Raw genomic sequence first — 72,089 nt, 5'->3', positions numbered from 1 at the left:
AAGAACACGAAGAAAATTGGAAGAAATTCCAAGATAGGGCCTAAAGGAAGGATCTCCAAGAAGGCCAAGTTTCAAGCAAGTGCTTTAACTGTAACAAGATAGCCCACAAAGTGGTGGAATGTAGATTATCGAAAAGAAAGAAGAACAAAAAGGCACAAATGATGAAGCACATCTGTAACACCCCATCCCGAAGTACGTCAGAATTTTCTCACATTGACCAAGGTTGATCGAGTTTGATCGCTATTGACCGAGAGGGGTCAAACATTGAATTTTTTATTCGGATAGAATTCTAAGTTGACCGATGCATCATTATGAAGTATGCATCAATCCGAGTCCGTAGACTAGTAGCACGTCGAAAACAAAGCTACGATTTGAAAGTTATAAGCAAAACAAGTTGAGGTTCAAACTATTTGACTCCTATATGGTTGTAAAGTACTCATCAATACAAATTCATGGATTAGTAGCACCCTTAAATCGGACCTACAATTAAAAGTTGCAAGACTATAAAGTTACACCTATTTTTCCCGAGAATATTTTTATCGGGTAGTGGAATATTCAAAGAATATTTTATTTGTGCCACATGTCACCAAATGGCTAAGTATTATATTATTTTGTCATTATTATATTATTATTTTAATATTTTATTTATTTATTTTCCTTTTCTTTTTCTTTTCTTTTTTTTTTCTTCCCCCCCCCCCCCCCAAAAAAAAAAAAAACAAAAACACCCACTTTTTGTTTTTTTCTTTTTTCTTCCCCGAGCCCAACAGAGAGAGTGATAAATAGAGACACGCAAACCTTTATCTCTCTTCTTGACTCTCTCCTCCCTCTCTCCTTTGACCGGCCATTTAGCTGTGTTTCAATGATCGGACGGTGACACACGCCAATGGACTTAAGAGCTGACGGCCAAATTTTTGGCCGTTTGGCCCGTGGACGCGTCGGGATCGGCTATCCAAAGCTGGCAACCGGTTGGCCCACTTCCCAATGGTTCTTGACAGTAAGACCAGTCCTTCCCCTTAGTTTTTGACCCCCTGATTCCAAAAATGACCTCAATTTTCCTAAATTCCAAGTCGTATGTGAGATACATGGAGGGGAGTGTTTGGCCAAAACTTTCCGTTCATTTTTCGGCTAATCCCGGTGGCTTTGAGCTCAATGGAGGTTGTAATATATTCCTTGTCTCGTTAACTTTCTATTGGTACCCCATTTACAAATTTTGATTAACGTTTGTGTTAAATCCTCTGGATAACCGTGTATAATTTATTCAATTAAAATATTAATTTAATTGGTTTGTGTATTATTGATATTTTAGGAGCACGTATGAGTTATGGAATCGATCCTATGGAGGATCTTGATTGAATTATGTGCTTAAGGTGAGTGACCCACTTTCAAATTATTTTCGGGAGTTCAATTATGAATATTTTATGTTAATTCAATATTTGAAAATGATATCTTATGTGTTGAATATTTAGTAAATTTATAATTGGAATTTTGATGCCAAAATTGAGTAAATTAAAATTACTTGTGCATTAAGAAATATTTTGATTTTAAGAATTTTATGAATTTGGAATTTAATTCAATATTTATTGAATTTTATTGTGGGAATATTGCATAATTAAATATTTGAGAAATATGTTTTATGTATTTGATATTAAGAGAATTTCTATCTAAATTTATATTGCCAATTTGTGATAATTTTTAATATATGTTTTGTGCCAAAAAATATATTTGGAAATTTAAAGGAATAAGGTGATGCATATAGAAGTATGTTTTTTGTGCAGAGAATTTTATGGTAAGTCCTACCCTTAGGGGAGCTGCTGTCAGATTTTCTATTGGAAAATTCGATGGTATTTCTCTAGAATCAGGGCTTGTCTAGGGTTCTGGTGAGGGATCTTGGTCAAATCCTGACAACATCAGCCGAAAGGTTGATGAGTTTGTCCTTAGCACTGTTGTCTCTAAGGTGAATTTGCTGGGATCAAATCCTAGAGAGTGGTGGATTGATACTGGTGCGACCCGCCACATATGTTATGACAAGAACTTATTCACTTCCTTCGAACCAACTAAAAATGGGGAGAAGTTGTTTATGGGAATTTCGCCACATTAAAGATCCAAAAGGAGGGTAAGATAGTCCCGAAGATGACCTCTGAAAAGGAACTGACTCTTAATAATATGCTGTATGTTTCAGACATTCATAAGAATCTGGTATCTAGATCGCTAATGAGCAAACATGGTTTTTGCTTAGTGTTTGAGTGAGATAAGGTTATTTTGTCCAAGTATGGAATATTCGTGGGAAAGGGCTATGTAGTCAATGGTTTATTTAAACTGAATGTAATGACTGTAAAGCCAAAAGATCTCAGTAAAGCTAGTACTTCTTCTATTTACTTGATTGAGTCTTCCATTTTGTGGCATGGTAGACTAGGTCACATTAATTTTCGTTCTCTATGGAGGTTAATTAACTTGAATCATATTCCCGTATTTGAAATTGATTCCAAACATAAGTGTAAAACTTGTATAGAGGCAAAATATATGAGGCTATCATATCAAACGATTGAAAGGAATAATGAACCCTTGGATTTAATACATAGTGATGTATGTGATTTGAAATTCACACTCACTAAAGGTGGTAATAAGTATTTTATCACCTTTATTCATGATAACACAAAATATTGCTATGTATATCTGCTTAAGAGCAATGATGAGGCAATAGAAAAGTTTATTCTCTATAAAACAGAAGTTGAGAATCAGCTCGACAGAAAAGTTAAAATAATAAGAAATGATCGTGGTAGCAAGTATATAACTTAATTTGGTAATTATTGTGCTCAAAACGGTGTTAGACATTAAATTACTCCACCATATTCACCATAGTCAAATGGTGTGGTTGAATGGAAAAATTGTACTTTGAAAAAAATGATGAATGTAATGCTTTGATAAGTTCTAGATTACCTCAGAACTTATGGGGGGAAGCCGTTCTGGCAGGAAATTACCTTTTAAATAAAGTGCCCTAGAAGGACCAATTAAAGACGCCCTACGAGCTCTAGAAAGGTAGACAATTATCCTATAAATACTTATGAGTGTGGGGATATCTGGCCAAAGTATTGATACCCACTCCAAAGAGAGTAAAGATAGGTCCTAAAACAGTTGATCGCATCTTTATAGGATATGCACAGAATGGTAGTGCATACCTATTTCTTATGTATAGCTTAGAAATTCTTGATATACATAAGAATACGATAATGGAATCGAGAAATGCATCATTTTTCAAGTATATTTTTCTATATAATGTTGAAGAAGGACCGAGTTAGTCTAAACAAACAAATGATGCTATCAATGAAGATAATCATGATAGTGGTCAAGAACAGGAGATTGAAGTTGAGATTGAGGTTGAACTAAGACGAAGCAAGAAAGTAAGAACAGAAAAATCCTTTGGTCTGGATTTTCTTACTTATATGCTAGAAAGTGAACTTCAAAGCTTCCAAGAAGCTGTAAACTCTCCTGAAGAAAATTTATGGAAAGAAGTTATAAAAAAGTGAAATTGATTCCATGTAGCAGAATCACACCTAGGAGTTAGTAGATCTTCCTCCAGGTTGTAAACCATTGGGTTATAAATGGATTTTTAAAAGGAGAATGAAAGTAGATGGAACAATAGAAAAATACAAGGCAAGGCTTGTAATTAAAGGACACAAGCAATGAGAAGGCCTTGATTATTTTGATACATATTCTCCAGTGATGAGAATAAATTCCGTAACGATTGTACTAGTAATCGCTACATTGCAGGATCTGAAGTACATCAAATGGATGTTAAAACAACATTTCTCAATGGAGATCTTGATGAAGAGATCTATACGGAGCAACTTGAAAGTTTCTCCATACCAGGACAAGAAAAGAAAGTCTGTAGATTAATGAAGTCCTTGTATGGACTAAAACAAACTCCAAAGCAGTGGCATCAAAATTTTGATAGTGCCACGGTAAGTGATGGATTTAAAATAAATAAGTGTGACAAGTGTATCTAAGTAAAAGATACAGAGAATGGATACGTCATTCTTTGTTTATATGTAGATGACATACTCATTGTAGGTAATGACAATAATATGGTCTGAATTACAAAAGCTATGTTAAAATCCAAATTTGATAAGAAAGATATGGGGCTTGCTGATGTGATTTTAGGAATGAAAATCATGAGGACTTCAAAAGGGATCATTCTTAGTCAAACACATTATGTGGATAAAATACGAGCTAAATTTAGTAATTATGATATTGGAATAGCCAGAACACCCATAAATATGAGTCTACACTTATCCAAGTATAAAGGGGAAAGTGTATCTTAAGTGGAATATGCCAGGCTGATTGGAAGTCTAATGGACTTGATGAGTTGTACAAAACCAGACTTAGCCTATGCAATAAGTAGACTTAGTAGATACATGACTAATCTAAATGAAGAATACTGGAACGGTATCGTTAGAGTACTAAGGTACTTACGATATACTCATGATTACGGATTGCACTATACAAGATATTCTGCTATATTAGAAGGATACAATTATGCAAATTGGATATCAGACATCAAAGATTCAAAGTCCACTAGTGGCTTTGTATTCACATTAGTGGGTGCAGTCGTGATATCGAAGTTCTCAAAATAAACTATGACAACTCGATCCACAATGGAATCTAAATTCATCGCATTAGATAAATTTCATGATGAGGCAGAATGGCTAGGCCAATTTTTAGAAGACATTCCGAGATGGCCTAAACCTATACCTGCAATAAGTTTCACATTGTGATAGTCAATCTGCGATTAGCAGGGAATATTATGTATAATGGAAAGTCTAGACACATATGTCAGAGACATAATTCCATTAGACAGTTAACCTCGACTAGAGTTATCTCAATAGACTATATAAGGTCTAAAGATAACATTGCGGATAGAGAACTAGTTGAGAAATCATCAAAGGGAATGGGTTTGAAGCCCATAAGTAAAGTCGATACGATAGAAACCAAATCTATTTGAGTGGAGATCCCACGATCTAGGTTCAATGGGAGAACGCAATTGTAAAGATTGGAATGGATCACTATGCCAGTTAATCCTCTGCCCATTCTTATGATGAAATATTGATAGATGAAGGTTAAGCATAAAGTATGCTTTTAATGATTCTTATATATGTGTGTTTAATAATCTATACATAGTCGAGCTGATTACAATGAAAATAGGAATCACCTATGTGAGAGAAAAGAGTGGCTACTTTAAAAGAAAATTGTTAAGGGCGCAATTTTCTAGAAACTCTCGTAGAACCAGGGAGGTGTTCAAGGCCAAAATGAACACAACAGTGAGAACTAAAATGTATCAGGAATGACAAAAATGGTTCAAAGATATCGCATCCACCATTAGTCAGTAAAGTAGATATAGTTTCATAAGAGAAGATTCAAAGAGTAACGTATACCTATCCTATGCAGGTTCTAACTGTAGAGCTTTACCACTAGAGTCTTACATAGTCCCTAGTAGTCAAATAATTCAGGTAGGGGATTGTAACAGTTTTTACTAATATATTTGAATGATTTGCCATAATTGTGTCTTAATGGGCTTTTATTTCCCCAACGTTTTGATTTTTGGAAAACAAAGGGGTTTTGATTTTATTAATATATTTGAATGATTTGCCATAATTGTTTCTTAATGGGTTTTTATTTCCCTAACGTTTTGATTTTTGGAAAACAAAAGGGTTTTGATAAAAGTTGTTTTGGCACTCATTTTGGACTCTCACGTAACACTCATTTTGATATATTAGCTCATATTTACCTATTGGTAATGCACTTTAGAAATATTTTCTTAATTTAGTGTGATTTAGATTTATTATGAGTTTTTTGCATTACTATGATTGGAATCAACTATCAGTGATTCAGTTTAAAATTGAAAACAATCAAGAAAGAAAGATGTTGTCCTGCTCAACACCTAACACTATCACGTGTCAATATAATACAATCAAAATAGAAAAGATGACCTTTTTACTTTCCAGTTAAAATTTAGTTCACTTTCATTGATAAAGAAATACATTTGATTATATTCAACAATTTTGTTATTCTATATTGGTAATATGCAAAGTACATAGATGTGTTTAATAGAATGTTCTTGAGAGAAAAAATGTCAAGACCCTTCCAAAGTTACCTACCTGAACCCTAGGATAGCCCTGATTAGAGGGAATTGTACAGAATTTCTACTAAAAATCTAATAACATCTCCCTTATAAAATTGACTCCCCCAAATTCCTGCATAGAAAACTCACCTTGAAAAATATACATCCGCAGTATTTCTCCCTACCTTACTATAAGTTTTCACAAATTTGCAAAACTTCGATAACAATGGCATAGGAATACAAATGTAAGTAATAAATGATAAATCGTAAGTGCTTTTTTATGTGCCGGGACCCTTCATAAATCTTACCGCCTGACCCCAGGATGGCCCCGACTCCCCTTAAGTTTTTACTCAGCATAGGAAATATGTACTTCTGTAAACTCATAGCAATCCACACCTTCCACATACTGCAATCTCACAATTTTACAACACTTCATGAATATATCAAACATATAAATGTAGAAGAAAGTTAATGATACTAATAATAACAAGATATAAAGACAACTTAAGTTCCAGATCCTAAATCATACAATTTACCTTTTAACATCTAGGAGATATACAAATGCAAGTCATACCATTAATAACCGACAAATTGTAAAATATCTTTTAATAAAATAAATCACATTTAAAATGCGTATATAAAAACAATACTTTAAATTGAACATTTAAGGTCTTAACTATAACTCCGATAACATCATTACTATCCAGAACCGACGTAAATATATCTATATATATATATATACTTTATATAATATATATGTCTCTTGAAAAATTTGGATAACCTGCCCGTAAGCTAACACATTTGCCCAAAGCTAACACTTCTACCTGAAGGCTGGAATACCTGCCTGAAGAATGCAATATGTGCTCGAAGGCTAAGACACACGCCTGAAGGCTAATACACTTGCTCGAAACTAGTACTCCTACTCGAAGGCTACGATACCTGCCTGGAGGGTGAAGTATCTATCCCAAGGCTAGTACTCTCGCTAGAAGGCTGCTACACCTTATTAAAGGCTGAAGGACCTACTCGGAGGCTAGTACTCTTACTCAAAGGCTGTTTATACATGCCCAAAGGCTGTGATACCTAGCTGAAGGCTAAAGTACCTTCCCAAAAACTAGTGCTTCTATATGAAGGCTGTGATACGTGCTTAAAAGTTGAAGTACATGTCGAAAGGCTAATACATCTTATGTACCATATAATATACCAAGGCACAATCCGATGATGTTGGTTAATCATAGATACAATGCTACTAATATGGCCAAGGGTGGTTACTAAAGATGGTCATCCAATCCATTGATCTCGTAGGTAGCAGAAATACGATACTAACCCATTTATAAGTTTACCTGGTTACTGCCCCAGTATTGTATGGTACACCTAACACATAACATAGTATATATATATATAAATACATGTACATCGAAAAAATACCTGATGTACCATACGATATACCAGTGTTATCAAGTGATGCTTGGTATCCCAAACACCACTTAATAGATGGGGGGAAAGAAGAGAACTTGCACACATCCTTACTAGCATCCTCATGGTACTGGTGCTAAATAACCTGCCAACCTATTACTTAATAATGGAATCAAGCTGAAGAGAACTATGTCGAGGATGCCATAACATAATGGAATAGTAAAATGGATGAACAAGACATTAATTGAGAAGGTAAAGAGCATGAGGTTGCATGTAGGCTAGCCAAAGCAATTTTGAGCAAAAGAATTCAATACAGCAACTTGTCTAATCAACAGAAAACCATCAGTACCATCAGAGCATAGAATACCAAAGTTAGATATAGAGTGGAAAAGAGAGTAGTCTTTTGCATTTAAAGGTATTTGGATGTGTTTCCAATGTGCACATTAGTTATCATGCTAGAAGTAAACTAGATACCAAATCAAAAAGGTGTACATTTATTAGGTATGGTGGTAATGACCTTTAATATAGACTTTGGAATGAGTAGAATAGGAAGGTCATCAAAAGTAAAGATGTAGTCTTTAATGAGAGGGTTATGTAAAAGGACAGAGTTGCTTCAGATCCAATAAGGTTAGTGATTTCTAAACCTACTTATTTTGAGCTTTACGATGATAATGTCTTGGAAAATATATAAGAGCAGTTAGAGCCAGCTTCTTAGGATGAGAATATAGATGCACAAGTTGAGAAAACCGATGCACAAGTGAAGAAACCATTGCACAGGAGGTGAAGCAAGCATAGGAACGAGATTCACTTAGAAGATCTAGTCAACCACACAAGTGAAACAAGAAACATATCTACTATTGACTAATGGTGGTGAGCCTGATTACTATGATCAGGCATGTCAGGTGAATGATGCAAGTAAGTGGGAGCTTGAAATGAATAAGGAGATAAAATATTTTATGCATAACTAGACTTGCGACTTGGCTAAGTTTCTAGAGGTAAAAAGAAGCCTTGTAAAATGAATGGTTGTATCACTTAAAGGAGACAAATGATGGTTTCAAGAGGTATAAAGTCAAGTTGGTTGTAAAGGGTTTTCGTTAAAAGGAAAGGATAGACATAAGACCTATAAACCCTGAAGGATGTGAGGCAAGAAAGGGAAAGATTAGTGAATAATACATTAGGGTGGATTATGGCAACCAAAGGTGAACTGGTATGACCCTGCCAAGGTAAGTATGGGCAGTGTGCAAGGCCCTAGCAGGCTACTTTACTAGCAAAAACCACTTTCTGTTTAGTCCCACATCGCTTAAGTGTGGAATAATGATGGTTCAAATGTAAAGTAGACCTTCTTTTAACAGCTGAAACTTGTTCAAAGTAGTTGACTTAAAGATTCAAAAGAACTCCACAATCAAGTGTACTCTGGTGGGAACCTAAGATGTGTGATCTCTTGAAAAGTCTAAACAAAAAACCTCATACCATTTGGAGTGTGGTGGATAAATTGGGAATAATATTGATGGAGTAAGAAAGTGGTAGAATGCTGATAGGTGAGACATTACAAGTGGTATCAAAGCTTTTACCCGGTTGGAAGTGACATTGACCCTAAGGAGGATGCATTATAAGACATATAAGCTTTGAAGAATACAATAAAATAAGAGGCAAGATCAATTAATAATACATTAAGGTGGATTATGATGACCAATGGGTCAACTAGTGTGATGCTGCCAAGGTATGTTTAGATGAGTGCAAGGCATTAACAAGTTATCTTATTAGTAAAAGCCACCTGCTGTCCAATCCCACATCTCCTTGGTATGAAAAGATGATGGTTCAAATGTAAAGTAAATATTCTCCTAATAACCAAAGCTTTATTAAAGTGGTTAGATTTAAAAGAACTCCACATTTAAGCATGTTCTAAAAGGAGCAATCTTAGGATTAGTGATCTTTTGAGAAGTTTGAACACAAAATTGTATACCGTTTGGAATGCGGTGGATAAATTGGGGACAATATCAATGAAACAAGAGAATGGAGCATTACAATAGACTACACATTCTCTCCAATGGTAAAAACTAACTACCATTAGGTTAGTTTAAAGAATTATTATTACTAGGGATCTTCATCTAAAGTAGCTAGATGTGATGATAGCAATTCTCATTTCTGACTTGTAGGAGGAGATATATATGCAGACTCAGAAGGATTATAGTTAGAGGCAAAAAAAAACTAGTGTGCAGCTTGGAATTCAATGGATAAATTAAGAACAATTTCAATGGAGCAAGAGAGTGGGCCATCATAATAAACTACACGAACGTATTCAGTTTAGTGGTAAAACTGACTACCATCACGTCATTGTTGTAGCTAAGGATCTTCATCTAGAGCAGCTAGGTGTGAAGATAACAATCCTCCATGGTGACTTGCAAGAGGAGATATATATGCTGCAACCAAAATAATTTACAATTAGAGGCAAAGAAAACCTAGTGTGCAGATTGGAAAAGAGCCTATGTGAGATCCCACATCAGTTGGAAAGGGAAACGAAGCATGCCTTAAAAAAGGGTGTGGATACCTTTCCCTTGTGACGCATTTTGATAAAACCGTGCGGGCTGAGCCCAAAGCGGACAATATCGTATGCGGGTGGACTGAGCTGTTACAGATGGTATCAGAGCTAGTACCTGGATCGATGTGCCAACGAGGACACTGAACCCCAAGGGGGGAGGATTGTGAGATCCCACATCGGTTGGAAAGGGGACGAAGCATGCCTTAAAAGAGGGTGTGGATACCTTTACTTAACGACGCGTTTTAACAAAATCGCGAGGGCTGGGCCCAAAGCTGAAAATATCACATGCGGGTGGATTGGGCTGTTACAGCTTGTATGGCTTGAAGCAAGCCTTTAGACAGTGGTACAAGAAGTTTAATGGCTTTATAAAAGAGAATGGGTAACACAAGTGCAATGTAGATCATTATTGTTACTTCAAGAGATCTAGTGAAAGTTTTGTCATTTCATTACTCTACAGAGAGTTTTATCATTTTATTACTCTATGTTGATGACATGATGTTCCTGGCTTATATCTAAATGAGATCAACAAGTTGAAAAAGCAATTGTCCAATACATTTGAAATGAAAGACTTTGGTGAGGCAAAGAAGATACTTGGCATAAGGATTAGCAGAGACATGAAGAATTGTACTCTGAAGCTCTCTCAAGATGGGTACAGTCAAAAGGTATTGGAAAGGTTTGGAATGAGTGATGCTAAGCTTATCAAAATACATTGGGCTAATCATTTCATGTTATCCAAGGAATAGAATTCGAAGACAACTGAGGAATTAGAGTACATGACTAAAATTCCTTATGCTTCAACAGTTGGAAGTCTAATATATGCCATGGTGGGCATAACAAAAAATATAGCTTATACAATTGGAATTGTTAGCAGATACATGTCAAACTTAGGTAATTGGGAGGCTGTCAGATGGATTGTCAAATACTTACAGGGTACCATAAAAAAGTGGCCATGCTTCAAAAGGGGTGAGTTGAAGCTACATGGATATGTAAATGCAAACTATACTAGTAATGTGAATAATAGGAGGAGCACTATGAGGTTATATGTTTTCTCTAAATGGGATATTAGTTGGGTATCTTAGTTGCAGAGGATTTTGACCATGTCTACAAATGAAATAGAGTATGTGACAGTGATTTAAGCTTACAAGGAGATGATATAGTTATAGGTCTTATTGTCAAAGTTGAGATTCCGTCAAGAGGAATATGCTTTGTATAATGACAGTCAGAGTGTGATACAATTGGCCAAGAACTTTAGCACACCATGCACAAACAAAGCATATTGATGTCTATTATCACCTCACTAAAGACTTTCTTGAAGATGAGGTGCTGATACTTGTGAAGATACAAGGGAGCAATAATCCATCTGACATGTTAACGAAGCCAATGACAACAGAAAAATTGGAGTTGTACTCAACTTTAGTTGGTCTTTGAGGTTGAGGACAAAAAATGAGCATGCTACATTCGCTAGTTATCGGGGTAGGATGTATGGTTTTAATCTTCAAATGGGAGATTGGTGATTTGTGAAGCTGGAAAAGAAGATCTGAAGGAAAAGAAGAATAAGCTACAAATGGTAGCATGAACACTGTCGTGCTAGCTAGGAAAAGTTATAGCGATGCAACATCAAAATTCATCCACAAAACAGAGGCAATAGAGCCACGAAGTTGTCCATGGAGTATCTCAATGCTACGGTAAGAGAAAGCTAGCATTACAACACTGGCTAGGAGGCGCTAGGTGTAGGCACCATTGTGATGTTCAATTTTTGTCCAGGAAGTGAGCGTTGCAATGTACATTGCACAGGATAGTGGTGCTACTGTAATGTTTAGATAGGTTTTTTGTTTTTTTATCAATTTTATCTTTGTTTTATTGGGATTTATTGTGCCCTAACTTTATTATGTGATGATCTGGGTTTGTAAAACTTAGAGAGAGATTGAAAGATTCAATAAAAATAAAGAAGAGAGGGTTCTTCACCATCTTCATAAAACTAATAAGACTGATAGTGGATTTTAAGCAGGTGCACTATGTGGATGTAGAGATATTATTGAACAACATGTTAAAAATTTATGTCTTCTCTTTATTTTTTCTATTGTTTTATGTGTGCTTTGATATTAGTTTCATTGTTTTCTCTTTGACATCAATCCCAATATCATTGAGAAATTTAGAGAAGCCCCAATTTTTCCCAACATATAGGACCAACCAATCTATTTAGAAAGCTTCAGAATCTCAAGAGATATCATATTTGTTAATTATCAACTTTTGGAAAGGAAGTGAAGTTATGGAAATATCTATGGATATATAGAAACTATTAGATCTCAAAGACAATAACTTGAAGCACATGAAGAGATTCCATTCAGTAGAGAAATGTGTCATTTATCTTGTTATGCCCAACATCTAAAACTTTCAACTTTTTACATCTAAGCAAAGATTGTGCAATAATCCACCAAGTTTATTGCCATTAAGGTCAGGATTCCTCAGCGAATTTCCCTTTGCAAATGTTAGAGAAATTGTGCCATGAGAATTATTCATACCCAAATTTAACACTATAAATCAACACTAAAATTTCCACTACATGGATGAATGGTCCCACTAAGAGAGTTGTTAAATAAATCAAGGATTGAAAGAGAAGCAATGTAATAGCCCAGACCACCCGCATCAAGATATTGTCCTCTCTGGGGTATTCCAGGCCATAGCCCCCTTCAAGGCTTTACGTTCCTTGTCAACGCAGCGGAAGGCCTCTTAATGGTTAGAGGTCCCACCCCTACACCTGCTAGTCCCACTAGCCCAGGCCTCCCAGGCCCAACCAAGATATTGTCCTCTTTGGGGTATTTCAGGCTGTAGCCCCGCTCAAGGTTTTACGTTCCCTGTCAACGCAGCGGAAGGCCTCTTGAAGGGAAAGGTATCCACCCGCTTATCAAGATATTGTCCGCTTTGGGCCCGACCCTCATGGTTTTGCTCTTCCCGACCCCAAAACAACGGTGGGTCACAAGAAAAGGCCTCTTAGTGGTTAGGGGTCCCACCCCTACACTTGCTAGTCCCACTAGCTCGGGCCTCCCATGCCCAACCAAAATACTGTCCTCTCTGGGGTATTCCAGGCCGTAGCCCCCTTCAAGGTTTTACGTTCCCTATCAACGCAGCGGAAGGCCTCTTGAAGGGAAAGGTATCCACACGCTTATAAGCCATACTTCGTTCTCCTTTCCAACAGATGTGGAATGTTACAATCCACCCTCCTTAGGGCCCAGCGTCCTCGCTGGCACACCAATCTGGGTGCGGCTCTGATACCACTATAACAGCCCAGACCACCCGCTTCAAGATATTGTCTGCTTTGGGCCCGGCCCACACAGTTTTGCTCTTCCCGACCTAGAACAACGGTGGGCCACAGGAAAAGGCCTCTTGAAGGGAAAGGTATCCACACACTTATAAGCCATGCTTCATTCCCTTTTCCAACCAATGTGGGATGTTACAGGCAAGATTACAAATTGAAAAAGGTATCTCTCTGCTGAATTGATTGCTTGAGATTAAAAAGGAAGACGGACTTTTTAACTTTGAAAATTCATATAACACAACATCACCACACAAGGCGTTTGAGTGAAGATATAGGAAAGTGATTCACTAGTTGAAAGATTGACGGTGGAATGGATCCATAGAGTTTTTTTATTACTTAAATTAAGATACTCCAAGGAATATGATTGAAATTTCTCAATGTAACCAGCGAATTGGTTGTCATGAAGATCTAGATATATAAAAGACTTTGAAAAAATGTGCTATTTAAAATAAAGAATCCATTAAAGATGGTCAAACATGTTAGTTCCACATGTAAAATTTATTTTTTGCTTTTTTTTTTTTAAAACATGAGAAAAGTATTTTATAATTATTAATTTTACTCTCCATAATTTTAGCAATTTTTTTTTTTCGTTATTTGAGGAGAACTATATGTACATAAAAACAATTAAAGAAATTAAAGCGAAAAAATAAGAGAAAAAAAAACAAAGTATAAGAAAATGCATTTTCTCATTAAATTTTTTTGGAAAGTTTGGGGAGCTCTAGTGTACTATTGTATACATGGAAAACTAGATGCATCGTTTATTATACAACAGGGTTTCATCAGCCAAGTAATTTACCCAGTTTTGTGGTAGAAGAAGCAATATAACTTAATATGATAAATAAAATTCAATAGAAATTAATAAAATAATGATATATTATATCACCACATTTAATGATAAACAATTTGATATCTCTAACATTATCAAATAGATATTCTAGTATGATGGATATCCAATTATATGTAAATTTAGATAATATATGTAATAAATTACATCTAATCAAACGCTCACAATTTTGGCGTGTATGCCCTACATAGTAGAATTATTATAGGAGATATATTTGATCTTTGATGCTGCTCATTATTATTATTTATAAGGGGATAGGGGATTTGCATGCATAATTATAAGCTCTCAATTTCTCCCAATTGAGGCGGAGGAAAGGATTTTTTTTTATTTTTTTTTTCTTTTTGGTTACTAATATCGTTTGTCTCCAAATTAGATTAGATTTTATAAGTTGTTTCACAAACTTTTTTAGCATTTTAATCCCCAAACTCACTTAACCATATCACAATAATTACACTAAAAGGCGAGCCTATGTCTTACTTTGGCATATTTAGATTTCAAGTTAGGAGAAAATACCTTGTCTTGGTATAAAGCTTAGAAAAAGCCATCAACGTTAAAATGAGTGTTGACCGCCTAATGCATGCTTTGGTGCCATAACACAAGTGTCTTTTTCATCATTTTTTATGATTAGGTTTTTTTTCTAAAATAAAATAGAGAGAGAGAGAGAGAGAGAGAGAGAAAGAGAGAGAGAGAGAGTTCAAAAAGAATTTATTGAAAATTAGAAAAAATGAGAAATGAAAAAAGAAAAATTAATGTAAAAAAAAAAAAGCATAAAAAATATTTGGCAAAATCTTTAGACATCTATACAGCATGGTTCATCTATTCAAAATTAATACATTATAAACATTACGATATATGTTTTCAAAAAGGAAAGAATTGAAATCCAATAAAAAAAATATATAAACGTTGGTTAAACTATAGAAATATTCAAATTCTATATTGTACAATTATGAAGTCATTATAAACTTGTAGCATTTATTTTTTCTCTTAAATCTTATTAGAGATAAGTGCATCTTAAATCTAAAAGATTAAGTTTATATTTTTATTTGTTCGCTTGCTTCTTTTTTTTTTTTTTTGACATAAGTACTATTAACCTGTCAAATTATAATTTATATGGAGAGACTTTATTATCCATCATTAATAAAATATTTTGAATATTTATAAATATTATATTAGATTTCAAATTTATTAAAATTTGATCATTTTAGCCTTTAAACCCCTTCACAATAAAAAAGGATAAGTAAAAATAAAAATAGAAAAAAGAAAAAGAAAAGTTTGCCCGTGTTTTGTGAAACGCCCGTTTCCTCATTCTCTTGTCTCCCAAACACCAGCTTTCTCCTTTCACAAGAAAACTTAAAATTTTAAAAGCACGTTAAGATAAAAGTGAAAAATTTTAGCTTTTTAAAATAAGATTAAATTGTCTTATTTTAAGTCTTGATATAAAAAAATAAATAAATAAGGCATTATATATTAAAATATGTCAAAATAAGTGATAAGTGAAAAAAATAGGTTTTAAATATTTTTATTGGAAATTTGGAATTATAAAGTTTTAATAAATTTATTATGAATAAATTTATGTTAATTACTTTTAGGGAGCTTTCAATCTACAAAGTTTCTAGAACGTATTATGAATAAATAAACTTATTAATGATTTTATTATGTAATTAAAACAATAACAAAAATAGCAAAATGCTTTATTATGTCTATGTTTGCATAGACCTGTCTAGACTTATAATGCTTGAAACTTGATCTCTACGCCTTGTCACGCCTTACGATTTACCCCTTTTAAAACATTGATCATCATTAGTCCTTTGCCACATTTTTGTCTTAAATGCAAAATTCATGTGCAAAAGTTCAAGGGTAAAACTCATCTTTTCCCTTGCCTCTCTCTCTCTCACCTTTTTATTTTCTCTGCAAAACAAATAAATTGCATTAATATATATATATATATATATATATTTTTTAAAAAAATTTTAAATTAACGAAATGGATAAATTTCCAAGTAAAATCCATAAAACCCGTTTCATCTGCAGACTCCACTATTGATGTAATCTCCATCTGCTAGAAGAACAGGAACAAGCAGAGCAGAAAAAAATAATAATAAATAAATAAATAAACACACAGCAACAACTTGTAGATGATATATTATACAAAAACCCCTCCATGAAACAAAGCTCAAAAACTCATAAAAACACTTAGAACCTACCTTCTTCCTCAGATCCATAAATAGAGAACATGAAAAGCTCAACCAACTTTTTGCAAACGGAGGATATTATAAAATATTCATCTTAGCCACATATTAAAACTTGTCTCTCACTTTTCACATTATCATTGTTGATATTACATTTCAGACTATTAGCATTCTAAAACCAACAAAACAATCTCTTGGCTGGATTTGCAAGAGGTAAGATATTTAATAGGGTGAGAGAAAAAAAAAAATAGAGAACATGAAAGCTAGTAAAATTTATTTCCAACCGAGTGCACAAGTCTAAAATTTAATGACACTATAGAAAAGAAATAAAATAAGAAACAAACAAAAGGGTATAGTTAATTACGTGGCGCACTATATAAAATTCTTCTCACATGTCAGGACCCGTCCAGAATTCCTCCCCGAAACCCTAGACAAGCCCTGATCCCAGGGAAATTCCACCGAACCTTCCAACGGAAAATCTGGCAGCACCTCCCCTAAGGGTAGGACTTACCAAAAATTTCCTGCACTGAAAACACACTTCTATAATCATCCCCTTATACCTCCCACTAAACTACAAATTGATACCACAAATTTACAGCACTTCACAACAATAACAGCAATCCAGTGCATAATTAAAACATAAGTGTCCAGAATAGTATACAGAACTTCATGAAGTGCTATTCAATGGAGAATACAACAAAAATGAAAGAAATAATACAACTGAAATGAACGAGTACAAAAGTACTTCTCGAAACACGATAGCGGCGGAGAATTGGTTCGCCCCGGAAGAACGTCTACCACCCCTTACACCTAAGGGAACAGAATTTAAAAACGTGAGATGCTAATCATCTCAGTGAGCGACCCTAGCTACTGAACACTTTTAATAATAATATAACAAATAAGGGAATTTAATTAATACCAACAATTAAATAGGTAAATAAATAATAACAGTTGAAAATAATAATTTCTCTCAAAACACTCACTAATCATTCCATTGGAAATGTTCCCTTTTTAAAACATTTTTACAAAACCCGATATTCGTATTTTCCGAAAACCAAGGGATCAAACAACTTAATAAACAATAAATAAATAAATACCCCAAATGTAAATAAAATATAATAAAATATAATAAATACTTTTTGAACATTTTTGGGGTTTGAAATTTTATCTGAAAATTTACACTTGATGCACCACACCATATATCAGTGATGCCCTCCGATACCCAGCGTCCTGAGCACCGACTGGCGGGGAGATTAAAGAGAGAAACTTGCAAACGGCACTTCGGCGTCCTGACAGTACCGCTGCTGAAACCGTTATCCCAGCCAAGGAGGGGGGCGGCTGTGGCCAATATCAAACTTGCCTGCCCACGGTCCAATGGCAACTCACGGGAGACATAATACTTGCGCGCTAGCCACATATACATACACCAGAACACCAATACTGTATGAATGCGTCTAAAAATAATTATTAAATCAATCGTACCGTTTTCCAAAATTACCATGGGAAATATACCAATTTTCACATTTACCATCCCACATATTTTCATTTAACAACCCGGTACAAAAGCATCGATAACCAATAAAACAATAATTTTTCTCGTAATACGAGGTTTGACAAATAAAATACCATGGGCATAATTGTAAAATTAAACCACCAATTTACATAAATATTTTCATAAAATATTTAAACCAATTATGCCCAAAAATAACATTTAAAACCACATACGATTTATTACTGAAAATACCTTGCTCATTCATAATAACTAAAATTAAATCACAATAAAATCATAATTAAATTGCACCATATGAGCATAATTCAAATATCAATTAAACACCAATTAAACATAATTAATTGCCCCAATATATTTTTAAAGGTGGGTCACTCACCTTAAGCGCGTATATCAGCTAAGATCCTCCGCAGGATCAACTCCACTACTCGCACGCTCACCTAAAACATCCACAGTACACCAACCAAATATATTAATAATTTAATCGGGTAACTCCCAAATGGGTACCCGAGGAGCGAACACAAACGACAACTAAAAATTATGAGTGATATACCGAATCGAAGCTTGAGTGATGAGGATCACGGATTCGGTCTTACTTCCCGGAGATCGGACCCGAGGTGGTCGGAATCTCGCCGGAAAGCTTTCGGGATTCGACTCCTCAATTCTCCAAAAACCGTCACAAATTGGAGGAAAATGATGCCGGATTTGGATTCAAGGGGTCGGAATCAGTGGACAGGGATCGGCAGTGCAACTGGGTACTCACCGGAACAGTGACTTCCGGCAAGCCGCCGCGGTCATCGGCAACCGTCGCCGGCGGTGGTGCGTGCGGTGGCCGTTGGCTGAGATTTTTGGCGGTTTTGTAGATCGAGGGGAGAGGATTCCAACGGGACTGGTGGTGAGGCAAACGGAGGCCGGACGGTGGAGAGATCGGGGTTTGAAGATTTTCGGCGCCTCGCCGGAAAATGCTCCGATCCTGTCACGTCGAAGGTCCGGTGGCCGTGAAATTTGGTGGGTAGGCCAGAATTGAGGAGGTGGTGAGGGGTGGCTGGCGCATGTAGCCTGAAAATGGTCGGAAAGGGGTCAAACGGCTGTGGCCGGCGGTGGAGGGGAAAATCGCTGTCGAGCTTCGCCGGCTCGATCTGGGAGCGTCCGACGACTGGCGGTCATCAGATTTTGGGGTTTGACTGGAAATGGGAAGGCGCTCCCGTCTGGCCAGCGCATGTAGCAAGGGTCTGTTGGAAAATTGGACGATTCCAGCGGCCGGTCGTCTCTCTCTCTCTCTCTCTCTCTCTCTCTCTCTCCTCTCTCTCTTTCTCTCTCCTCCCCGGCGTTTTTGCCAAATAAAAGCCACTGTGGGTGAAACTGTTCATCCACGTGGACCAATTAGGTGGCGACACGTGGCATTACTGTGCACTTAAGCCAAATATAATAAAATATTACGGTATCCGGCGAACTTCAAACGTCCATAACTTTTTAACCAGATATCCAATTTAAGCATGCTGCTAGTCTATGAACTCGTATCGACAAGTACTTTAGAATCATACAAGAGTCAAAACAAAATTACACAATAATAAAAAGTCAACTCCCGGCACCTTTTGGACAGTTGGCACCTCAAATTGTTTTGCCCATAACTTTCAAACCATAGCTCCGTTTTCGACGTGCTACTAGTCTATGAACTTGGGGCATCATGCACTTCACCATGGTATCCTGGTCAACTAGAAATTTCAATTGGAGCAAAAAGTCAACTTTTGACCCATCGATCAGCGGTCAACCTCGGTCAACATGCACGAATTCCAATGTGATTTGGGACGGAGTGTTACATCACACCTCCAAACACATAAGCAAACATTGTTTTTCAAGCTTACAATAATTTACTGAATCCAATCCTTGTGGGGTCCAGCCTTCTCCCAAAAGCCCGGCCCATTACGAGTTCAACCCTAGAGCATTATAACTAGATGCTGAACATTTTTAGTCTTGTATCACACAACACACAGTATAGACAATATAGGTTTTAAGACTCCATGAGAGAGTTTGAAATAAGTTTTTTTGTGTATAAATTCCATAGTTATAATACATATTTTTCTTCTCAATTTTCATGCTTTTGTCTTTCTTTATTTTTCTATATTAGTTTTTTGTGTTTTCGTGATCAAAGGATCACAACAATTCTTATGAAAACCAAAGTAACTTTTTGATTAGAAAGCACTACATATCCCATTGATATTCCAATCACCACTCCACATCCATAACCCATCAAGATGATCTTCCACTCGAACCCATGTATTTCCTTCCAACCACCTTCTTCTTGTATATTCGGGGACGGCGATTGTTATGGCTCATTGTTATTCCCACACATTTTAGATAGTGGAAATCCACATAATCCCAAGTTTTCACTGTATGAATTGTTATCAAATGTGTCAAATTGTTTGCCATGAGGAATCCGACCTACCAATCTGTTTCTCGATAGGTTTAGAGCTGAAAGAGATACCATATTTGTCAATTGGTGAGGAATCTCACCAACAAGCTCATTTGAAGAGATGTCTAACCATTCAAGGTTACTCAATTTCCAAAGCTTGACGGAATAGAACCAATCAAGTTATTATGAGAAAAATTGAGACCTTTAAGTGATTTAGCTTCCCAATCAATCTTGGATTCTCTCCTTAAAATTTGTTCTTCGAGAAATCGATCGTGAAAATCATTTGAATTTTCACAAATTCAGTAAAGAAGCCTTTCACAACCAAAATCATTGAATCTTGATAATAGCATTCTCCTATGTACTCCAATTGGTCAGTATTTGGATCCTTCATCGCCACTAAATTTTTAAAATATTTTGTTGGCAAATTACCATTGAACTCGTTATCGAAAAGGTCCATAATTCTCAACTTTTGGAAAGGAAGTGAAGTTTTGGAACTACCTCTGCAACCGTGGAAATTATTAGATCTCAAGATAAGATCTTGAAGCATGGGAAGAGATTCCAACGAGTAAATGAAATTTTTGATCCCAACTTCGAGTAGAGTATTAAATGAATAACCTTGTTAAATACATAAGATAATAATTTTTTGGCCAAAATGCATTTTTGTTTCTTATATTTTTACTTAGGGGCCATAAAAAAAATTTTAAAATTTAATATCCTTTATTATTAATTCCATTAAAACTATATGGAAACTGTTAGTAAAGTATTACGTGTAACTCACATGATCAATTATATGAATTTTTTTAATAATTTTTGAAAATTTGGGAGAGAAATTTCGCTTAACACACATCACTAAACCTGCCGAATTAATCTCTCTCTCTCTCTCTCTCTCTCTCTCTCTCTCTCTCTCTATTGCTCTTTGCAACTCTCTCTTTGTTGATATGATTTTTCACTAGATCCTCTCACCCTCTGAAAAAGCACCCCATCAACATTTACGAAAGAGAAAAAAAAGTTCTCTCTCTCTAATACCCATGGTATTCTCACCATGTTTTTCTTTCTATATTCCTTCTTTTTTTTTTTTCTTTTTTTCCTTGCAGTCAATTTTTGTTGTTTAGCCCCCTTAGCTTTTTCTCCATAAAAGCTGAAAAATTAAAGGATGAATATTTCTACCCCTTTTAATCCTTTCTTGAATATACCTTATATTTGATTTTTCTGTTTTTTCATTTTGCTTCAATATTTGCATCAATCAAATCATCAGCAACAACAACAAAGTAGTGGAGGTAGTGATCATCATCATCAGCATCAGAAATCTGCTACTTCCTCTGCCTACCGTTGCCTCCTTCAGCTATACAAAATTGTAGAAGGAATAGAAGGAGCTGATCTGTAAAAAAATTTTAGAAACTTAGTTTTGGATGAAATTGATACATGAGCATTGTTTTAGAATGTTTTTCGGGTAGAGTGGAATGATTTTGAGCATTCAATTTGGTTTGAGACCATAAAATTTCATCTGAAACCTTGGAAGCCCAATGGTCAATGCTTTCTATATTTGGATACTACTTATCTAACTAGATAACACGAACGGATGATGGGGTTTTGATGTCGTCGATGAGATGAAGAAAACAACGTTGGACTTGTCGAAAATGGCCATCAGAAAAACGAGAAACCGCCAGCTTAGCTACCGGGTTTGTAACAGCCCAGTACCACCCGCATCAAGATATTGTCCTCTTTGGCCTAGGGTTCACTTCCTCTCTCCCCCCTGACCTCAAGGTTTTGTCAAAACACGTCTTGAAGGGAGAGGTATCCCCAGCCTTATAAAGACCACTTCGTGTCCCTCTCCAACCGATGTGGGATGTTACAATCCTCCCCCCTTGGGGCCCAGCGTTCTCGCTGGCACACCGATCCGGGTCCGGCTCTGATACCACTGTAACAGCCCAGTACCACCCGCATCAAGATATTGTCCTCTTTGGCCCAGGGTTCACTTCCTCTCTCCCCCCTGGCCTCAAGGTTTTGTCAAAACGCATCTTGAAGGGAGAGGTATCCACAGCTTTATAAAGACCGCTTCGTGCCTCTCTCCAACCGATGTGGGATGTTACAGGTCTGCAACCCATGAGGCTGAAAATTAGGTTGATCTCGACTCGGATGAAGGAGGAAGACAAAGACAAGTCATTGATGTTCTTTCAAATTAATTCTAAAAAATTGGAAAGAAAAATAAATAAAAAATCAATTTTTAGGGGTCATGTACAACTCACGTGACCCTCTTTTATGGATTCCATTAAAAATTAACAGCATTGGATTAAAATATTAAATTTTGTAAATAAAATGTATCAAATATCAAAAAAAATTTTGCAGCACCTAAATGAAAATAGAGAGTATCAAAATGTATTTGGGTCTCTATATATATATATATGTTTTTTTAATCCTTTAGGACAGATTAAACGTATAAATTAATAATTGATTAAATTTGTAAAAAAATAACAATAATATATATATATATATATATATATATATATATATATAAACTTTTAAAATATATATTAGGGCAGCTTTACTTAACAACTTTTATTATTTTGAATTTAGTTCCTCACCACCAACCACCCCCCCCCCCCCCCAACAAAAAAAAAATCCATTTAAAACTTTCTGTTTCTTCTTTGTACCTAATATGAATTCAGTCTCATCTTTATGTTTTATTTTATTTTTATTTTTTTTTGGTAATAAATCACATTAAGCACATTCTTTTCATTTTGTTGCAAATAATTGTTTAAAGTATATATTTTCTGTTTTTTTTTTTTTTTTTGGCCTTTGTGAATGTACATTAATATTAACCTTTATCTATGTGCTTATTAGCTTTTAAGATTTTTCATGCACCTGTTGATTTTTGACTAATTGTTTTTTATTATTTATGAGTTATGAACATGTTTTGCTAAAATGAAAAATACGTATATCATTAGTAAAATTATTTCTAAAAAAAATATAAAATCCATTTTGACCTAATAAATAGCCCTTTTAAATTAGCAATTTTTCATAGTTCTATTGATATTCATTTAAAGAGGCTTTACTGTATTTGTCATCAGTAGCGATCATTATAAAAAATATACATTTGATATACATTTTTTGATCTATTTTCTATTGGTTTAAAATTTTGGAATAAATTACAACTTAACATGATATTAAAACCTGGGTGAGCAATATGTCCTTTTGGAATAGATGGCAACTTAACAAATCTTCACCCGTAAGATTTATGTTAATTTGATAAATATTAATTAGTTATATTTAATATATTTATTTGTTTAATTTTTAAAAGTAAAAAACTAATATGCAAAAATGAACCCTGAATGGTAGCCCATTAAATTACCTGTTAGTATGTAAAGCCAATTAGTGATGGATCATTAATGCTGGCAAATAACGTTTTCCATATGTTGAACATGATTGGTATTTCCCAACAAATTAAAAAAATTGTGCAATCTATATGAACTTGTTCTCTTATGATTAGCATGATCGATGTTCTTAATTGAAACATGTCACATTCCTGATCATACATAGTTAATTAAAGGGAAAAATATATTTGCTTTCTTGTTATTTTACAAACTTTATAATCTGTGCTTTATCTGAGTAAATAGAAGTTACATATGACAGGTTTACAAAATAGAGAAAATTTTCAAGCTCTCATGGAGTACTGAAGACTCAACTAGTCCTGCCTTTGCTTTAAGGCCATGTGGCTAAGAGGTGGATACTCTTCCACGTCGGATAGGCATAATTGTTTTGTTCCTTCCCCAAAACGCGTTAAAAGATCGCCGTTGGACACAAAAAACGTGATTATGCGTTTTGCCTTGGGTACTTCTTCTCCATTGAACCTACTTCTGCTTTCTAAATATACGGATGCTTATATATAAAATCAGATGGCGATATTAGTAAACTTGGTTGGGCAATTGGAAAGTTTTGGATAGTTATTTCCTATTTACCTCAGCAACCATTAAAAAATGACCTTTTTCAATCTTAAGATCCAGTGAAAGACCAGTCCAAAAATTGGCACCCTCTGATTTCGAGGCACTGCCATTTTTGGCACTACTAAAAACGTTGCTCTGGCACCACCGGCCAACTTGTTTTTCTTTATTCCACCTATTTAAATTTCTGAATATTGAGTATATTAGCGTTATTTGGGAAGCAATTTTGCAGAATTAAAATGTTATTTTTCAATAAGGTGGAGTTTACAGAAAAAAGAGATTAGGAAAATTAGGTCTTTTGGGGTTGGATGTGTTTGGAGAAGGTAAAAAAGGATACTTGTCTGACTAACGTGCAGAGTCATCTACCTGTGAGCCACATGCCATTCAATCAAAGGTAGAAGTGGGCGGGAGGTCCAAGTTTTCAGCACTCCAGGAGTATTTGAAAATTTTCCTCAAAACGGGTAGGAGGTTAAGGTAATATTTTAATTAAATAAAAATTCTATTTTTTAATAGGAAAATTGAAACGAAACAAAAAATATGATTACAATGAAATATATAGTAGAATAAAGATTTTCCAAGGATTAATAATTCAACTACAATTGTTCTCCCATCTCCCCCCAACGCCGCGCCCGCGCCCCCCCCACCCAAACCCCAAAAAACGAAAAAGGTAAAAAAAAAAAATTTCAACTACGAGGTTAACAATTGAAAGTATAGCTATTAAACTCGGAATCCAATTTTCATAATAATAATTGAAGCAGGAGATATTGTTTGCTTTCTAGGTTCTACAATTTTTGTCTCACTACCCACATATAAAAGCTTTCCCCCTTTTTTAGTTGGTCAAATTACAATACATTAAGTATTCTACAAGAAATGTAAAAAAAATAATAATAATAACAATAATAAATCTAAATCTCCTGCATATATATGCAAGTTGCAAGAAACAAATATAATGGAATGACATTAAAGGAAAAATTAATTAAACTCAAAAACCAAGGGGAAAAAAAAAAAACATCGAACATATATTTGAAATTAATTTATTGCCAAAAAGTACAAAAGGCCAAAAGCTAAATCATAGGAAAAACAGAGGGGCACTTGAAAAAACCATACGTATATTATTTGGAGAAACGGAGTTTCTTACCCGGGGCATGGTTATGTATTACAGTAACTCCCACCACTTAAGCAAGCATCGTTCTTCAACCTGTCGGTATTTTACTCCATTGTTCTCCTCCAATCCTTGTAATAAACAGTGTAACTTTTCTACTTGAAAGCACAATATGTGCCAACCATATGCCAAATACCATTCCACATCCATAACCAATCCAGACAATCTTCCAGTCAATGTGTATTTGCTTAAAATCACCTCCGTGTTGGAAGTTTGTAGGCGATGATTGCTTTGTCTCATTATTGCTACACATTTCAGACAATGGAAATCCACATAACCCCAAGTTTGCACCATATAAATTGTTCGAAATGTGTCGAATTGTTTGCCGCGAGGTATGGGTCCAACCAATCTAGTTTTCGAGAGGTTTAACACCTCAAGAGATATCATATTTGTCAACTGTTGAGGAATCTCATCGACAAGCTCATTCAAAGAATGGTCTAACCATTCAAGGTTGCTCAAATTTCCCAATAATGGTGGGAATAGGACCAGTCAACTTATTATGAAAAAGTTGAGCCCTTTAAGTGCCTTTAGCTTCCCAATCAACTCTGGAATCTTTCCCTCAAATTTGTTGTTTGACAAATCAATGCCTGTGAAAATGGTTAGTATCTTTTCCATTTCAATAGTGATGCCTTTCGTTGCCACAATTACAGAGTCTTTATAATAATTTCTTCCCATGTATTTCAATTGGTCTGCATCTGCATCAATCATGGCTATTAAATGTTCGAAATATTTCGTTGGCAAATTTCCACTGATCTCATTATCGGAAAGGTCCATGATTCGCAACTTTTGGACATGAATTGGACTTTTAGGACTGTCAATGGAACCATGAAATCTATTAGATTTCAACATAAAAACTTGTAGCATTGGAAGAGATTCCAACCAGTGTGGAAATCTGTCAATTATCTTATTATTTCCAACATCCAAGACTTCCAACTTCTTACAATTAAGCAAAGATGCCGGCAATAATCCTTCAAGTTGATTTCCATTAAGGTTCAGATCCCTCGAGGAATTTCCCTTGGTGAATGTAAGAGGAATTGTGCCATGCAAATTATTCATACCCAGATTCAAAACTGATAAACTGGAGCTAAAATTTCCAACACATGGATGAATCTTCCCGTTGAAAGAATTATTAAATAAATCAAGGACTTCCAGGGAACCGAGTTTACAAATTGAAGATGGTATCTCTCCGTTCAATTGATTGTTTGAGATTGAAAAGAATGCCAGATTTGTTCAAGTTCGAAAACTCATACAACCCTGCATCGTCGCAGAATCCATTTGAGGAAAGATCAAGGAAATTAAGGTTCACCTGCTGAAAGACAGATCTTGGAACGGATCCACTGAATTTGTTTTTACTCAAAATAAGTTGCTCCAAGGAAAGGGACTCAAATTCATGAATGTAACCAGTGAATTGATTATTTTGAAGGAATAAATATTTCAAAAATGGTAAGGAAAACAGCCAAGCAGGTATTGTCCCATCGAGAAAGTTATCATTTAAGTACAGAAATTCCTACTCCAATGGAAGAGAGTTGGCTGTTAAACTATATGACGAGTAATTAGAAGAGAAAGACACATGGGTTGAGTTGTAACTATAAATTTCAGGAAGCAGGCCAATAAAATTGTTGCCGGACAAATCTAAATAATCGAGTCCCTTTATATGAAACAGAGATGCCCATGGAATTTGACCACCTAAATTGTTAGATGAGAGATCTAACCATGTGATTTTTGTGAGGTTAGGAAGCAAACTGGGATTCCATCCTTGGATTTTACTCCTACTGAGATTCAAATATTCCAAAGACATCAAATTTTGAATTAGAGAAGGTAAATCTATTGGGAGTTCAGTACTAGAAAGACTCAAGAACTTGAGTGGACTACTCCAATTAGACATAGGCAAGAAACCAGTAAGATTCTCGTTGGAATCTAAATAAAGCAATTCAAGTTCTTGTAAGTGAGAGATATAATCATGTAAGTTCCCCTGAAGCCTGCAATCCTTGAGAGTAAGATATCCCAAAGAAGAAGACAAATTCATCCAGGAAAGAGGTTCCACAGCAGACATGTCAACTTCATCCATATAAAATTCTTCGAGTTTGGTAAGGTTTGCAACAATTCATTTGAAGGTAAAAGTGTCTACTCTCAACTCATGATAATTATATGAAAGATCAAGGGCGACCAATTTGGATAGATTTGAGATTTCTAATGGTACATGCCCTGAAAAATTAGAATACTGAAAATTAAGGAGCAGCAAATAGGTAAACTTACCGAATTCAGTTGGAATTGTTGAGCCTCTAAAATCATTGAATGAGAGGTCTAATTTTTGTAGATGATGACGGAAGAAAAGACTGCTGTTTGAATGAAAATTTCCCTGAAATCCAACCATGTTGAGAAAAATAATCGTATCCTGAAGTTTGCTCTTAGTGCTGGCTTTTACGTAATGCACTAGCTAGTTATTGCAGTATTTTATAAGGATTTGAAATCGGTCTGTATGGTTTGTCCATCACATATAAATGCATAGGATGATGTCATTAATGATATGCAAAGCCAATTACTTAATTAGATATTATTTGGTAATATGGTTGGTTTTCAGTTTGGGCAAATTATCGTCAGGGGCAAAAACAATTCCTCCCATGGACATTAACGTCAATTTGATTACAATTCCAATTTATCCTTATGATTAAAAGGTTAGATTTTAATGTATTTTATACAATTTTTTGTTTCTCTATCATATTTATTTTTCCCTTATAAGATTTCTAGTCAAAATTTTTAATATCTACTTACTTTTTATTTTATGCATAATCACCTTTTTCCCCCTCCTCCCCCCCCCCCCCCCCCCCTTAAAAGCATAATATATTTAATGAACAAATGTTCCATAAAATAACAAGAAGTATAAAAACTAAACCAAAACATACGAAAATAATTGAGAAAAAAATTACAGCAACAAATGTATCAGGTAATTACATTTTTATTAGTTATTTATGGTAATCATCATTAAAAATAAATTGAGAAATATGATAAACCATATACCATACTATATTTATGAGAATTATCACCTAAACTAAGAAATAAATAGAAATGGCAATGTGTTCTAATCTAAAAAATAATAATTATAATTTTGATTTTTTAATTAGATAGAGTATAAATATAAAAAAATAGATACAGTATATATTATGCATAGATTAAAAACGAAAATGTAATGCAAATACATATTATGTTGTTGGTTAAAAGAAATTTTTTCTTCCAAGTAAATATTAAATTCTTACTTCAGACTTTATAATCACTTTAGAGTTTCTTTTACTTCACTTCATGGATTGTTTTTCACGCATATTTTATCAAATTAATTTCGAAATACATATACAACAGGAATTGAACAACATGAAAATTTGGTAAATAAAAAATGGGCATTGATAATAATATATATAGCCGTTGTGAAAGAAATGTTTTCGTAGCAATAATGTGAAACCTCTTCCAATTTTCAAGTCTAGGAAAACGGGTGGTACAACCTCTAACAAAAAGGATTTAAAACTAATCATTACCTTGATGTATCCGAGCAATTACTTCAGGCAACAACTTGTGTTAGTTAGGACCAGGAACTGCTCTAAACATTGTTTGAGAAATAAAAAATTCTTGAGCCAAATAAAATTGTTTACACATTTTTCACAATATTGGATATTTATAATTTTTCTTCCTTCATATTAGAAAAACAGTGTCTCATAGGATATATGAAATGGAAAAGAATATTAAATACTCTAACACATTCCAGAGTAAGAAAAAATTATTGTACACTTTATGTGCACATATTCATTTACTAGTACCATGAAACTGATTCCATTTCTTACAAAAAGCATATTATACATGCATCCAATCCGATTTAGGGTATTGGCCCAAAAAAAAAAAAAAAAAGCAAACAGAAAACGGAAGACAGAAAACAAAATATAAAGCATCAAAGCTAAAATATATTGCCTAGGAGTACATGAGGCTAAATTTTAATAACAAATGTGAGAAATAAGCACTTATTGAAACCTTGCAAAAACAAATTTCTAATCTTCTTTCAATGCTCAAGCAAGCATTGTCCTCAATCTTACAGCATTTTGTTCAATCGTTCTTCTCCACAATATATCCCATGATATTCCAATTACTATTCCACATCCAAAACCCGTAAAAACAATCTTCCACCCAAAGCCATATTTGCTCAGAATCATCTTCTTGTTGGAGGTTTGTTGTCGAAGATTGTTGAATTGCTTGCCACGAGGTATTGTTCCAACCATTCTATTGTTTGAGAGGTTTAACACTTCAAGAGAAATCATGTTTGTCAATTGTCGAGGAATCTCTCGAATCAAATTTTCCAATGTTGATGGGATAGGACCAGTTAATTTATTATGAGAAAAGTTGATCCCTTTAAGAGACTGTGTCTTTCTAATATTTTGGCCTAGGTTAATCTTCACTGCTGTTAAAGCCTTTTGTATTTCCGTTGTCATTAATGACTTGAAGAAAAAATTGCCATGATATTGTCAGGACCCGTCTAAAATTTCTCACCAGAACCCTAGACAAGCTCTGATCCCAGGGAAACCCTACCGGAGCCTCCAATGGAAATTCAGACAGAACCTCCCCTAAGGGTTGGACTTACCACAATTTTTCTGCACTGAAAATACACTTCTATATACACCACCTTATTCCTCCCACATTACTACAATTTAAGTTCCACAACTGGCAGCACTTCGATAACAAATTATGTAAAAGGCATATAATGGAATTAATTTAGTAAATAATCAATTAAGATATACCATCATAGATTCTCGTCCACCCACACCACCCACATAGTGCTACACAAGTCAAATACACTTTAATATCATTTTACAAATATGCCAATGCGTAACATTGAAAGAATGGTAAAACAACATCTCATTAACAATCAAAAACTATAACAAACGTTTTAATGATGATGATATTGATGTAACTTGCCTGAGGGCTATTATATTCCCATACATGTAATTAATGTAACTTCCTTGAAGGCTATCTCACCTACCCAAAGGCTACCACTTGTCCGAGGACTATTATACTTGTCTGGTGGCTATCTTTCTTGCCCGTAGGCTGTGATACTTATCCGAAGGTATCATATGGTAGTAATAATAATATAATAACATCGATTAAGAATATTGGTAAGAAATTAAATCACAATTAGATAACATAACATAAATACATAAAATCATATCTTAAAATCCATAGCATAAAATGAAATATGCATAGTAATGGAGATACGTACGATACCTTCTGACATGCTACGTGATCCATGATTCCAGCTGTCGTCGGCACTTTGCTACCAATACAAATCAGAGTGGTTGCCTATATTAGCCGTCCTATCCCCTGGACTCGTAAACAACATGGTTATGAGGCTAGCTCTACATGGACCACATTGGTTTGCCGCCTTCGCATGGTGTGGTATACACAGTATAATATCAATAATATAACATACAAATATATGTACGAACATATAAAAATACTTGATGCGCCATACTATATACCAGTGGTGCCCAAAGGTACCCAGCATCCCGAACACCGACTGACAGGAGGTTAAAGAGAGAAACTTGCATACAGTCGCTTCAGCGTCCGGAAAGCGCCGTTGCTTAAACCGTCATCCCTGCCATAGAGGGGGGCAGTTTATGGCCAATATCAAACTTGCCTACCCTCGGTCCGATGGCAACTCACGGGAGATATTACAACTTGCGTGCTTACCATAATCACATATACAGTACAGAACACCGGTATGTGTATGGGTGCATATAAAATAAATAATCATATTTATTATTAAAATTCACCGTGGGAATTATACCACTTTTCAAATTCACATCCCACATTTTTTTTTAATCCTCATCATAAATCCATAGATAATAATATACAAATAATTTTTTCCCAAATCACAAAATCAATCAAATAATATTCCAAGGCATAATTATATAATTTGAAACCATCAAACTTAAACCAATATTTTTCTTGAAATATTTAAAACCAAATCATGCCCAAAAATAATATTAAAATCCAAATACACTTAATTAAATGGAAACACCTTGCTCATACACAATGAATACAATTAAATCACAATAATAAAAATCAAGAATTCCTTAATAAACCAAATTTCTATTTAGCATCAATAAACATAATAAAATTTAAATCATAATTTCATAAAATTAGTCTCTTCCACAATAATTCAATTCAACACAATTTGGCATTTTCAATATAAATAATAACTTAGTTAAATATCCAACACATAAGATTCATTCTTCAAATATTTAATTAACACAAAATATACTTAATTTAACAACCCAAAATATAAATATGAGGCAATATATATACTAAATCAACATAACTTAGCATCATAAATTTAAATAGCAGTTTCTTAAATATTAAACACATATGATCTAATAAATTCTATATAGCGAATATATTTAAATCACATTAAAATAACACATTAAAATCAAATAACAATATCTCTTAAAATTTAAAACATATATGATATACTTCAAAATTTTGAATGATATAAAATACATATGTATAAATGTCTCGATGCACACAAGTACATAGATATATATATATTCACACGCACACACATATATATATCCACATATATATATAATTATGTATTTTCATATAGCATCACACATCTCCATATATATATATATATATGTATATGCCCATTAACAATACATATAAATAGATATAAATATACATACATATATGCATCATATGTTTACCGTACATGTGTATATATATATATATATATATATCAATCTATACACATGCTAACTATAATTTTTGTATAATAATTCCAATCAACATAACAAGTAAACTCACAAAATCTATAACAATCCTTTTACACCTTCTGCTTAATATTATCAACATTGTCCACTCTAACTTGATAGAAAATCAGATGAACCCGTATGGCCTAAACTGTAAATTTGGGATTTTTCAATATCTTGACAATTAATTCAAATTAACCATTCCTTTAGCCTCTGACAATCATTAAGAACCCAAATGTAATGGCAATTGGCTAAGAACTTGTCCAATCTCTATCCAATTTCAATATAAACACAACCTAACTCCATCAATGGAAACTTCCTAATTACTCAATTATAATTCACATTCTAGCTACCAATTTGAAGCTTATGATGAGAGCATCAAGAAGGTACCTTCAATTGGTCCAACCACCACCGGAGGTTGCCGGAATCCTGCCGTGAAGTTGCTGTCGAAATGGGCTCTTGTCATATCTCATGAATGAGCAATGGTTGGTTTTTAGTTTGGGCAAATTATTGTCGGGGGTGAAAAAGAAAAATTTCTGCCATGGACATTAATATCAATTTGATTACACTTCCAATTTATCCTTATGGTTAAAAGATTAGATTTAAATGTATTTTATACATTTTTTTTCTCTCTCATATTTATTTTTTCCTTATAGGATTTCTAGTCAAAATTTTTAATATATACTTACTTTTTATTTTATGTACAATCACCTTTTTTTCCCTTTAAGCATAATATATCAATGAACAAATGTTCCATAAAATAACAAGAAATATAAAAGCTAAACCAAAACATACGAAAATAATCGAGAAAAAAATTACAGCAACGAATGCATCAGGTAATTACATTTTTATTAGTTATTTATGGTAATCATCATTAAAAATAAATTGAGAAATATGATAAACCATATACCATACTATATTTATGAGAATTATCACATAAACTTAGAAATAAATAGAAATAGCAATGTGTTCTAATCTAAAATATAATAATTAGAATTTTGATTTTTTTTTAATTAAATAGAGTATAAATATAAAAAAAATAGATAAAGTATATATTATGCATAGATTAAAAACAAAAAATGTTATACTAGCTGGGCCTGCCTTTCGAGAAATCCAATTAGAAATCTAGTTAATCAATTTTGCATATATATATATATATATGGAGCACTAAACAACCAAATAATTTGAGGCAATTAGATTTTACTTTTTATTAGGAAGAATAAAAACCAAACAACACTCCGATGATTGAAATGCAAACTTGCTACAACGAATTTTTTTGAGGAATTTAAATAAATAAAGCTTTATATGTCAAAAGGAAGTGTATGCATACATTAAAAAATAGGCTAATTGGATTAATGCTTGAACTATATCTATAGTTGCACTTTGGTCCTTGGATTTGTTTTTTTTTTTTTTTTTTTTTTTTTGAAGTACTTTGGTTTTTAAACTTTAGTTTTTGATGCATTTTGGTCTTTAAATTATTTGTTTTTATCTATTTTTACAGTTTTATGATGTTCAAGTAATGCAAGATGAAGAGATCTTTTGAGGTTGTTTAACTTTCTAATTTTATTGTTTTCTACTACGATAAGTGTATTGCATGCTTTGAAATTGCTAAAAATTTTAATTAAAAAAAAGTTTAAGGACCAAAATTGTTATAGTAAGAGTACTACATGTCTCAAAATTGCTAAAAATTAGTTTAAGGATCATAGGGCACTAAAATATGAAATTTAGGTACTAAAGTGCCAAGAAAAAAAATTCAAGGACTAAACTTATGACAAACAGTGTGAGCAGGTACAAAGTACTAGCATGTTACTTGGTGTCCAGTCCTACAACGCTGGGTTGTGATCATAGGATGGTTCAAATATAATGATAGTCACTCTCTCAATGTTGAATCCTTTTCAGAGTTGTTGGCTTTAGTATTCGAAAAATTTCTAAAATTCAACTTGCTCAAGCAAAAGTAGTACAAGGATGGATGTCTAAGGAACCTCTGAACAAAAAAATCTCATATCAAGTGCGGTGGCTAAATTGAAAACAATATCAACAGAGAATGATAGGTCTGTCAGTGGAGGTATGGTGTTACAAATAGTAGCAGAGTTTGTACCAAGCCAAAAATGTACCAATGAGGATGTTGGGCCATAAGAAAGGTGGATTGTGATGACCAATGTCAACTAGTGTGGGTGAACATGGAGCACTAACATCCTACTTGATATCCAATCCTATATTACCTGTGTGCGGATCAAGAGATAGTTCAAATATAATGATAGTAACTCTCATAATGCTAGGTGCTGAGGCCCCAAGGACGATGGATTGTGATGACCAATATGGGTGGATGCAAAGCACTGACAGACTATCTGGTGTCCAATAGCACATCGTCAGGGTGTGGATCAAAAGATGATTTATAGTCACTCTTATAATAAAAAATCCTTTTTAAAGCATCCCCAATGAGGATGAATTGTGATGACCACTGTAGGTGAATGTAAAGCATTGACATGCTACTTGATGTCTAATACCACATCGCCAAGGTGTGGATCAAGAGATGGTTAATAGTTACTCTTATAATACCGAGTCCTTTTCAAAGCGGTTGGCTTCAAGGTTTGAAAGAACTCCAAAAGGTTTGAAAGAACTTAAAAATTAAGCGTGCTTAGGTAAGGGTAATTCAAAAATAGGTGACCTTTTAAAAATCTGAAAAAAAAAAAAATCATACTAAGTGCAATGGCTAAATTGGGGATTGGAAAGCTAAAAAAAAAAAAAAAAAAAAAAAAAAATTCAGACTAAGTACAATAGCTAAATTGGGGATAATATTGGCAGAAAGTGACAGGTCCTGAACAAAAAAAATCCCCTACCAAGTGTGATGGCTAAATTAGGGAGAATATCAATAGAGAATAACAAATCAACCATTAAAGATAAGGTGTTACTTTGGCAGAGAGTGACAGATCGTCAGGGTGTGGATTAAAAGATGATTAATAGCCACTTTTATAATACCAAATCCTTTTCAAAGCCTTCCTTGAGGGGAATAGATTGTGATAACCAGTGTAGGTGGATGCAAAGCACTGATAGATTTTTAGATGCCTAATACCACATTACCAAAGTGTGGATCAAGAGATAATTAATAGTCACTTTTGTAATACTAAATCCTTTTCAAAGCGGTTGGATTCACAATTTGAAAGAACTTAGAAATTAAGCGTGCTTAGGTAAGAGTAATAGAAAGATAGGTGACTTCTTAGGAAGCTTTTTAAAAAAAAAAAAACAAAAATACTAAGTGCGATGGCTAAATTGGGGATAATATTGGTAGAGAGTGACGGGGTCCGGACCAAAAAAATCCCTTACCAAGTGTGATTGCTAAATTGGGGAGAATATCGACAGAGAATAACCTATTTTCTATTAAAGATGGGGTGTTACTTTGGCATAGAGTGATAGATCGCTAGGACGTGGATCAAGAGATGATTAATAGTCACTGTTATAATACCAAATATTTTTCAAAGTCTTCCTTGAGGGGGATGAATTGTACAACCAATGTAGGTGGATGCAAAACACTGATAGATTACCAGATGTCTAATACCACATCACCAGAGTGTGGATCAAAAGATAATTAATTACAATACTGAATCCTTTGCAAAACGGTTGGATTCATGGTTGAAAGAACTCCAAAGGGTTCGAAAAAACTCAGAAATTAGGCATACTCGGGTAAGAGTAATCCAAAGATAGGTGACTTCTTAGGAAGCTAAAAAAAAAAAAATTTACTAAGTGTGATGACTAAATTATGGACAATATTGGCAGAGAGTGATAGGTCTTGAACAAAAAAATCTCCTAAAGTGTGATAGCTAAATTGGAGAGAATATCAACAGAGAATGACCGATCTATCATTAAATATAGGGTGTTACAAAAATGCAAATATAGATATAGTTTAAGAGCAAATAGTGTCAATTACCCCAAACAAAGGTACATAAAATGTTATGAGCTATTTGTTTAAAATTAGCTTCTTCTTTTTTAATATATAATATACATAACTCTTAGTAGAGAGAGGTATTGGTTTTTTATTTTTTGTAAATTTTGTAATTTTTGTGCCACTAACTTGTTTCCTCACTTTTCAAATTTGCATTATTGAAACTTTATGTATTATATTGCTGAGTATTGTAAAAGAACCTGAACAATATTCAAAATCCCCTGTATTTTCCATGCACCGGTTAAGGACCGGGATAAATGCTTCATCCGTTTGTATCTACGTAAAATCTATCGCCTACTATAAGGCTGAAATATAAACAGTACTTACAAAGAATAAAAATAGAAACTTGGAAACCTTGTAAGAAAAATTTCTTGCAGGACAAAAGCATTATCCTTTAACCTTACAGTAATTTATTGAACCCGATCCTTATAAAAAGCAGAGAAACTTTTCTCATTTCAAAGCACTACATATCCCATTGATACTCCAATTACAATGACACATCAACAACCCATCAAGACAATCGTCTACTCTATCTCAGGAACAAAAAAGAAAAAAAGAAGAAAAAAGGATATTCTTCCACTCAAAGCCATATGTTTGATTTGGACCACCTTCTTCTTTGAAGTATGTGGACAGAGAATGTTGTGCCTCATTATTATTCCAGCACATTTTAAACAATAGAAATCCACATAATCACAAGTTTTTAAAAAATGCTAGTTGTCACCATGGTTGATTTGTTTGTTTTTTTTTATTTTTTATTCGATGGACTAGTTATAATAATTCTTTCTAAATTCATGATTTTTTTAAATGTAGGTGTGGATTGTTTATCAACTGAGGCAATTTCATTTTACATATACTTGCAAAGTTGAAAGGACTGAATTAAATTTCACTTGACACATTCTTGCTAAGCTAAAGGGGCTGAATTAAAGAGACACAAGTCCCTAAAACCCAGACCAACCCAGACCTTCCATTTCATTTGATTGGACCAGATTTTCCTTCAGCCAAAGAACCATCACCTTTACTCCACTAGTAATTAAAAATTACCGAATTAAGAGACTGGCATATTTGTTTTGGGATCTTAAAAACAGAAATTGTATAAACTGGAATTGATTGAACTACAGACTTAACATACACATTATCTCTTTGTTAGACCATAAGCTCATTTTGGGATTTAGCAATGAAAATCAGAAAGGAAACATATTCTGAGAATTCAAAATAAATCTTAGCACTAACATACATACACACACCCATCTTCCCGAAACTTCTTTAACACACCAATTTCCTCTAGGAAAAGAAAAAGAAAAAGAAAAAAAGTTCCCATAATCATCAATATTCATCCAACAATTAATATATAACACAATATATATTCCAACCTCAGCATCTCGACATTTAGACCTTTCTTCGGCCCCTGCAACAAATTAGAAAATTATAAGTTCATAAAACAAAAAACTTCTTTTTTATTTCTGTTTTGGTTGGAAGAAAAAAAAAAAAAAGGAAAAAAAAGGAACACACAAAACAAAGTCATTTTGATTTCCATAGTTTTAATTTCTTCATCTGGTTTTGCAATTATCATTGGAAGAAATTTCCTACTCTCTATTTTTTAATGGATGTATGTAATAATATAATTTGGGTGGACTTGAAAAATCTGAAAAATGAAAAAAAAAAAAAAACAAAAACAAGAGAAGAATAATGTTGGGTGTACTTGGTATTGCTCAGTAAGATAAACGCTTGTGCCATGTGCAATTATTTTATGATTAGCATATGAGCCATGTTCTTCCACTTAACAACATACATTTTCCAGACATAGTTTTAACAAAGGGGAAATTACATATTTACTTGATTGTCTAATCCATGAAGTTGTAGGTTTAAGACGTGCCTTTCTCCTCTTTAGGTTACACATTGTTGTAATAATATAACAAGGAAAAAAAAAACCGCATAAACAAATACTTTATTAATCTGTAATTTCTATAATTAAAGTGGAGTTCTCTTTACATAATATTTACAAAATTAATAGATAGGTAGAAGGGCTAATGTAATTTATCTTTAATTGTGTAAATAAGAAAATATTTTTGTTAGAAAAATTGAAACGAAACAACATTATAGGAGATACAGATTAATAATTCGACTAGATTTAACAACTGAAAACAGAGTTATTAATTCAGAATGCAATCTTCATATAGTAACAAATAAACAAGCTAAGGATATTATTTTCTCTCAATTAAAAATTCAAAATGAAGTATATATTTTAACAAAAAAAAATGAAGTATCAGATTAACTTTTAGCAAAGAGGATACTATATGTCTTCCAAAATTCTACAATTTTTTTTTTCTACATTAAAACCTTTTTTCCACCTTTAACATTTTCATTGTATATATTACAATACAGCGTATTTAATATTCTGTTTGCCCAAAAAAAAAAAAAAAACAAAGAGTACTAATGATCTGTTACAAGAAACAAAACAATCTATATTGGCTGGATATGCAAATTTCCAAGAGGCAACAAATAGTATCGTGAGAAGGAAAAAAATATAATAATAATAATAATAATAATAACAATTCCAACTAGTTCACACAGCTAAAATTTTAATAACACTATAGAGAAAATAAATAAAGAAAAACTCTAAGAGGAGGCATAGTTAATTACATACCTCACTAAATTTGTTCTTGCACCTCCAAACACATAAGCAAGCAGTGTCTTCTAGGCATACAGTAAATTACTGAATCCAATCTTTATCAAAAACAGAGTAAATTTTTCATTAGAAAGCACTATATATCCCAATGATACTCCAATCATGATTCCACATCCATAACCCACCAAGATGATCTTCCAGTCAAACCCATAACCACCTTCTTCTTCGAACTTTGTGGTCGGAGATTGTGGTGCCTCATTATTGCCACATATTTTAGACAATGGAAATCCACATAATCCCATATTTTCACTGTATGATGTGTTGTCGAATGTATTGAATTGCTTGCCACTAGGTATGGGTCCAGCCAATCTGTTTTTTGAGAGGTTTAACACTTCAAGAGATATCATATTTGTCAATTGTTGAGGAATCTCTCCAACAAGCTCATTCGAAGAGAGGTCTAACCATTCAAGGTTACTCAAATTTTCCAATGTTGATAGGATAGGACCAGTCAATTTATTATGAGAAAAGTTGAGCCCTTTAAGAGACTTTAGCTTCCCGATCAACTTTGGAATCTCTCCCTCAAAATTATTTTTTGACAAGTCAATTGTTGTGAACATGGTTTGAATTTTCTCCATTTCAATAAAGAAACCTTTTATGACAACAATGGTAGATTCATTATATGCATCTTCTCCCATGTATGTCAATCGGTCCGAATGTGCATCCATCATGGCCAACAAATTCTTGAAATATTTTGTTGGCAAATTGCCACTGAACTCATTGTCAGAGAGGTCCATGATCTGCAACTTTCGGAAAGGAAGTGCAGTTTTGGGACTAACCTCTATGGAACCATGAAATCTATTAGATCTCAAGATAAGAACTTGTAGCATTGGAAGAGATTCCAACCAGTAGGGAAATGTGCCATTTATCTTGTTATTTCCAACATCTAAAATTTCCATCTTTTTACATCTGACCAAAGATTGTGCAATATCCCACCGAGTTGATTTCCATTGAGGTTGAGATTCCTCAATGAATTTCCCTTTGCAAATGTCAGAGGAATTGTGCCATGCAACTTGTTCATATGCAGATTCAACACTGATAAGCTGATACTAAAATTTCCAAGACATGGATGAACCGTCCCAGTGAGAGAATTATTCGACAAATCAAGATATTCAAGTGAATTAAGATTACAAATCGAAGAAGGTATCTCTCCACTCAATTGGTTTTTTGAGATTAAAAGGTATTCCAATCTTTTTAACTTTGAAAAGTCGTTTATCCGGACATCACCACTCAAGGAATTTGAGGAAAGATCTAGGTAAGTAAGATTCACTTATTGAAAGATTGAGCTTGGAAGGGATCCGTGGAGTTTATTATTACTTAAATCAAGAGCCACCAAGGAATGGAATTGAAATTCCTCAATGTAACCAGTGATTGGTTGCTTCTAAGATCTAGATATTCCAAAGATTTTAAGGAATATAGCCAACCAGGAATTGTACCGTTGAGTAGGTTATCAGATAACTCCAGAAATTCTAACTCTAGTGGAAGAGGACCGCCGGATGTTAAACTATTTGATGAGTTATCATATGAGAAAGAAAGTTGGGTGGAGTTATAACTAGAAATTTCAGGAAGCTGGCCGGTAAAGTTGTTGTCTGACAAATCTAATGTTATGAGGCGCTCTAGATGCATCAGAGATGACCATGGGATTTCACCACCGAAATTGTTAGAGTAGAGATCTAACACACTGATTTGAGTGAGGTTAGCAAGCAAAGTGGGATTCCATCCTAGTATTTTACAACTTCCGAGGCCCAGAAATTCCAAAGAGTACTTGAAATTTTGAATTAGATAAGGGAAATCTATTGAGAGTTTAGTCTCAGAAAGACTAAATTTCTTGAGTGGACTACTACTATTCCGATTAGATTTAAGGAACAAGGAACCAGTGAGATTCTCATTCCCAAATAAATAAAGCATTTCAAGTTTTGGTAGGTGGAAAATGTAATCTGCAGGTAAGTTCCCTCCGAGACTTCAAGAACTGAGCGTAAGGTTTATCAAAGAAGAAGACAAATTCATCAAGACAACAGGGGAAACAGAGGACATATCAACTAGATCCATAGAAAGTGCTTCAAGATTGGTAAGGTTTGTGACAATTCTTTTCAAGGTAAAAGTGTCTACTTTCAGTTTATGAAAATTATTCGAAGAAACATCAAGCGTAACCAGTTTGGATAGGTACGAGATTTCTGGTGGTACATTCCCCGAAAAATTAGAATCACGCAATATAAGGTGCTCTAAATCGGTAAACTTACCGATTTCAGACGGAATTGTTGAGCCTCCAAAATCATTTTGTGAGAGGTGAAGACTTTGTAGATTGCGAAGGAAGAAAAGAGTGCTGTTAGAATGAAAAGCTCCTTGAAGGCTGGCACAAGAAAGATCAAAGCCGATCACATGACCAGCCTTTTCATCACACGTGACTCCTCTCCATGCACAACAATTTGATGTGTCATTCTTGGCCCAAGAGACTGTCGGAGGATCAATTCCATCACATTCATAATCATAATAATCAGAAGCAATGGTATTGTTAACGGAAAATGAGTTTTTGAATTGGATCAAAGCGGATCTCTCGTACGGATGGCACAATGGAGAAAGATGATGAATAATGGAGGAAGAAGAAGAATTTGACGATGTCTGAAATGAAGAAAAAGGAAGAAGAAAGAAAAGCAACGATGGCAATGAAAACCAACCCATCAGAAAAATGCTACTACCACTGTATTTGTTGTTAATAGCTGTAAGCTGTGTACATATTTATAATGAATGCAAATCTGTGCACTACGTGGTTTGTCTTTTAATTATATTATGAAAAAGACTGATTGTTGACTCTGTTTTTAATTTCCGTCTGAATCCAATTGATAAAAGCGTGGCGCGTTAGCTGCATTTTAATAGGACAATGAAACAGTTTTCCAAAAATTAATTTTCCAGTAATGAGTTTCCTTCTCAGTGTTTGCTTTGTAATGATATTCTCAAAATTTGCAAGTAATTAATTTAATGTGTGTCTTTAGAAAAATTGTAATCACTTTCTCTAAAAATATTATAACGATACCATTTTGAAAGGAATTATTTTCCACCTTATTTTCTTAAATCCTAAGAATCAAATTTCTAACGGCCCATATTTTTTATCTCTTCAAAATTACCCAAAAAAAAAAAAAGGTTAATTTTTCCGAATAATTGTAGACTCTCCCAAAGAATGACACTTTCTAATATTAAATAATCTAATATTATTTTTATAAGTCAATGACAAGTCTATCAAGATCATTTAAAATGAAGTCCATAAAAATCTATAAAAGTCTTCGATAATTTTATAAATGCTAATTTTGTTTTCCATTTATTCTATCTGCTAATTTTGTTTTCCATTCATAAGTCCTGTTTAAAAAGCTTTCACCTCTATGGTTCTACCCCCCCCCCCCCCCCCCAAAAAAAAAAAAAGGAAAAAAAAAAGTAGCTTTGAATATATGGAAATCAGGCATCACAAATACGCATTAGCGACTTTGAGAAGTCTTTCAGAAGAAGTCAGTGAACGTCCTTATAAGCATTAACGACTTTGAAAAGTCTTTGAGAAGAATTAAGTGAACTGTCCTTATAGGCTATAGAGATGGTGAAAAACCACATCTAAGACAAAAGAAGTCATCCACCCACTATAAGTTAAAAAAGCTGACCAAGTTGCATTGATTTGAAAGAGCAAGAATTCTTACCAAAATTAATGAATGGGATTGCAGTTCCTAATTTTCCACAGCTGAGTGAAAGATGCCTTGTCGGTCTGACATTTCCGCATGGGTGAATCTTGACTACTTTTAAAAGCCTTTTGTATTGCCATTGTGATTAATGACTCAGGGGAAAAACTTGCATACAATGGAATCATATCATTCCTTATTATTCTTATTAATTACATGCCATATAAACTCAATCACCTGTTATTATGCGTAACGTCATCTAATAATGAAATAAAGCATATAGATCCTATAAAATATTTATTGAATATCTACTTGTAAGTGGTCCATAATATCACATTACCTGTATAATAGTTGTATAATAAATTTTTACGGTTACCACTTCATGGAAACCTTCCCATGCAGTTTCCTATATAGGGTGTAATAAGGCCTTCATTTATGATTAGCATGAATCTTTGGCTTTTCCATTGAAAAGGAACATTTTACGGTGATATAGTTAATTAAAAGGCTAAACTATATCTCGTTTGTTTCATTTTACATGGTTAATAATTTTTTAGTATCAGAAATTGAGGAGTCTTCTGTACACAATTTTCGGAAGACATAGAAACAAAACAGTGCAAATAATAGACTCAATCAAGTTATAGGGTCTTGGCGGCAAGGCAAAAAAACATAAAAATATATAAATAAAGTTTTGCTAGAAAACTCCTACACGCTCATGGTATCAAGCACGGTTAGAACAACTTTAGCTCCTTTCACTAATAATGAAGACTATAAACCACACAAAAGGGTTATGTCCTAGCAATTTGGGATTTTTTTTCAAACTATTACAGCAACAATTTCATTTATATTTAACAAAAATAAAAGTTGTAAAAAAGTATTTTCTACTTAAATTTCATATCATTGTCTAAATAAACAAAGTCTTTGGAAAACTTTAGTGAACTTTCCTATTAAAATAATGAAAACTACTCTGATTGAGACAAAACGAGTCGTCCACCCACCACGACTCAAAAGTTGTCTAAGTTGGGAATCCAAGCGAGCCACCATTCCAAGTAAATTACATCATCATCCACATCTTTTTTAGCTTAAACTTTTTCTTTACATATACCTTTTGTTTTATTGTGAAAGCTACAACTACTAATGTTGCTCAAACATTGGTCTTTAACCTATTTTAGGGTTCGTAAATGATTTTCATTGCAATTAATTGTTATTGACCAAAAAAAAAAAAGAGTTCCAAAACAAAAAGAGGCATTAATTTTTATAAGTTAAGCCAATATATATATATATAAATAAATATATATATATATATTCATGGTGAGGATGTTATCCAAATATAACTCCAATGGCTTTCAGTTTCATTCATACCTAGCATATTAAGTATTACTGGAGACATCTCTATCGAACACCTGAAAATCCTTCAAAGTAGAGAGCTGCTTATTAGCTTCCAATTTGCCAATTATCATAAAATGAAATTACATGAATAGCCCTTTTCCTATCATTTTTCATACATTTGATCATGATATCTTTGGATCAAGCTCAAAAAAATTGTACAACACACTCAAAACCCAGAACATTCGAAATGATTCTAATGCAGAACTGGGCCACAGGTGCACTATTCTACACTATCTCTAATTATTCTAAAGAATGATGAAACTCTAGACGTTAAAGAGTTAACTTGGGTTGGTGCTCTTGGCACCTCTATGGCTCCATTCCAACAATAAGCAGCCAGGAGGCAAACAAATAGTTTTGAACCATAGCCATTGCTACAATATTAATTGCTTTGAAAGAGTAAAAATTAATGGGGTTGCAGTTCCTAATTATCTCACTCATAATAAACAACAAAGCCTCTAATCTCACTCGCAATAATGATTAGAGGCTTGTGTGTGTACATGGTAAACATGACTTTTAAACATCTTAACAATATATACTTTGGCCACATAATTGCTGTTTATCAAGAAGAACAAATAGAACCAAATAAAAAATAAAAAAAAATAAAAAAATAAAAACAGAGAACTTAAGAGAAATTTTCGTAGTCAAATAGATCAGGAAACTGAGAATTTGATTGTCCAATTTCATTGGAGCACAAACACAATTTATGAGTAATTCCTATATATTGCAGTGTGACTACAGATCTTGCAGCCAGCGCTCCTCCAAAATGTGCATTAAGGATGGCCATTCTACATTTTCAGCCTCAGATATCAATGCAATCCTCTCAAGAATGTGCTCCAGTGTGGCCTGTAAGTACGTTATAATAAATATGTTTTGATCAGAAAATTTAAATAAATAAAGGGGGAAAATGCTTATGTGAAAATGCACGTTCCCTCACTGTGAATTGGAAATATGGTATTACTTATAGTCTACGTATGTTCAAAACTCAAAAGAACCATTATTTTCAATTCATAGGCAGCAATGACATAATTATTTTGACTGCCCTCGAAGAATCCACTATATATTAAATTTTTTCTCCTGGCAGAGTTTAACTGCATCATTCTTTAGCATTCCATTTCACTGTTCCAATTCTTTATTTGACTTAGTATCCTTCTGAGAAGTAACAAAATATGTCATAATTAAATCATGTATACAAAAAAAAAAAATTTAATAATATAAATAAATAAGCATAGATTACATAGGATAACCTTCTTTTTCAAAAAAAAAAAAAAAAAAATCTTATAATCATTATCAAGTGGGAATCCCTCTTCCTCAGTAATAGCAAGAATTTGACGATATCACAAGAAGCTTGATAAGCATCAACCCAGCTCCAACTCCCAAAACCGCGGTCTCCATTCCCTATGCGTCACCCTTGAAACACTTCATATAAGCCCTAACAAAAATTAATGCCTAACTAATACTTGTCCGTGTCTAGTTACACTAAGGTGAATGCAATGTGCCACTTAAAAAGAATCCCCAGTACGATCATAGGATCAAAGGTGAATGCAATGTGCCATTTAAAAACAATCCCCAATACGATCATAGGATCCATGTAAGTAACAAGTTATTTGGCCATAGAATTAACTGAGAAGTGTTTTTCCACCTTGAAAACTGAGACTTAGGCTATATTTGGTTTATGGAATAAATATAGAAATATAATTCATATTTCATAGATTTTATTTTTTCTATGTTTGATAAAGTTTTGAATTTGGTAATAACTATTCCATAGGAATAGATATGCCTCCATTTAAAGCAATAACAATTCCTAATTAAAAACTCAGAATTCCTATTCTTATGTTTTAAATTCAATAAACTTTAAAATATCCTTATCACATTTAAATTTAAATTGATTATCACATACTAAAAATATATAAATAAATCTAAAAATTTAATTTTTAATTCATTTTTACCAATTTTGAATTTTTTGAAAAAAAAATATTTATAAAGCCTAAACCTTAATTTTAAATCGATATTTTTACCAAACATATAAATATGAATTATCAATTATTTTTCCATTTTCTATTCCTATAAATAATTATTCCTATTTTTAAAGGAATATGTATTCTGTATACCAAACGTAACCTTACTATATGATTGTTGGCTTTTGGCATCTAGATTAATGAATAGCTAATTTCTTGTCTTTATAGTTATACTAAGGGTGAATGCAACAAGCCACTACAAAGAATCTCCAACAAGATCATAGGTTCTATGTAGCAAGAAGTGATTTGGCCATCGAATTGATCGAGAAGTGTTTTTCATCTTGAAAACAGAAACTACAAGATATGATTGTTGACTTTTGGCATCTAGATTCTTCTTATTATGATACATAGCATGATTAATATGCCTTATAAAGTTTGAAACATGAGTAAAAGTATAAATGTTAGGACCAAGATTCCTCACTGGAACTCTAGACAAGCCCTGATCCCAAGAAAACCCTACCGGACATTTCAATGAAAAATTCGGCAGAACCTCCCCTAAGGGTTGGACTTACCACAAATTTCCTGCACTGAAAACATACTTCTATATATATATACCGCCTTATTCCTCCACTTTACTACAATTTAGTTCCACAATAATCAGTACTTCCATAAATTAAACAAGGAACTAATGCAGTATTTAATAAAATATCCAATACAGTATACAGAGCATCATAGGGTACAATTAAGTATGAAAATTATACAACAAATGATGGAAAGAAATATTACAATAGAAATAAATGAAAAGAAAGAGAACTCCTCAAAATATGACAGCAACGAAGGTCAAGCTCGCTCCGGAAGAACGTCTGCCAATCTTTGTACCTAGGGGAATGGATTTAAAAATATGAGATGTTAATCATCTCAATGAGTGACCCTATCTAATATACAATTATAATAGTAACGATAATCATAGTACACTTGATTAATTAAGAACAAATAAGTAAATAATTAATAATTAATTGAAAATAATATTTTCTCTCAAAATCCTCACCATTCACTCCGTTGGAAAGGTTTTCCTTTTAAAACATTTTCGTAACATGCAATATTTTACGTCCCAAAAATCAAAGAATAATTAATTTAATAAAAATTTAAATAATCCAAATACGAATAAAATATAATAAAATAAATTTAGAATACTTGCATTAAAGAAATATAACATAAAAGTGATATTCAATACATAATTCGTAACATTTGATTTAATAAATTAAAATAAACAATATCAAAAATATAATTTAAATAATTACAAACAATCATGTAAAATAAATGGTAAAAATATATTATAAAATTCATTTTAAAATATTCAATCAATCTATATAATAAAAATATGGCAAGATGCATTTTAAAAACATTATTTTAAAATAAGTGTCATAAAATATGAATGAAAGTACTAATTGGAAATAGGTGATAAAACAAATTAAATATATTTAATTTAAATACGATTTTAAAACTTTAGGATTTGAAATTTATATCAGAAAAATAATACTTGACGCACCACACTATATACCAGTAATGCCCTACGATACCCAGCGTCCTGAGCACCGTCCGGCAGGAGGTTAAAGAGAGAAACTTGCATACGGTTGCTTCGGCATCCTGACAGCGCCGCTGCTTAAACCGTCAACCCAGCCATGGAGGGGGGCGGCTTATGGCCAATATCAAACTTGTCTGCCCTCGGTCCGATGGCAACTCACGAAAGACATTATAACTTGCACGCTCATCCACATATACAGTACAGAACACCAATACTGTATGAGTGTGTCTAAAAAAATAACCAAATTTATTATTAAAATACCCAATTTTTCCAAAATTCGCCGTAGGAATTATACCATTTTTCAAATTCACAATCCCACATTTTTCTTTAATATTGCCTGCATAAATTCATCGATAATATATAATTTTTCCCATATCATAAAATCCACCAAATAATATTTCAAGTGCAAAATATATTTTGAAAGCACCATAACTTAAACCAATATTTTTCTTGAAATCTTTAAAATCAAATCACGCCAAAAATATTATTAAAACCGCATGAAATTCATATATTCTTAAAATAATATAAACGCATTTGTTATGCATTATAAAATCAACATCAAACTCAACAATAATTAATTAAAAACCTTAAACCATAATTCCTTTAAAATCCTAAATACATTTTTCGCAACAACACATATATTAAAACCATTATAAATCGGCATTGGAAAATTAAATGGAAATTCCTTCAAATATTAAACATATATTAAAATTCACATGAAAACTTCTAACTACACAATATTCCAACAATAAAATATAACAATTATTAATAAAATCCCATATCCATAAAATTCTTGAAATCAAAATATTTTTTGATGCAAAAATAATTATAATTCATTCATTTTTGGCATCAAGATTCCAAATATAAATTTACTAAATATTCAACACATAAAACATATTCTTCAGATAACCAATTAACACAAAATATATATATTTTAACATCCCAAAATAATTTTGAAGGTGGGTCACTCATCTCAAGCATGTGTATTAGTCGAGATCTTCTGCAAGATCAACTTCACTACCCACATGTGCACCTAAAATATCCACAATACATAAAACTAATTATTTTAATTTTTTAATGGGTAACTCCCAAATGGGTACCCGGGGAGCGAACACAAACGACAACCAAAATTTACGAGTGATATACAAAATCGAAGCTTGTGAAACGAGGATCTCAAATAACCGCCACAAGTTAGAGGAAACTGACCTCAGATTTGGGTTCAGGGGTTCGGAATTAGTGGGAAAGGATGGGTAGTGCAACTAGAAACTCGCTAGAAAGTTGATTTCCCGGCGAGCCGTAGTGGTCACCGGAACCCGTCACTGCCGGTGGCGCGTCCGGTGGCCACTGGTCATGATTTTTGGAGGAAATGTAGATCGGAGGATGGGCAAACGGAGGCCGGATCGGGAAGAAATCTGGGTTTAAAGCAATCGGCACCGCAGCCGAAAAAAGTCTTGATCTGGGCACGTCGGGGGTTGGGTGGCTGCGAGATTTGGCTGGCCGGCTGGTTTTCAATTGGACTTCAAGGTGGGGTGGCGTGTGTACAGAAAGAGTGGCCAAAAAATGGCAAACCGGCGATGGCCGGTGGTGGTCTTTCCTCTCTCTCTCTCCTCCCTTCTCTCTCTCTTTCTCTCTCTTTCTCTCTCCGGTTGCACGGCTCACACACGGGTTTAAGCCAATAAGAAGCCATCCCATGAGTGCCACTGTGCACTCACGGGAAAGGCTGAGGGCTTGACACGCGGAGCACATTTTTCACAATAACACCATTTAATTATAAAAATATAAAATAATACTCTATTTGAAAAACTTTGCGAGTCCATAACTTTTTAACCTGGTGTCCAAATTAGGCGTGCCGGTAGTCTATAGACTCGTACTGACGAGTACTTTACAACCATACAAGAGTCAAATCGAATTTCTACATAAATAAAAAGTCAAATTTGGTACCCTTGGACAGATTGGGCCGCAACTTGCCTTGCGCATAACTTTTAAACGGTAGCTCCGATTTTGACGTGCTGCTAGTCTACGAACTCGAGACGATACATACTTTGAAATGGTACCTCGATCAACATAAAATTTCATCCAGAACAAAAAGTCAAAATTTTGACAATCTCGGTCAACGGTCAACCTCGATCAACGTTCAAAAATTCCGACGTACTTTGAGACGGGGTGTTACAATAAAAACAAAGGTGTGCTGCAGACTATACTAAATAGTTCCATTTCTCTTATGTTACCACTCTTGATATTATAACCAGGTGAATAAGGTTATGTTTTTTAAGTATGTTACCAACCTTGGCAAGTTTATGGTACTAACAGAAGCTTTGTTATTAGACCTATGTTATGAATTGCTCTCCCCCAAATCCTTGATGGAATTTCCCATGCCACATATCACTTGACAATGGAGAACAGAAGTCTGAACTTTCTTTATTTCCTGGAGATGAAGACCTTGAAGCGAATCTCTGAGATTCTGAATCACTAAAATCTAAATGACAATCATTAACGTACCATTCCTTGATTGGAGGAGAAGAAAAAGGAACATTTCCAACACAATGCGATGGTGACTCAGGAATCACTAGATCAACATTGTCAGACTCCCTCGAAGAAGCTGAATTTGTTTACTATGTTCAAAAATACTCAAAACTATTAAGTAGTAACTCAACTAACTTAGGATAAATTGCCTAGTCATTTGCACGCTTTCCTGCAGGACGTCGATGAGGAACATTGGAATCAGTAGCCACAATTTGGAAGTCCAAAATAGTTGATTCATCTGATAATTGCTTTCTCAAGAAAATATCAATAGATTTTGGAGATTTGACATTATTAGAAAGATCAAAAGCCTCTGAAACTGATCCAGAACGATGAGAGATCAATCTACAACCCTCCAACGTTAATCTTCTTTCTTTTTAGAAGAGCTCTAATCACTTTTGATTTGTACTTTTCATAGCAGCATCAATGGCTTCCTCCAACATAACCACATTGCCAGAAATCATTTTTTTAACCAATAATAAATTTGAAGAATTTCCTTAGCTGATGCAAAGGGAGCCTAACTTCATTTCTGACACCCTACCAAGAGCAACTGCCGTATTTTCGGCATATTCCCTCAAGTCAAATGTACTAGAACTTTCTAGCAACGGTGATCCATGTGCATAACTCCAAAGAAAAAGATTATGGTCTTCACTAAAATATAAAGGATTAGTTCTTTTGTAGAGATTCAACCTGTGTATAGCAAGCAATATATATATCCACAAGAATCACACAACCCATAAAAGTCCACAAACAAGCAAATATAGATGAAATAGAAGATCTCAGAACAAACCCATATGAAAAATCTAGAGAGAGAAAGAGACAAGCACATAAATATAAGAGGAGAGAGAGAGAGAGAAAAACACACAAATATTTTTACATGGTTCGATCAAGGTGATCTACATCCACTGGCAAGCAAGAAGATGATGATTTTCATTATCTTGAAGAGATTACAAGCCTAATCACCAAGAGTATGGCACCATTGATGGGATTTTGAAGAACCTGCTATTTCTCTCTCTAAAACCAGTAGAATAGCCCCTTCATCTGTTCTAGCTCGAATTCCTAGGCTAACATATCATTAAATAAGGGTAAAATCATAATTTTGGTTTTTTTTTTTTTTTTCTCTTCTCTTGCTTTCTTCCTCTTCACTTCATCACCAAACATCATCCCATCAACCCCTCATGTTCACCATTAATTTAGAGTCACAAAAACAACATTTCTTCATCTTGACTCTAAATTAATAAACTCTTTAAATCACTTCCCATCACTCCTTACTTGCACACACATCCTCATCACTTGCTTTGCACATTGCTTAGACTCAAACAGAGCCTAAGCTTCTTTGTTGGAACTACCTTGGTTAACATATCCGCCAAATTCTTTTCACCCGTAATCTTCACCAAATCCACTTCACCTTTATCGATCAATTCTTGAACAAAGTGGTACATCTTCTTGATATGCTTTGTATAGTCCGAGAAGGCTTGATTCTTTGCCAAGAAGATTGCACTTTGGTTGTCACAATGCATAATGACTTGGTTTTGGGGAACACCAAGCTCATTTACCAACCATTTTAACCATAATGCCTTTCTTGTTTCTTTCGGGGCGGCCATATATTCGGCTTCGGTACTTGAGAGTGCAACCACCAGTTGCAACAATGCTCTCCAACTAATTGTATTACCCCAAGCTGAAAATATATAACCCGTCAAGGACTTTCTCTTGTCCCGATCACTTTCAAGGTCCACATCACAATATCCGACAACACAATCACCATTACCATTATTCTCTTTCCAATATAATAAGCCAACATCCATGGATCCCTTCAAATACCTTAGAATCCATCGCAAAGCCTTCCAATATGGTTTTCTCGGATTACTCATAAATCTTACTCACCACACTAATCGCATGAGCGATGTCCGGTCTAGTACACACCACAAATACATTATGCAACCTACGGCACTTGCATATGGTGTCGTAGCCATGCTCTCCCTCTCTTGTTCACTTTCGGGCATTGCTTGGATAACAATTTGAAGTGGGGTGCTAAAGGTGTGATCATGGGATTTGCACCACCCATGTTGAACCTCTCCAAGACGTTCTCAATATACTTCCTTTGAGAGACAAATATCTCCCGCTTCTTCTTATCTCGAAATACATCGATCCCCAAAATTTTCTTGGCTTCTCCAAGGTCTTTCATCTCAAACTTAGAACTCATCAACTTCTTCAAATTATCAATCTCATCCATATGTTTGCATGCAATCAATATACCATCAACATACAATAAGAGATAAATGAACTCCCCATTCAACAACTAGTTGTAATACACACAAAGATCAAACGTGCTCCTATTGAAGCCAATACCAAGCATACACATGTCGAATTTCTTATACTATTGCCTAAGAGAGTGTTTCAAGCAATAAAAGGATTTTTGAAGCAAGCATACCTTGGCTGTCAGGATCCGTCCAAAATTCCTCACCGGAACCCTAGACAAGCCCTGATCCCAGGGAAATACCATCGAACCATCCAACGGAAAATCCGGCAGCACCTCCCCTAAGGGTAGGACTAACCAAAAATCTCCTGCACTGAAAACACACTTCTATATACATCCCCTTATTCCTCCCATGTTACTACAATTTGATTCCACAAATTTACAGCACTCCAAATGAATAACAGTAAATCAGTGCATAGATAACAACTAAATGTCCAATACAGTATACAGAGCATTATACAAATAAATATAGAATTAATACGATGACAGATAAAGAAGCAATACAAGATGAAGAGGAAAAAGGGAGGAAATGCTTCTTGGACTTTCGGCAATGAACTGAGACGTCGGGCTCGCCCCAAATGATCAACGTCTCCCAATCTGGACCTAGGGGAATGGAATTTAAAAATATGAGATGCTAATCATTCCAGTGAGTGACCCTATCTACTGTACTAATATAATGGTAACGATAATCATAGTATGTTTGATTAATTAAGAATAAATAAATAAATAAATAATAATTAACTGAAAATAATATTTCCTCTTAAAACCCTTACAATTCACTCAGTTGGAAAAGTTTTTCTTTTAAAACATTTTCGCAAAACCCGTTATTCGTATTTCCCGAAACCCAAGGAATCAATTAATTTAATAAATAATAATTAAATAATCCAAATATAAATAAAATGACATAAAACACAATAAATAATTTTTAAACACTTTAGGGTTTGAAATTTCTATTCGATACCCAGCGTCCCGAGCACCGACTGGCGGGGAGGTTAAAGAGAGAAACTTGCATACGGCGCTTCAGCGTCCCGACAGCGCCGCTGCTGAAACCGTCATCCCGGCCATGGAGGGGGGCAGCTATGGCCAATATCAAACTTGCCTGCCCTCGGTCCAATGGCAACTCACGAGAGACATAATAACTTGCGCGCTAATCACATATACAGCCAGAACACCAATACTGTATGAGTGCGTCTAAAACCAATTATTAAATTTTTTATTACCGTACCGATTTTCCAAAAATCACCGTGGGAATTATACCATTTTTCAAATTCACCATCCCACATTTTTCTTTAACATTTTCTGTACAAAACCACCGATAACAATATACAAATAATTTTTCTCGTATCACAAAGTCCATAAATTAATATTCCACTGGCATAATTATAAAATTTGAAACCACCAATTTAAACAAATATTTTCCTTAAAATATTTAAACCAATCATCCCCAAAAATAATATAAAAATCTAGGTATAATTAATTAATGAAATTACCTTGCTCATGCATAATAAATACAATTAAATCACAATAATAAAAAATCAAAAATTTCTTAATAACCCAAAATTTCCGTTTAGCACCAATGGATGTATATATATGTATATAAAATAATATTTTTTCCACAATTATATTTAAATTCCACCACATGAGCAAAATTCTAGATATCAAATTAACACCAAATAAATATAATTAATCACCCCAAAATATAGTTTTAAAGGTGGGTCACTCACCTGGAGCACGCAATTAAACCAAGATCCTCTATGGGATCAATTCCACGACGCATCCGTGCTCCTAAAACAACAATATTACACAACTCAAATAAATTAATATTTTATTCGGATAAATAATACTCAGTACCCGGGGAGTCTAACACAAACGTTAACCAAAATTGACAAATTATAAGTCTATGGAAAGCTTGTGAGATGAGGATCACATTACCGACCTCCATTGAGCTCAATTCAACCGGCGGTGGCCAGAATTTGGCCGGAAAGCTTCGATCGGTCTTGATCTCCTCGTCTCTCACAAATCGATGGGGGTTGAGTTAATCGGAGCTCAGAATCAGAAATAGAGGGTCCAAATTAGTGGGAAAGGGCTGGCTGCACGACCGGTGGCTGTCAGAAAATGGGCAAACCAGCGACACACCGACCGCCGGCGTTGGAGGCCGATCCCGGCGCATCCGCTGGCCATTCAGCCGGAGATTTGGCCAGCGGTGTTGCCCAGCTGTGGGCTTTCACGTCGGCCGGCACGTGGATCCTTACGATGGCCGAAAAATGTGCAGCAGGGACAGAGATATATTGGCGGGAAGGAGAAAATGAAGAAAGAAGGAGAAGAAGGAAGAAGAAGAAGAAAGAAAGGAGGGGCCCATGGCCCTTGTTTCCCACGTGGGGGAAAAGAAAGAAAAAAAAGAAAAAGAGAAGAAAAAGAAAAAGAAAGAAAAAGAAAAGAAAATAAAATAATTAAATAATATTATTATATAAAATAACAATAATAAAATAATATGGTATTAAGCATGGTTGACATGTGGCATCTCATCATGGTGACACATGGTCACATTTATTAAGTCACATGTGGCATATTGTTACACGTTTAAAAAATAATATTAAAATAATACGGTATTTTAAAACTTTGCAGGTCCATAACTTTTTAACCAGATATCCAATTTAAGCATGCCGCTAGTCCATGAACTCGTATTGACTAGTACTTCACAATCATGCATGAGTCAAAGTTCAACTTTGTATGAATAAAAAGTCAACTCCGGCACCACTTGGGCAGTGTGGACCTCAACTTGTTTTGCTCCTAACTTTCAAACCGTAGCTCCGTTTTCGACGTGCTACTAGTCTACGAACTCATGCCAACTTGTACTTTGTAAAGGTACCTCAGTCAACCTAGAATTCCATCCAAGTCAAAAAGTCAACTTTTGACCCCACCCCTTGGTCAACGGTCAAAGTCAACAGTGAACGGTCAACCTCTGTCAAAGTTGGAAAATTTCCGTTGTACTTTGGAACGGGGTGTTACAATCTTCCCCCCTTATACAAATTTCGTCCTCGAAATTTCTTACGTCGCTGAAACGTAAAAATATCAATCGCGGTTTACACGACTCTCACGTCACTTTCCTCGACTATGTGGATTCACTTGTAGACTTTAACTTAAGAAATAGTTTTGTTGACCAATAATCCTTCACCTCCTAAGATTTGTATACACACAACTGTATAGCTCTTCTTCCGAACCTGAGCAGCTTAACTTAGCCAGTATAATAGAGACCTCATCCACTATCACCACACCACCATCATGCCTAATAGTGAATTTTTAACTTTCCTCTTGTGCAACTTTCCTTCTCATGCCCACTAATTAAGGATATTCAAACTAGGCCATGAGAACACGATCTACAAGTCTTGGTCATAGTCGAATGCTAACCATAAAGTGCTTCTGAAGCATGCATCCTTAAATCAACAACCAACTCTCGTAACTTGATCAGCAATTCAAAAGGTAAGATTAGAACTTAAGTCTAATTTCCTCAAATACTGGTATCACCAAGTTAAGGTTGAGATTAATTCTCTTGTCTTTGATTACCCTCCTAGTACTTACAATTATAAAACCCTTGCTCCTCATTGATTAACCAATAGTCTTAACCTCGACAAACATTAATCTTTCTTTTATCTAAATTCATCAAGGTCATGAATAAAATTTTTCAACATCCAAATACCATTCTTGAAAACCCTAAGTTCCCCCAATTTCAAATAAATTCCATGAATCCACACCTCAAGCAATAAAGAATTTAAATTTTAATTCTAGCATCACCACCAATACTCTGAACAAATCACTAGATCCTTAACCCATAAAAGTATTCCACACTTCTTAAATTCTAACTACGTCCCAAAAATCATACTCCTTATCATTGTAAATTATCACCAACAATATCAACCACCTTGAATCGATAAAGCACCATCAATACGAACCTTAAATCTCCAAGGAAATAAGATATCAAGATCTTAGCTTTTAGAATGAAAATAACCATGCTTTTAAACATCTAACCATGCCTAAGGAATCATCCTCATCTCATTAACCTCATCAAGAACCAAATAGAACTTTAATCGCTATATGGATCTTGTTTGATTCTCGAAATGCTGTCGTACCTTCTCTTTGTGAACGATAGTTTAAGCATGAAATCCATGTTTACATCTCCCCACCCGACACGGAAATGGGCAAGGATTGAAACTACCTCAAACGTTTCTACTCCCCACTTTTACTTGTCGGTGACTTAAGTACCTTTATTCGAATCCTGCAACTTCCTTTATCGTGCCAAACCATAATGTCATCTAGTGAGCATTCCATACATCTTTGTACCCTTGGGGTGTATCGCATACATTGAATCACATGCTTCCTTTAGGATCTTCTTTTTGAACTCAACGATATCCTACTTTGGATTCTTAATTGGCGATACTTAAACCTTAAGTCGCTCTTGGAAAAACCATAACATAAAACAAATAATAAAATATATTTTTTTTAAATATACCACCAACATAAAATATATACAATTCATCAACCCAATTTAAATTTTGAAACTTCTTCGAAAATCAAAATATAATTTATAAAATTTACTTATTAAATCAATGAAATAATAATAATACAAAAACTAATTTAATTAGTTTAAAATACCTTAACTTGCATAGGCAATTGTTAAAACTCCACATTGGAACAACAATAAAAACACGAATAAATGCATAAAATCATATCTTCAAATCCATAGCATAAAATGAAATATGCACGCTCGTAATGGAGGTACTTACGATACCTTCTAACATCCTACGTGATCCATGATTCCAGCTATCGCCGGCACTCTGCTACCAATACAAACCAAGGTGGTTGCCTATATTGGCCGTCCGATCCCCTGGACTCGTAGGCAACATGATTATGGGGCTAGCTCTACATGAACCACATTGGTTCGCAGCCTCCGTATGGTGCGGTATATGCAATATAATATCAAACAATATAACATACAAATACATGTACGAACACAAATAAAAAATACTTGAATAAAATACCCTTAAATTTCAAACATCACTTTGAAAAGTATTTAATTTTTAATAATCGATCGGAAAAATATCTTGACCTTAAGGTTGATCGACACATATCCATACTCGACAACAAGTATCGATTATGGGTGGTGACCTTGCTAAATCGTTGATAGCCGATACACACCCTTAGGCAATCATCCTTCTTCTCCATGAGTGAAACAAATGCCATTCACGATGATAAGCTTGACCTAGTGAAACCTTTATTCACCAAATCTTGCAGCTAAGCCTTTAAGTCCTTTACTTTAATGGAGTCACACGGCATGGTGGTACTGAAATAGATCGATGTCCAAAGCCAATTCAATAATGATTCGATATCCTTTTTACGGTCGTAATCCAGGTAACTTGTTGGTAAAACGCTTTCGAATTGCTTCCCCCTATTAGCGGTTCCAATGCTCACCATCTTCTTTGGCATCAACCATAGACCCTTAACAACCATCCTCCGATAGCTCCTTACAATGACGGCAGAAATTAACCTCCGTAAAGGCTTCCTAACTCCTCCACGAAGCACCACTTCAAGTAAGCTGAATCACTTTAACTTTACTCCTTTATCCTAGCGGTCCATAAACATAAGATGCATAACTACTCAATCCATATCTAGGACCACTTCGGATCCCAAAAGATTCACAGAATTGGATCTGCCCCCATTACTTGAGCTTCGATAGAGAAAATACAATCCTCGACCATTGACTAGGCCATAGGAATTCCTCGTTAGGATAGGTGATTCTAATTGACACCCTCGAAGATTAGAGTTATTCAAACTCGGGCAACGGATTTGCTTCGAGACAAATGGAAAGAAAACTTTAAGACGGGTAAAACGAGAGATTAAACGCGGATGGGATGCACAACAATGCACAGTCCTTTAGGAATACTAGAACCTAGAGCTCTGATACCAACTGTCAGGACCCGTCCAAAATTCCTCACTGGAACCCTAGACAAGCCCTGATCCCAGGGAAATACCACCGAACCTTCCAACGGAAAATTCGGCAGCACCTCACCTAAGGGTAGGACTAACCAAAAATTTTCTGCACTGAAAACACACTTCTATATACATCCCCTTATTCCTCCCACGTTACTACAATTTGATTCCACAAATTTACAGCACTCCAAATGAATAACAGTAAATTAGTGCATAGATAACAACTAAATGTCCAATACAGTATACAGAGCATTATACAAATAAATATAGAATTAATACGATGACAGATAAAGAAGCAATACAAGATGAAGAGGAAAAAGGGAGGAAATGCTTCTTGGACTTTCGGCAATGAACTGAGACGTCGGGCTCGCCCCGAATGATCAACGTCTCCCAATCTGGACCTAGGGGAATGGAATTTAAAAATATGAGATGCTAATCATTCCAGTGAGTGACCCTATCTACTGTACTAATATAATGGTAACGATAATCATAGTATGTTTGATTAATTAAGAATAAATAAATAAGTAAATAATAATTAACTGAAAATAATATTTCCTCTTAAAACCCTTACAATTCACTCAGTTGGAAAAGTTTTTCTTTTAAAACATTTTCGCAAAACCCGTTATTCGTATTTCCCGAAACCCAAGGAATCAATTAATTTAATAAATAATAATTAAATAATCCAAATATAAATAAAATGTAATAAAACACAATAAATAATTTTTGAACACTTTAGGGTATGAAATTTCTATCAAAAAATTTATATTTGACGCACCACACCATATACCAGTGATGCACTCCGATACCCAGCATTCCGAGCACCGACTGGCGGGGAGGTTAAAGAGAGAAACTTGCATATGGCGCTTTGGCGTCCCGATAGCGCTGCTGCTGAAACCGTCATCCCGGCCACGGAAGGGAGCGGCTATGGCCAATATCAAACTTGCCTGCCCTCAGTCCAATGGCAACTCACGGGAGACGTAATAATTTGCGCGCTAATCACATATACAGCCAGAACACCAATACTGTATGAGTGCGTCTAAAACCAATTATTAAATTTTTTATTACCGTACCGATTTTCCAAAAATCACCGTGGGAATTATACCATTTATCAAATTCACCATCCCACATTTTTCTTTAACATTTCCGGTACAAAACCACCGATAACAATATACAAATAATTTTTCTCGTATCATAAAGTCCATAAATTAATATTCCACGGGCATAATTATTAAATTTAAAACCACCAATTCAAACAAATATTTTCCTTAAAATATTTACACCAATCATGCCAAAAAATAATGTAAAAATCCAGATATAATTAATTAATGAAATTACATTGCTCATGCGTAATAAATACAATTAAATCACAATAATAAAAATCGGGAATTTCTTAATAACCCAAAATTTCCGTTTAGCACCAATGGGTATATATATATAGAAAATAATATTTTTTCCACAATTATGTTGAAATTCCACCACATGAGCAAAATTCTAGATATCAAATTAACACCAAATAAATATAATTAATCACCCCAAAATATAGTTTTAAAGGTGGGTCACTCACCTGGAGCACGCAATTAAACCAAGATCCTCCATGGGATCAATTCCACGACGCATCCGTGCTCCTAAAACAACAATATTACATAACTCAAATAAATTAATATTTTATTCGGGTAAATAATACCCAGTACCCGGGGGGTCTAACACAAACGTTAACCAAAATTGACAAATTATAAGTCTATGGAAAGCTTGTGAGATGAGGATCACATTACCGACCTCCATTGAGCTCAATTCAACCTGCGGTGGTCGGAATTTGGCCAGAAAACTTCGGTCGGTCTTGATCTCCTCATATCTCGCAAATCGACGGGAGTTGAGTTAATCGGAGCTCAGAATTGGAATTAGAGGGTCCAAATTAGTTGGAAAGGACCGGCTGCACGACCGGTGGCTGCCGAAAAACGGGCAAACTAGCGACACACCGATCGCCTGCATTGGTGGCCGATCCCCGCTCGTCCGCTGGCCATTCAGCTAGAGATTTGGCCTCCAGTGTCGCCCAGCTGCGGCCTTTCGCGTCGGCCGGCGTGTGGATCCTTCCGATGGCCAGAAAATGTGCAGCAGGGAGAGAGATATATCGGCAGGAAGGAGAAAATGAAGAAAGAAGGAGAAGAAGGAAGAAGAAGAAGAAAGAAAGGAGGGGCCCATGGCCCTTGTTTCCCACGTGGGGGAAAAGAAAGAAAAAAAAGAAAAAGAAAAGAAAAGAAAAAGAAAGAAAAAGAAAATAAAATAAAATAATTAAATAATATTAAAAATAATATTATTATATAAAATAACAATAATAAAATAATATGGTATTAAGCATGGTTGACATGTGGCATCTCATCATGGTGACACATGGTCACATTTATTAAGTCACACGTGGCATATTGTTACACGTTTAAAAAATAATATTAAAATAATACGGTATTTTAAAACTTTGCAGGTCCATAACTTTTTAACCAGATATCCAATTTAAGCGTGCCGCTAGTCTATGAACTCGTATCGACTAGTACTTCACAATCATGCATGAGTCAAAGTTCAACTTTGCATGAATAAAAAGTCAACTTCGGTACCACTTGGACAGTTTGGACCTCAACTTGTTTTGCTCATAACTTTCAAACCGTAGCTCCGTTTTTGATGTGCTACTAGTCTACGAACTCATGCCAACGTGTACTTTGTAACGGTACCTCAGTCAACCTAGAATTCCATCCAAGTCAAAAAGTCAACTTTTGACTTCTTTCGGTTAACGGTCAACGGTCAAAGTCAACGGCTAACCGTCAACCTCGGTCAAAGTTGGAAAATTTCTGTTGTACTTTGGGACGGGGTGTTACATTGACACCCTTGCATATCCTGCAGACCATTTAAATCTCTTCCTCGGGGTCTCCATGTAAGAATGCAGTCTTAATGACTAATTGATACAACTCAAGACCCTAGTGAAGCACAAGTGATAACAAGATCCGAATAGAAGCGTGTCTCACCACCGGAGAGAATATTTCATTGAAATCCACTCCCTCCTTTTGAGTATAACCGTTTGCAACCAATCGAGCTTTGAACCTTGATGCCTTAACTCTTGGTTCACCTTCCTTCTTCTTGAACACCCACTTGCAACCTACAATCCTTCCACCTTTAGGCTTATCTACTAACTTCCAAGTTTGATTCCTATGCAAGGAATCCATCTCCTCATCCATGGCCACCTTCCACTTTACGGAATCTTTTGAATAGCTTCCTCAAAAGTGTTAGGTTCTGAGTCCATTTCTTTCGCAACTTCGAGAGCTTATGCTATATAATCCGTAAAACCATATTCTTCCGCAACATCGAGAGCATATGCAATACAATCCACAAAACCATATCTCACCAGTGCCTTGGATTGTCTTCGTTCTCTATCATGAGCCAAATTGTAATCATGGAGGTTATCATCATCAACCACCTCCTCATCGGTATGACCAACTACCTCATCAACTTGTTCTTGAGCCACTTGTGTATCACAATGCTCCTTATGAGTCACTTTCTTCCTTAGATTACCCTCAATTCCAAGATCAAATGTCTGCTTGTCAACTTCACCTCCACTCAAAGATTCTCCATCCTTTGCCAACCCAAGCATCTCATTCTCCTTGAACACCACATCCCTATTAATCACACACTTTTTTGTATCCGGATTCCAAAGTCTATATCCTTTGACACCCTTTGGGTACCCCAAGAAAATGCATTTCATAGATCTTGGATGTAACTTGCCTTCGTTTACATGAACATACAAAGTGCAACCAAAGACCTTGATATTACTTAAATCTGGTACGTGTTTGGACCACTTCTCCATTGGAGTCTTGAACTCAATAGCACTCAACGGACACCACTAATCAAGTACACCGTGGAATTCAACGCCTCTGCCTAAAAACTTGTAGGTAGCATAACATTGGAAAGCATACTTCTCACTCTTTCCAAAATGGTCCTATTCATACATTTGACAAGACCATTTTGTTGAGGAGTCATCCGCACGGTCTTGTGTTTCACAATTCCATGCTCATTGCAATAGGAATTGAACTCCTCATTGCAATACTCGAGCCCATTATCTGTTCGAAGCATCTTCATTTTCTTTCCGGTTTGGTTCTCAACCATAACCTTCCATTCCTTGAACTTAATGAAAACCTCATCCTTGGTTTTCAACATCTAAACCCATACTCTCCTTGAGTAATCACCAATGAGGGTCATGAAGTACCTACAACCACCCATTGAATTCGTTCTCGCGGGGCCCTATACATCGAAATGAACATAATCCAAGATCCCTTTAGTTCGATGCACCACGATGTTGAACTTCACCCTAGCTTGCTTTCCATAGATACAATGCTCACAAAAGTCATGTTTCCCCGCCTTGTGCCCATATAAAAGCCCTTGTTTACTAAGCTCAATTAGCCCTTTCTTACTAATATGGCCTAGCCTTCTATGCCAAAGTGTGGTGTTGCTCACTTTCTCATTCGCCGAGACCGAAGCTTCACCTTGAACCACACTTCCATCTAGTACATATAAGCCATTCTTCTTAGAAGCCTTCATCGCTACCATTGAACCCTTCAAGACCTTCAAAGTGCCTCTCTCAGCCTTATAACTAAATCCATGCTCATCCAATGAACCAAGAGAAATAAATTCCTCTTCAACCCGGGAATATACCGCACATCTGACAAAGTTCTCACAACTCCATCATGAAGCTTCAACTTTATCGTACCAATCCTTTCAACATTCCAAACCGCATTGTTCCCCATGAGAACACATCCTCCATCTAGTTCCTCAAATGTATCAAAATAACTCTTTATCGGACTCATATGGAAAGTACAACCCGAGTCAAGTATCCACTCAACACCATTGTCTCGATCGGTTACATGCAATACTTCAGAGCTTTCATAACCTTCCGAGGCAACACTTGCATCTTCATCGGATTGCTTCTCCTTCCCCTTTCCAAGCCTCTCTGAACAATCCTTCTTGAAATGCCCCAATTGATTACATCAGAAATATCTCATTTTGTCCCTTGATTTTGATCTACCCTGACTTTTACCTCACCAATTTCTACCACTAGGCTGATATGGGGTTCTACCTCTCACCGTGAGTCCCAACCCATCACTACTCTTGCCACTCAAGCTCTTCTCCACATCCTTAGCAACTATCGCCGCTATAACTTCCTTCACATCCAAGGTTTGTCTCCCATACTTGAGAGTATCCACAAAGTGCTCGTTTCCTCATGGCAAAGAATTAAGCAAAATCTCTACTTGGTCCTCACCCTCAATTGAGATTTGCATACTCTCCATGTCTTGAATCAACTTAATGAAGTCATCAAGATTATAACTCAAAGACCTTCCCCTTTTCATTTTGAATCCGTATAGCCGTTGCTTCAAATGAATGTGGTTTGGTACCGATTTAGCCATGTACCTTTCTTCCAAAACTCTCCAAACATCCGTTGCCGTTGTTTCCTTCGACACCTCTCTCAACACCTTGTCTCCAAAACCAAGAATTATTGAACTATATGCCTTTTTCAATAATTCCCTATTCTCTCTAACATCCATTGTTTCTGGTAAATGTTCCTCACCTTTTAAAGCCACATCTAACCTTTCCTTGACTAACACCGCCTTCATTTTCATCTTCCAAAGGTCAAAATCATTTGAGCCCGTGAATTTCTCCACCTTAAACTTGGTAAACATGGTCTAATTTGCTTAGGAACACTATAATCAACCTAGCTTCAACCAAGGGAACCTCCAATTCCACTACAAGAAGCTAACAACAAGCTACAAAAAAGCCCCAAATTTCCAAACTCCAATCCCTCGATTTTCACCAACCTAGGCTCTGATACCAATTTATAGAGATTCAACCTGTGTATAGCAAGCAATATATATATCCACAAGCAGCACACAACCCACAAAAGTCCACAAACAAGCAAATACAAACGAAATAGAAGATCTCAAAACAAACCCATATGGAAAATCTAAAGAGAGAAAGAGACAAGCAGATAAATATAAGAGGAAAGACAGAGAAAAACACATAAATGTTTTTACATGGTTCAATCACAGTGATGTACGTCCATGGGCAAGTAAGGAAATGATGATTCTCATTATCTTGAAGAGATTACAGTCCTAATCACCAGGAGCATGGCACCATTGATGGGATTTTTAAGAACCCACTATTTCTCTCTCTAAAACCAGTAGAAAAGCCCCTTCATATGTTCTGGCTTGAGAAATGCCCTATAAGCACATATACCATTCCGATTGTATCCTTCCATGGCTGTCTCTTCACAATTCCTACTCTTTTTTTTAGGGAAGAAAAAAATGGAGGCATTTCAAAATGCAATATCTCTTTCAAAATTGGGGCTAAAACTCCATTTTTTAAGCCTTAATTTCTAATCTAAGAACAACAAAATGACCTGATTTACCCTTACTTGATGATCACATGCGCAACATGTGATGGTTCCATTAAGCATTTTTGACAGGAGAACCATCAGTGCAGGGGAAAAAGAAGTTTGGGGTGCATAATGCCAGGAAAAAAAATTTAGGGTGCAATGTGTCAACCTCAATAAAATTCAGGGTGCATAGCTACCAGTATCCCTTAAATTAATTGTGCTAAGAACAATGTATAACCATGATTCCTTATCAAAAACAGAACATCTTTTTCATTAGAAAACATAATATGTCCCATTGGTACTCCAATTATGATTCCACATCCATTGCGCATTACGATGATTGTCCTTCAAAGCCATATGTTTGCATCAAATCACCTGCGTTTTGGAAGATTAAATCCACAAATCTATAGTATTTGCAAGGTTTTCTTCCCTTGAAGAAGTTACAATTAACATGTAATGGGTAAATCATGTGATTACATAAACCGAACAATCTATAAGTCATGAGCAACATCAAAATAAAATTTCTCGACTTCATAGTATAATTGTTAAGTCCACAATTATTAATGGCTTATGACATTATGTCCTCTATATATGTACTGATTTCATATAAGCGTTTTTCCTTGTCATTACAGAGAACTGCTTTTTATAGAATTCCACCAATTAGCCTTTAAGCCTTCATAAACTATAAATGAGTCAGAAGTTACTCAAATTTAATTGTAGAACTAGCTGGCATATATCTATGCGGATAACCAACAAACTTTTATTAACATAAAATTGAACCAATATTTTCAATAGTAACACTAGGATCATGACCAAAAATACAAAGAAAATCCAAAGGAAAATTTAAAATTCGTTAAGAAGAGCGAAGAAAGCCCGCTTAGTCATTGCAGTCATATTCGATTAGCAACCTGATTAATACTGGGATTTAAACTTTTTCATACCTAATTACGACAGCCATTTATACAAATAGAGCAGAAAATTAACAAAATAATAATAATAGTAAATTTTTTTGTCATTTGCCCTTAGGTGGTGTTTAGTTAGTGGAATGGAGGGGAAATAGAATGACCACATCATTGGAATCCCCAATCCTATGTTTGCTTGGACCAAATGTACAAAGAATGAGGATTCCATTTGAATCCAAACTTTATCAAAAACAAAGTAACTTTCTCATTTCAAAACACTATATATCCCATTGATACTCCAATTACCACTCCACATCCATAGCCCATCAAGATGATCTTCCACCCAAAGCCATATGTTTCCTTCCAACCAGCTTCTTTTTGGAGGTTTGGGGATGGTGATGGTCACGTCTCATTGTTATTCCCACACATTTTTTACAGTGGAAATACACATAATCCCAAGTTTTCATTGTATGAGTTGTTCTGGAATGTGTTGAATTGTTTGCCACGAGGTACGGGACCAACCAATCTATTTCTTGATAGGTTGAGAACCAAAAGAGATACCATACTTGTCAACTGCTGAGGAATCTCACCAACAAGCTCATTCGAGGAGAGGTCTAACCATTCAATGTTACTCAAATTTCCAAATGTTAGTGGAATAGAACCAGTCAACTTATTATGTGAAAAGCTGAGCCCTTTTAATGACTTTAGCTTCACAACTAATCTTGGAATTTCTCCTTCAAATTTGTTCTTTGACAAATCTATGGTTGTAAAAATTGTTTGAATTTTTACTAATTCAATAAAGAAGCCTTTCATGACCACAATGACAAAATATTGATAATAGTCTTCAATTGGTCTGAATTTGCATCGATCATGGCTATAAAATTCTCAAAATATTTTGTGGGCAAATTACCACTGAATTCATCGTCAGAACAGTCCATGATTCTTAACTTTTGGAAAGGAAATGCAATTTTGAAATTATGTATGGAACCATGAAATCTATTAGATCTCAAGATAAGAACTTGAAGCAATGGTAGAGATTCCAACCAGTAGGGGAAATGTGTCATTTATCTTGTTATTTCCAACATCTAAAACTTCCAACTTTTCACAGATGAGCAAAGATTGTGGCAAAAATCCACCAAGTTGATTTCCATTTGCAAATGTTAGAGGAATTATGCCATGCAACTTAGTCATTCCTAGATTCAACACTAACAAATTGACACTAAAATTTCCAATACATGGATGATGGTCCCATCGAGAGAATTGTTAGATAAATCGAGGATTAAAAGGGAAGCAAGATTACAAATGGAAGATGATATCTCTCCACTCAATTGATTGTTTAAGATTGAGAAGATGGACAGACTTTTTAACTTTGAGAAGTCATACAACCCAACCCGTCAAGGTATTTGAGGAGAGATTTAGGAAAGTGTGATTCACTTGTTGAAAGATTGATACCGGAATGGATCCATGGAGTTTGTTATTACTTAGATCAAGATTCTCCAAGAAATAATATAGCCAATCAGGAATTGTCCCATTAAGTAGGTTATCAGATAAGGAGAGATATTTTATCTTCCATGAACGAGGATTTGGACCGGATGTAAAATTATATGAAATTTGGGTTGAGTTATAACTAGAAATTTAAGGAAGCTGGCCAGTAAAGTTGTTGTTTGACAAAACTAAAGTTTCGAGGCACTTTAGAAAAATTAGAGATGACCATGGGATTTAACCACCTAAATTGTTCGAAGAGAGATCTAATCTTGTGATTTGTGTGAGGTTACCAAGCAAAGTGGGATTATTATTCCATCCTAGGATTTTACAACCATGGAAAAATAAAGATTCCAAAAACTTGAAATTTTGAATTAGATAAGGTAAATCTATTGAGACTTTAGACATAGAAAGATCTAAGTGAGTGAGTACTAGTCTAGTACAACTGCAATTAGATTTAGGCAATAAGGAATCGGTGAGATTTTTATTACCACATAAATCAATTGTTTCAAGTTTTGGTAGATGGAAAATGTAATCTGCAGGTAAGTTCCCACTAAGACCGCAATCATTGAGAGAGAGAACTACCAATGAAGAAGACAAATTCACCAAGAGAAGAGGGGAAATGGAGGACATATCAACAATCTCCCTGTTTTGTGCCATTCACCCAAGACACTATCACTGCAACATTATTACCATAACATCCTCCATAAAGAGATGTATTAACAGAAAATGAGTTCTTGAATTGGAGAAGAGCAGATCTCTCGTAAGGATGACATGATGGAGAAGGATTAATATTATTAATGAAGATGAAAATGTTGACGAACACAATGAAAGAAAGAGAAAGAGTAGCAATGGTAGCAATGAAAACCAAGCCATCAGAAAATTGTACTGGTGGTCAGCTTCTACTCATCTACTATATATAGATATAAACATTAATGCAAATTCTTTCGTTGTACATAGAATTGTAGAAAAGATCAAATGATTTGTCGTTTATTACATGTGAATTTCAGCTTGGCTGATTTACTTCTGTACTATTGGGAGCTCTAATGTACTATTTAAATACATGGAAAACTAGAAGCAAGCAATTATATATATGAGATACAGTAGTGCACCAAGTAGTTTATCCAGTTTTATTGGGAGAAAATTTAATTTATTTTAAAGATGAATAAATCAAATTTAAAATAAATCAATAAAATAATGATATATTATCTTGATTATGTGACAATCAATTTGATTTCTTTAGTATTATTGAATAAGTAGTTTTGTTATGATAGATGTACACTCTCATATTATGGTGGAGATGAACATTTAATTACATGTAATCAGACACTCATAACCATTAATATAGCTGTGTATGATCTTTGATGCTGCTCATTTTTACTTAAATATTATCATTATTGTTATTTTACAAGTGAACAGGGGATTCGCATTCATAATTTTTTCGAGAAAAATATCTAAGAGAAGTCGCTCAACAGTTTGGAGGACACAGAGGAAAAGAAGTTTTTCTCTTTATGGTAATTTTTTTTCTTAATGGTCAATACAGAAAACGAAGTTTGATAGAAAGAAGTTGTCTTATATTATAAGTTAGAAGTCATCCAAGCTGGGCATCATTGTGGATCACATTCGTACAGGAAAATTACATTTTCAACTTTTAGTTTGTAAAATGTCCAATCTGATTTAAATGATTAAAATACTACAGTAAAACTTTTATAAATAAATATGCATGGGATTATAAAATATTATTCAATTAAAGGGTTATTTATTTATTGATAAATGAATAATTTATTAATTTATCGATAAATGAATACTTTTTAATTTAGAAAGAATTTTATACTATTTTGAGAAATAATTTTACAAACTATATAATATATATTAATAAAGGAAAAGACTAATTAGGCTTGATCAAATTTACATTAATCATCACTCAATCAATGAATGAATAAAAAAGAATCAATAGAGAATTTTACCATACAAAGAAGTTTACTCGAATGGAAAGAATCCTACAGATAATTGTAAAGAAGACTGTTGCTTAGTAGGTTAATTAGTTGATCTCTATTTGTGAAAAATATTTTTATTTATTTAGCAAAATTATTAATTTTTTGAACATTTATTTAATTTATTGAACATTCATTTATCAAGGTATTATTGTAATTGATATGTAAGGATAAATGTCACTGATAATAGTAATTAACGGTGATAAATAGCAATACTTATAAAAAAAGAAATGGTCAATATTAATAATAAATGGTTTGTGAAATCACGCCATCTATGTACTGGTGCACAGAAAAAAAGTTCTCTCTTCCCTTTAGCAATTAGTCGAGAACCACGTTTTATTGACTTCCACCAGTTGGCCCTTGCCTTTAGCAATTAGTCGGAACCATGTTTTATTGACTTGCACCAATTAGCTTTTGCCTTCTATACTTAAAAGTAGGCCTCAATTTTTAACCACGTAGGAAAGGATGAAAAGAGTAGACCACATATGTAGAACACGTACCACACACATGTCCACCATATAATTTGATCAAAAATAGATAATATTCAAATTTAACATAATATAGTATTTTATATATATATATAATAGCTGATTAAAAATTATACATTAACTCACAAAGCTTCATGGTAGGTTCAAAAAACAGAGGGAAAACTATTAACCGAGAAACGTTCACAGTAGGCTCAAACAACAGAGAGAGAGAGAGAGAGAGAGAGAGATGTTCCTTTAATTCAATGGGCTAGCTGAAAAATTATAAAGGAAGTGAGTTCAAAAAACCTTATTGTAAAAGTCAGTAAATAAATAGCATGATTATATGGTTAGAATACACAGCACCACGTAAAAAAGGGAAAAGCCTAATGAAAATATAGTGAAAATGAATACTGTAACTTCACACAACTCAACATTTAATTTGTAGATATCGGAATTAAGACCAGACTCCCCTTAAGTGTCAAAAACATCAACTTGCAAACTTAATAATTAAGACATGATATTGATAATGAAGCCATTAACAGCTGAAACCAAAATTTAATTATCAGATTAATTCAAGTACACTCTCTTAAATCCTTTCATATGAAAAATGCTATTTTAAAAAGTAAAAATGTGAGACGTAAGCTAACGTTAAGGCAATGAGGCGCGCATATGTTTTTTAGTAGTTAAACATTAGTAGTAAAAGAATTATATTTATAAGTTATAAAGTATTAACAATAAGTACGAAATTAATAAATAGGTCAAATTGCACTTTAGTACTACCTATTTTTAACAGTGCTTTGATCTGGGGCTGTTAAAAATAAATAAATAAAAATTTGACACTTACTATTTTATTATCATTTCCGTCAAAACTACATAGAAACAAAGTTACATGCAGCTCATGTGATCTTTTTCTGTGTATTTTTTTTTCTCTTCTAATTTCCAAAATTTATTTGAAAAATGTAACGTTTTTTATTAATATATTTGAATGATTTGCCATAATTGTGTCTTAATGGGCTTTTATTTCCCTAACATTATGATTTTTGGAAAACAAAGGGGTTTTGATAAAAGTTGTTTTGGCACTGATTTTGGACTCTCATGCAACACACATTTTTTAGAGTCTTACTACATACAGAAAGGGTTTCTAGAGTTTTGCATTGTGAGGGTGGTAAAGCGAAGGTATATTGAAATTTCAAATAGAAAAGCATCGGTGGTGCTGCATATGAGAGCTTTTGCATCCGTTGTATCCTGGAGACTACTGTCGGCAAAGATATGCACTGGAGAGACGGAAATCGTCTTAAAAAAACTGTGGTACTATACAGGTCTGGGACAGATTGAAGAACAAGCAGATCATAAGAGAAAGGCATACAGGTTCTTATGATTTTCGTTCCTTAATTTTTTTCAATTTTATTATTCCACATATCCACATATATTTACATATATTAGTTTCCAACAAGCTTAAGATGATTTTCCTTTTATATATGTTTTTATATGTGGATTTATCGATTGTGTGCTTTAAAGAAAGAAATATATATATATATATATATATTTTTTTTTTTTCTTCTTACTCGTGGAAAATATTGTGGATGGGCATTTGTCTATTTTTTATTTTATTAAAAATATTTTCATAAAATTGCTTGCCCATGATATTATGAATTTTTTCGAATTTTACTGGTGAATTTTCGTTGCCGGAAACGTGAAAAAACTTGAAAAAATGGCAATCGGATCAGTTGATCCTAGACTAGGAAAATGGATCAAATCGACCTGGTTAGAGGTTGACGATGGGTTAAGAAATAGGTAAACAGATCGAAAATCGGGCAAACGAGCGTTTCTGGGTTAGAGATCCTAATTTTAAAATTCTATTGCCCTAGGCCCAATTCCAAAACCCAGCCTGTGGTTAGAACAGGTTACTGTTCAGCCCATAAGCCAAGGCCCAATTACAATTCTGGCCCAAGAGAATCCAAGCCCAATTGATATGGGTCTGCCATGTGTCGAAAGACTACTGGACCACGTGGCACAATGAGGCATCGACATATGTCCCACAACCGCAAGGCCATGTGGTGAACAGTGGCTATGCCATATGTTGCACAATGCACGGCCACGTGTCACCATGCGGTACGACAACATTTTGAACACAGAAACATACAACGTGTCGTACAGAGACAAAGCCACATGTCAGCACGAGAGAGGGCCATGTGTTGGTCGATGGCATATGACATGTTTCGATCCAAAAGGATGCCACGTGTTGGCTAGTGGCACATGACACATGTCAAACCAGGAGACCCCCACATGTTGGCCAAAGGCACATGACACCTGTCGATTAAGTGGAGGCCATGTCAGTGACACATCAGCACCACATAAGCATGATGGGATACCATGTCAACTCTATGTTGCTGCCACATCAATGTTATTGGATTCCATGTCAGTGCCACATTAATAGATGTGCCACGTGGCTGATGCCACATTAGCAAATTGATACCATTGGCAGGTGCCACGTTAGCTATGTGACATGTGGCATGTTGCCACATCAGCAAGTCTAACACGTGGTTTGTGACACATCAGCATAGTGACACATCAGCATGGTGTCAGTAATGATGTCATCAAGGTGTAATTGATGATGTCAACCTTAGTGGGTGTATAAAGTTATTTTA

The 72,089-nt window shown here is 34.6% G+C and overlaps 2 protein-coding genes across 2 annotated transcripts; both read right to left on the bottom strand.

The window, feature by feature from the left end:
* Window positions 1-25,924: 25,924 nt before the first annotated feature.
* On the bottom strand, window positions 25,925-26,491 carry LOC132803155 (receptor-like protein 20). Its single transcript, XM_060815414.1, has one exon. It carries the CDS (start codon window positions 26,489-26,491, stop codon window positions 25,925-25,927), a length of 567 nt encoding a protein of 188 aa, XP_060671397.1.
* Window positions 26,492-38,828: 12,337 nt separating this feature from the next.
* LOC132803063 (receptor-like protein 9DC3) lies at window positions 38,829-39,742 on the bottom strand. Its single transcript, XM_060815252.1, has one exon. It carries the CDS (start codon window positions 39,740-39,742, stop codon window positions 38,855-38,857), a length of 888 nt encoding a protein of 295 aa, XP_060671235.1. The 3' UTR covers window positions 38,829-38,854.
* Between the last annotated feature and the right edge of the window lie 32,347 nt (window positions 39,743-72,089).

The sequence above is a fragment of the Ziziphus jujuba genome, chromosome 3 (assembly GCF_031755915.1).
Source record: "Ziziphus jujuba cultivar Dongzao chromosome 3, ASM3175591v1".
Classification (NCBI taxonomy): Eukaryota; Viridiplantae; Streptophyta; class Magnoliopsida; order Rosales; family Rhamnaceae; genus Ziziphus; species Ziziphus jujuba.
This window is presented reverse-complemented; position numbering and strand designations above follow the sequence as displayed.

Excerpts from the sequence above, each read along its gene's own strand:
- LOC132803063 (XM_060815252.1), bottom strand. The coding sequence starts at position 39,742 with ATGGAAATTTTAGATGTTGGAAATAACAAGATAAATGGCACATTTCCC.
- LOC132803155 (XM_060815414.1), bottom strand. The coding sequence starts at position 26,491 with ATGAATAATTTGCATGGCACAATTCCTCTTACATTCACCAAGGGAAAT.